Genomic DNA, 63,785 nt, shown 5'->3' with positions numbered 1-63,785 from the left:
ATTCGTTAACTAATGGGTCACTCTACTAAGGCTCATAGTTACACTCCCCTCACTGTAGATATATTATGTTCACATGATGTAACCATAATTAGCAAGTCGACCCTTCACAGGTTGTTCGTAATAACAGCTAAGTCAAATATTTGTTTTTCCCCCGAGATTACGTCTTATTCCTCAAGTCTCTACTGATCCTCTAATAAACAACTGGTTTATGATCCAATCACCAAACCAAACTCTCTCAACCCAGTGAGAGAGTGGGGCCCCTTGTTCAAGACCTAGATTCAGTATTTGAGAGAACAACCTTTCTCTAATCCCTAAATCGGGTAGGCGTGAATTCCGTCTTGCACCCTATGTCCCCATCTATTTATCTGGTCTTACCCCTGAAATGGGAGTCTTATTGAGCCGGCTCTGTTGAGCCAACCCTCAACTATGCAAATCTAAGTGCAATCCCAAATAAACAGGAGTTCATAGTTAGCTCAGGATTAAGATCAAGTTACCTAGGTCATCTAGGTGAAATAGTCAGTCTTAAACAGTAAACAACATTATAAAGTAAGAGTTACTTATTTCTTGATCCTGATCTTATGCAAACTCATTGCATAAGACGGCTCCACTCCTCATGTCATAACATGTACGAATTAGGATCACATCGTATGTAGCACTTTATAACTCTTTGTAGCAACTACAGAGTAGGTCGCATCCAATGGTGTTACCAGAATAAGGTACCCAACCTCATTCAAGTACCATATATCATTTTGACTATTTACTCGAACCTGATCCACTCTTATGTCTCCACATAAAGTTCAAGTATTCATATAATAGTCATGGGTCTTAGTTTATTGGATTTAGACTTTCATACAATTTCTGAGATCAATAACAAGTATATTGATAATAGAAAATGTTTATCATTTTGCAAACTGAGTTTTTAGGACATAAAACCCAACACAAAGTTGGGCATTTTCATTAGGAGAAATTTTAAACCTTTTATGTCGAGTTACCGCAGTTTTAAACATTTTGTTGTTATTGAGGGATTTAGTTGCTAACGGCCTTAGCACATATAAATTATTTTCTAGTTCAGCTAAACAAATATTGACACCATTCTTTAAAATAAACACTTTATTTACAGAGAAATTTATACAATATTTTTGTTCAAGTACACAATTTACAGAAATTAGGTTCCTTTTTAAATCAGGAACTACATATACATTTTCTAACAAAATATATCTATTCTGTAAAGTTAACTGGAGACCTCCGACTGCCATAGCCGAGACGACGTGCCCAATTCCAACCCGCATCGTCATCTCACAAGCATCAAGTTGCCACTTGGAACTAATTCCCTGAAATGAAGAACAAACATGGTTAGTGGTGCCAGAATCTATAATACAAACAGAATCATCATTCTCCACTAAACTTGTGCCAGAATCACATTCACCTTGCTTGGCCTTCTTCTTTTCTGCCAAGTACTTGAGACGGTTCCTCTTCCAATGTCTCCTGGTTGAAGATTCCCTTTGCAACCTTGGCTTTTTTACCCTTTTGGGCAGCAACTAGTGGGTTATCTTTCCCCTTTCCACCTTTCTTCTTCTTCCACTTTTTGGTGTTGGAGGAAGAAGGTACAAACTTTATCCCAGAGGTTGAACCTCTATGGAACTTCTTAGAGGATGAAACAACATTTCCTCACCCTTCTGTTCCTTGCTTTTCATCAACGACTGAAAGGTCTGGAGCTCGTTGAGGGAGGTGGTTAGGTTGTAGTCAATCCTGTTCAAATCAACATTGCTACGGAAGTGTAGGAAACTTTCAAGTAAAGATTCTAAAATGAAGCTAACCTAATTGGCTTCATTGATGACGGACCCATTCATCTCCACCACGTTGAAGTGGACCATCATGTTGAGAACATGTTCTCGAACAGATGCCCCTTCTTGCATTTGGGCATTGAAGATGTGTTTGAGAGCGGACGGTTGTCTAAACATTCCCTTAGGGACTCCATGATCCCACGGACTGTGAGCATAGGCTTATGCTTCTTGACCAAGACTTTGGAAAGACTCGCCAAGATATACGCTTGAGCCTTTTCGTTTACCCATGTCCAACGCTCGTATGTTTTCTAAACATTTCGAGCAACATTGGAGTTGGAATGGAAAGACAGTCCTCTATCAGGAAAAAACGAAGATCATTGATATAAGTATTGCGTTGATCGTGTTTTTCCATGAGGTGTAGTTTTTGTCTGTTAATTTATCAGCGACGAGTAGATTTAAGGTCGCGGAGGTCATATTGTTAAATATGCTGAAACCATACAAGTTATTTACTATTAGTCTATTTTCATTAAACTTGATGGGATATACTAGCATGCAATGAGAGCAAACAAAATCAATAAGAACTCTAATTACATTTAATTTGAGTTATAAAGCATGCTATTTTAGAAAATCAAAAGGTGGGTTTCAAGTTTCACATACCTTTGATCAAATCTTCCAATCCAAGTTGCTCTTCACGTTAATTCACCTCCAAATCTTCAGTGAACCACCAAGAGATATTCTCTACTATTCTCAGTCTTGAATTTGAGTGGTGGAACTCAAATTAGAGTGAATTTGTGAGGTGATTTTCTGGATTTGAGAGGAAGAAGATGAAGCTCTCGGAAACAAGTTTTCCAACTTCAGCATTTCACCATCTGAGCAATTATGGAGACCTTTTAATCATCCATCTCATGCAAGCACTTCGGAAGACATCAATGCCAACAGCTATTTCAGATTCAAGTGGAAATTGATGTGTGATTTTACATGAAGAACACCTCATGCTTGGGTGTTTGAGGAAAAAACCCACTATCAAAATCCTAATTTCCAATTTGTTATTATTTTTTTAATTCAAATTTCAATCAACTCTTCAATTAACTAAAATTTGATTTTGATTAATTCATAACTAATCAAATTTAAAAACAAAATCCAATTTCTTAAATTGGGTTAAAATTGGAAATCAATTTGATATTTAATTAATTAATTACCTTTAATTCATTAATTTATTTAATATGATTACACAAACCCTAATTTGATTTTGAACATGAATCTTATTCATATAATTAATGTTTAAATCAATATTTAAATATTGTAAACTCTCCAATTTAATTTCAATCAAATCAAACTTTAATTAATTATATCAAATATGATTACACAAACCCTAATTTGATTTTGAACTTATTCAAAATCAGACCCTAAATTCAATTTGAACAATTCAAATTGATATCATTCGAAATTCACTCAGTTCATTAATTCAAGATGTTCATGTTTTACGAGCTAGTAGAGGGACCTTATGGACCTACAGATCATGAGCTCCAACGATATAAGATTAATTATTGGCTAAAAATCTTTAGACCGAATTAATCAGTATTCGTTAACTATCAAGTCACACCACTATAGCTCAATAGTTGCACTCTCCTCACTGTAGATATATTTATGTCTACATGATTTAACCATAACTAGTAAGTCGACCATTCACAGATTGTTCGTAATAACGGCTGGGTCAATATGCTATTTTACCCCCGATATTACGTCTTGTTCCTTAAGTTTCTACTTATTCTCTAATGAACAATTAGTTTATAATCCAATTACTAAATCGGATCCCTCTCGAGCCAATGATAGGGTGGGGCCCTTTGTTTAAGATCTGGATTCAATACTTAAGAGAACAACCTTTCTCCTATTCCTAAATCGGATAGGCATGAATTTCGTCTTGCACCCTATGTCCCCAACTATCTACCCACTCTAACCCTTGAAATGGGAGGCTTATTGAGCCGACACTGTTGAGCAAACCCTCACCTATACAAACCTAAGGATAATCCCGAATAAACAGAAGTTCATAGTTAACTCCGGATTAAGATCAAGTTACCTAGGTCATCTAAGCAAAATAATCAATCTTAAATAGTAAATAGCATTATAAAGTAAGAGTGACTTATTTCTTGGTTCGGTCTAATGCAAATTCATTGCATAGGACACCCCCACTCCTCATGTCAATACATGAACGAATCAGGATCACTTCGTTTGTAGCACCTTTACAACAACTTGTAACCGCTACAGAGTAGGTTGCATCCAATAGTGTTACCAAAATAAGGTACCCAACCTTATTCATATACTATAGACCATTTTGACTATTTACTCGAACTTGATCCATCTTTATGTCTCTATATAAATTTCAAGTATTCGTGTAATAGCCATGGATCTTAGTTTATTGAATTTAGACTATATGAATGAAATTTAAAGATTCAACAACAACTTTATTGAATAAATGTTGAATAACATCTTTATTGATAATAGAATGTGTTTAACTTTACAAACTGTGAGCTTTAGGACACACAACCCAACAAAACCAACAAGACAACCAATCAATTTTAGCAAACTAGTTTAATGTGCCCTAAGTGACATCTATTTTGCAATGATGTTTCAATGAGGCAGGACAAAAGTCACTGTAAGATGATCAAGTGCCCCTTCATTGAAATGAGACATTCTCAACCAATAGACAGAACCAACACCTTGTTACTATAACTATCATTCACCATTGTTCGATCCAGAATTTGTCAAACTAGGTTAATAATTTTTGTAAGTGTAACATCTCATTTTAGGTTCTATAGTTCTGCCCCGATGAGCCAACCGTAGGAAAAACCGATTGGGATATGAAACTAAAACAACCTTATTCATTGCTGGAGTTTGAATAAAACGTCATGCAAAAATTCCATCCTTTAGGGGGACACCCACGGTGCCACGAGGCCATGCATGAAACTTTACTTCAAACTAATGAAAGAGATCGAGAGATGTGTTGTCACACGTCCCACTCCCATTTACTATAAACACTCTCTCCATTCACCTCGATATTGATCTATACAAATGGCACCCGTATGGGGACACCCATGGTACCTCAAGGCTGAGTATAGATCTCACGGTGTGAATTTTAAGGAGAAACGTGAAGATGATGAAATGAAGTATCATATACCCCATTTTCCTCCCAGTAAGAATTTAACTTAGGGTTAATTAACTTAGGAAAATCCGGCTACTGATTTTATCTAAGTGATTGTTTAACTTGCCCAGAAATAACACTCGTATTTGGATAGTTAAACAATTTTGATTAAGGTTCATTAAACTCTTTAAAAAACTTTAATCAAACTTGCATGCTTGTAATAAATCTATCTAATTCACCTTTCCAGATAAGTTCCTAGGTAGGGGTATTACGTTTCCATCAACTTAAATACCTTAACCTAGACAGAACTAGTCTTAGTCAAAAGGTCCCTTATAGATACATTTTTTACACTATTTAATCTTTTAATTAAGAATCAATTTAATCCTATTAAACCGATTAAAAGATTAAAGTTAAAAAATATAATCTCATTAGAAAAGTGATCTTAGGGCTATATGAATCATGTTTTAAAACAATTTTAAAAGATGATTTTTAACCTAAGGTTTGCATGCAACTCTTAATTATAGATTTTAATTTCTAATTTCATTTTGTTACAACAATTATAAATAAAAGAAATAAATTAAGATCATACATTGCATGCTTTGACATACTTTAGTAAATTATAACATTTATAAAATAACCTAAAGTAGTGTCATGCTTCATGCAAATTCATTTCATTACTAACATATATAACATGTATATAATAAAGTAATGAAACATACTATAGCATACATCCATACATACATTGAATCATATATTATAACAATTATAATATAAATGATGCATGGATATGCTATTAATGCATGCATGCATATATTATAACATTTATACTATATGATGCATGAGCATGCTATATTAATTAAATCATGCATATTATAACATTTATAATATTAATGATGCATGAAATTAAATGCATAACATATGGTGGGATTTAATATTATATGACATACAATATGACATATATTTAAGATTAAATCCTACATCAAATGTATAATAATAGAAGCAATTAACAGACCGGGATTGGACTCCTAAAAACATAAATAAAAGGCTAACTGTTACAAATAAATATCCATCTGGTTTGAAACAGGTGAACAGGGCCTTGAACCGCTCGAACCGGACCAGGAATCGGTCTAGATGAACCAAAAACACTCAAACCGGAGAACCCATGAGCCGAACCGGACTGGCAGACCACAAAACACTCGCGAACCGAAGCTGAACCGCGTGAAACTTCCATCTCGAAGCGTCACAACGTCGTACCCCAGCGTTGCGATGCTATGGAAATTTTTCTCGTCCACCGCATCGCAGCAACACTAAGGCACAACGTTGCGACGCTACAGTACAGACGCCTCTGTACTATTTCGAACTCCTTCGAATTCCATCATTTTTTCGCGTCGTTTTCTCCAAAATTCAGCCACAAAGCATCACCAACAACTCAAGGACTTTGAATATAAACTCAATAGATTAATAATGCTCGAAAAATGGGTCTTTACAGATTAAAACTCATAAAGAAAGCCATAAGTTCTAATGACCAATCCCGACAACATCCATCAATGCAATACTACATTCAACAACAATTTCATCACATGAAAAAAAAATCACAGAATGCTAAAACCCTCCATTAACTGTAAAATTAATTCATAAAATCGGGAATTTGGGATCAAAACCTAAAGGCTCTGATACCCATTGAAGGAACCAAGATGAGGGGATCCTTGAGTGGAAGCGGATCTCCCAAATTCCCAATTTTACAGAATATAAAAAATAACAGAGATATGTAGAATTATGCGTTTAATTCAGAAGCACAACATGCTTAATAACGAAATTGCAGAAAATTAAATTGGGTTAGAAAACCCTTACCTTTTTTAAGAACGTTTCTTCAATTGGAAACCTCGATCTCCAACCGGACACAACCATGAACACAACCTCGATATTCTCATGTGAGAACCTAGAAGGAGTGGGCTCATACTGTTTTGTAAGGGAAAGGAGATTGAGAGGAGAGAAAAAAAAAGATTTTGGAATTGTTTACAGAACTCTTCTGTGTGTAAATCCCCATTTTTTTTTTCAGGAAGGAAAAGAAGACCCATCAGGAACCCAACCTCCCACTTACATGATGCGGAGAGAATTAAGGGGTGGGAAGTTATTTCCCTCCCTTTAATTTAATTAAAAATAAAATAAAATAAATTAATAAATTTAAATATTATATATATATATATATATAACTAATTTATTATACATATATACATAACTATATGTTATATATGTGTTATATCATATATAACATATAACGTATAGTTTTTATATTGCATCAAATACAATATAACCTATAGTTTCAATTCTCTCTCAGAAATGGCTTTCAATATAAATCACATTTACATTAAATTCAACTATATGAATCCAATTCATATAACTAATATTTGAATCATATTCAAATATTTATTTCCTCTCATTTATTCCCGTTGAGCTATCGAGAGGACCTCATGGACCTGTAGCTTGAAGCTCCTACTAAAGGTGTGCACGATTCCATTTGGTTCGATTTTGGGCCAAACTATGAACCGAACCAAACTCCACGATTCTCAAGTAAATAGAACCGTGTTTCATTGGTTTCGATTCCTAAATCGAGTTAACTTGAATCGGTTCAGGTCGGTTCGGTTTGGTTTATAACCGATGGTTTTTTTTAATTAGACAAACAAATTGGGCTTATGGGCTTATGCTATGGGCTGGGCTTATAGACTGATCAGTATTACTTAATATTTAATAATACTTATACTTAATATAATATTTAATAAATATTAATATATAGGGTCGGTTTGGTTCAGTTTTTTTTCGATTTTTCAGGACAAAGAACCATTGATCGAACTGAACAAGTCGATTCGGCTACATAGTGAACCGATAGTTGCTTCTTTTTAAAAAAGTTGGATCAAACCAGTCGATTCGGTTCAGTTCTCCAGTTTTGGTCGATTCCTACACACCCCTAACTCCTACAGTAGGTGAATAATTAATTAAACTTTTTAATTAAATTATTCATCATCCGTTAACTGACGGGCAGTCCACTAAAGACCGACAGCTGTAATCTTCGCACTACAGATATATTTTTGTATCCATTGGATATAACCAAAAAATAGTACAATGACCCTTCACAAAATTCTCGTAAGTACACTTGGACCAAACTTACCGTTTTGCTCTTATAGTTACATCTAACTCCTTAAGTACCACATATCCCTCTAATGAACGATAAACCATAGTCCAACTATGACCATACCCCTCTTGGGCCAAGAGAGGGTGTGGCGCCACATTGTTCAAGCCTTGGAATCAGCCTTTAAGAGAGTAATTTATCTACTTACCCCAACATTAGGGAAGGAGTGAATTCTTTGTTGTGTAGTTGTGTTCCTAGCTCCCCAATCAGACGAATCCCCAAAATGGCAGGCTTGTTGAGTCGGCAATCTGACCACTGTCACCTATACAAATCAAAGGATCGCCTTCATAGGCAGGAGTTCACAACTCACTCAGGATTTAGATCATGTTACCTATCGTCATCCTTGTGAAATGTAAGTCTCTATTATGAATGATGTTATATAATGGGACTAAACATTCTGTGGTCCGATCTTATACAAACTTCTTTGTATAAATATCCCCATTCACATGTCTCTACATGAATGATCAGGATCAAATCATTTGTAGCACTTTACAACAATTGTAGCATCTACAAAGCGGGTCATACTCGTAGTGTCGCCAGGATAAAGTATCCAACCTTATCCATCTATTACAGACCATTTAGGTTATCACTTAAACATGATCCACCTGTATGTATCTACATACATGTTTAAGCTACAAGATAACCTTGGATGTTAGTTTATTGGTTTGTGGTTAATTCAACTAATTTTGAAATAAAACATCACATATTTTATTACATAAATAAAATGTTTGTACATTACAATTACAAACTATAGGACCTTACAAGATTTAGGGCACCAACCCCAACAGACTAACCACCATCTTCAAGTGTCTGTGGGGCATCTTCCATATCCATTTCATTCTCCGATTGTTCGATGATGGAAATATGGTGACATGAAGTTTCACCTTCCTCATGTTCTAAACTTTCATTTTCAGAATTAGTGAAGATAACATCATGTCTTTTTTCCTTTGGCGAACCTTTGCTTATATTAAGAGTAATGAAGATTTTTTTTTTCATTCGCGAAGAAATAACACTACAAATTTCTCCGTCGCCCTTTGTTTCATAGGATGGCTTCTCACCTAGTTGACTTTCGGTTTTCGTATGCTTAAGGCGGTACCAAACTGACATGCGAGATATCGGTTCCTTCTTCTTTATAGTTACATTGGGAACGTCGCTGGACCCTCTTCTTCACTTTTTAATCTCATTGGATCATTTTTTGTTGGAGTGATTATCAACTTCTTCATATTTGAGATGATAAAATATTGACACACGAGGTACTCCTCCATCTTTCTTTGTTGCCACACTTAATCTCTCAAAGGAAGATGATCATGTTGCTCTTGGCGTTTAACGAATGACTTTTTCAACCTTAGGAAGCATAGTCAACCTTCGAAAGGTCGAACGTCGACCGAGGCTAGGTAGTAGGTATTGACTTCCTTTCTCTTCTACTGTCATGCTTAATCTTTTAAAGACTAAAACACATGCGACAGGGTGTCTAATGTGGTCGAAGGCTGAGGTTCTTCGATTATTGCTCTCCCTTTCTTTTTGATCAACAACCTCATCTATAGTTATATGATTGTTGTTGACCACCTTTTCCTTCAACCTTTTGGTTATACGAACTGGCTCTAATGACTTATATCAAAGTCATTTTCTTGATGCAGGTACAACATGCCCTTTCTGAAAAAAAACTTCTTCTTGGTCGAAAAAAGCTCAGGCCATTCACAGATCCATAAGCTCTTGAACTCGGTGTGAGTTACGAAATTAAAACGTGCTTTCACCAACAGCTTGTAAGCCTTAGGGTCGAACTCGTCTTTTGTCCGTTTTTAGGCAGATTTACTTTTGTTAGGTCTAACTTGGTCTATGGATTTCCTATTTCATTATCTTTGTTAGTGATGTAACAAGATTCTCTTTTAAAATTTCTATATCACCGACCCTCAACACCTTTGAGCATTCCACAAATGATGACTCACCCTTCTTACGTTTTGACAAAGGAATATAGTGTAGGATTAGAGGGCTCGAAGATTTTTTGTCTTTTAAAATTTAATCTTTGTAGTGCTAGAGGGTGCCTCACTCTTTTTTTAGCTTGAGACATGTGCCTTGTCGCTTGTTTCTTTCCTCATATCTGCTTGTGATCTTGGCTTGAGTTCATACTTACCTTTTGTTAACGAGGTCTTTATACGCATTGCTTCACCGACACTATCACCCTTCAAGTAAAACTTCGCATATGCAAAGTGAAACTTAGCTTATGAGAATAAATTAGAGTTTGCTTTAACTTTCTTCATGCCATTTTGATAGAACTTGAAACATTGATGCAGTGTTAAAGTTATCACCCTATTTCCATGAATCCAAGGATGGCCCAGTAATAGTCTATGACATGAAACAAATTGTTAGCCTTCAAGTCGCCGATGATGAGTTCTAAGCATATCATGCCTACCACTCTTTGGTTGCCTTGGTTGAAGACTTGAATTACTAACTTATTGTTTGATAGTTCTTCCATCAGGATGCCTAAATGCTTCATAATTGACTTAGGCATTATATTGACGGTTGATCTATTATCGATGAGAATTCAACTAACCCTCTATTCTTGGGCATATCCTAAGACATACAATGGCCTATTATGAAGTTTTGATCCTAATAGCAGACTTCATCTGAGAAACCTATGAACGTACAACAAGAGGATGTTGGGATCGGTGTCCTAATTCTCTCAGAGTCTCGTAGTTTGTAATCTATACACATTGTTATGAATAAAATAAGAGTTATTTATTTGACATTTACTCATATCCAATAAACAAAGCTCCATGGTTATTGTATGTAAACTTAAGCATGTATATGAGATATACAAGTGGATCATGCCTTAAGTGATAACCTAAATAGGTCTGTAGTATAAGGATTAAGGAGAGATACCTGATCCTGGTGACACTATGGATATGGCCCGCTTTGTAGAGGTTTGCAAGTATTGTGAACTACTACAGATGGTAGATCCTGACCATTCATGTGGAGACATGCGAGCGGCGGTGTCCTATACAAAGAGTTTGTATAAGACTGAACCACGAGATGACTAATCTCTTTATATAACGTCGTTGATACTTGAGACTTACATCTTACCTAAACGACCATAGGTGACATGACCTCAATCTTGAATGTTTTGGGAACTCCTGCCTTTGAGGGCAGTTCTTTGATTAGTATGGATGAAAGTGGCCAGATTACCAACTCAAACGCCTACCATTTTAGGGATCTGTCTCATTTAGGAGCTAGGAATTCAGTTACATAAGATGAAATTCACTCCTTCACCGAAGCAAGGGTAAGTAGATAGATTGCTCTCTTAAGGGATGATTTTAGGTCTTGAACATAGTGGCCACAGGTTATCTTTGGAAGAGAGGACTCGGTCATAGTAGAACTATGACTTATGTGTATTAGAGGGATCAGTGGTACTTAAGGAGTTAGATGTAACTATAGGGGCATAATAGTTATTAGCCCAGCTGTACTTATGAGCGATCTGTGAAGGATTATCGCACTGTTGATTGGTTGATATAGACACATAATATGTTTGTAGTAAGGAAAGTGCAGCTGTCAGTCTTTAGTAGAGTGCCTGACAGTTAACAGATGGTGGATCCCGTGACTAAAGAGTTTAGTCGGTTATTCACGTATCGTTGGAGCTTTTAGCTACAGGTCCATAAGATCCCCTTGGTAGCTCAATGGATTCAAGTTGAGAATCAGCTCTTGGTGTTGATTTGAAATGTTCAAATTGACATGAGGAAATTCAATTCTATATGATATGATCGGTGTGATGTATGAGATACATCAAGTGGAGGATTAATGTAAATGAGATTTACATTAAGTACCATGAAATAGAAAAAGAACTATGGTTTATATGTTTCATGAGATTAAATATTAAAACTATAGGTTATAAATATAATATGGTAAGTTGGTTATCATATATATTTATAATAATATTAATTGTTGGATAATTATCTCTTTTCCTCTAATAACCAATTGAGTGGGAGGTTATTGGTGATTTCATGGCAATCGTGAGATAAAAGGAAATTTTTTTTCCTAATTTTAGTAATATTTGAGATTTTCTATTCTCGGAAAGAAAACTCACGGAATCGCTGTCAAGTGAATAAGATTCACTAAACGATAGCTGAAGAGAGACTAAATGATCGTGGAGTGACACTACAAGATAGTTCACTCAGCTGGCCATTAGCCAAACAATCGCGAAGCTTTTTCTAAACGATTGGGCATCGTCTATACAATAGACTTCTGCCATCTTCTACTTGCTCAATCGTTTACACAATTATTATTCCCCCGGTCTCTTCCTCTAACCAAGTCTACACAAAGCCCACACTTCTGAATTCTCACACCGAAAATAACAAGGTATCCATTGTGGTGGTTTTGTACTCAACTCGACTGACGTCGAGGTTTTGGAGGTCGTTCGTTGAGTTCACGGTGTTCTTGTGGTGGTTGCGGATTGATCGTACTGTGTTGCGGTCATTGTGTTTGAGCATTCATGTGTTGCAATCTTGGAGATTGAACGACCGTTCGTGTTCAAGGAAAATTGAAGATGATTCTTCAAAGGTATGTGTAATCTTTCCCTTGATCTTTGTTACGCATGCTGTAATTTTGTTTTGTTCATGACTTGTATGTTTCCGTTTCTTGACTGTAATTGTGTATGTTCAAATACGATTGGATTTAGAACGATCATTTCGCTGCTCATGGAAATCCTCATGTCTAATTTCCTTCATCGGTGCATCTACTCGTCATAGAGGTCGAAGCATTAGATGCATTTGAGTCTAACAATGAGTCAATAAGATTTGTCTTAGTTGTCGGAGGAAGTGACAACAAGTCATTTATATTGAATGATGGTGAGTCTTTTGATTCTTCCATTGTCTCTGATGTACTTAAAGAAGTATCCTCAATTTCTGTTGTGCTGACAACATGACAAGCAACAACTTCTAGTGCTTTCTTTGAGTAGCCCTTATAGAAGTTCTCCAGAAAGAAATCTACTAGCATCACCTGTCACCGGGGTTAAGGAAAGTTTTTATCTTCCTCCTCAACAAGCTTTGGTCTCCACGCCTTCCCCCCTCCCCCCTCCCCCCCTTTTTTTAATCTTACTTCCTCTTTTACGCTTTCAATAGAAGCCCGACTTCTTTTGGGGTGAAGTTGACTTTCTTCTTTCTCGACGAGTCACAAGGAGTTGTCCTTCGTCGTCATTTTCACCAAAATCATCTTTATTTCGAGAGTTTGTCATTTGAATCGCTTGTTGAAACCGAACAACTATATGTTCAAGGGTCCCAAACTAAATCAAGCTTTATCTTTCATCATAAAACGCAGTTGATGTTGGGGAACTTGAAGCCATCCACTACAATGTAAATTGTTTGAGCTACTTAATCCAGATCCAATTTAATCTTTCTCTCACGAGCCAACCTTTGAATCAACTTCTTTAGCACAGAAAATTTTTCGACTAGGTAGCAAACAACCCTGTAATACTTACAGTCGTTAGGATCATCCATTTTTCCTACTTGTTCTAGTTGTTTGCATTCTAAAAGCTAAATAAGTTGCTTTTCTAGCAGTTGCTTGAGCATATCTGCAACATCGGAATCAGAAAATGGATAAACCTTCTCCTGCCTTTCTTTTAGAGTTAGGCAACGCCTTTCGCCTCCATCGTCCCTCTTCTCAACTTTGTTCTCTTTTCCTTTGGAAGAAAATTTTAGCAAGGTCGTTTTAACGACATTAATTCCTTTTACTTCTTTCTTATCTTTCTTCACTCTAGGGACCAAGAAATCCTTAGTTCCCCTATTGACGATGCTCAACTTTATATCATAGGCGCGAGTTGCCAACTCTTCAAACATCTGGGGTTTTATCCCTTATAGAATGTAAAGGAGACCTAAATGCACGCCTTAGGTGGACATCTCTATAGCAAACAATTTGATAAGTGTGTCTCTACAGTCAAGACTCAAAGCTCTCCATCGGTTGATGTAGTTGATGATTGGTTCCCCCTTTTGATCCTTGACGTTCGTCAGCTTCATCATGCTAATAGTACACCCAGTGCTGTAAAAGTTAGGAACTCTCTTTCAAATTATTCCCAGTTGTTGATCACCTCGAGCTCTAGAACAGTGTACAAGTCAAAAGGTTTTCTTTCAGGGTTCGGAAAAGCTGCTTGACAAGTAGATCTCCTCTGGTTCCCATGTTCTCGCATGTTTCAATAAAATGGGCAATGTGTTGCTTTAGGTTGCACTTTTCATCAAATTGCTAGAACTTTGGAGGTTGGTACCCGCTGGCATTCTTAGATTGTCGATTCTTCTAATGTATGGCTTAGAGTACATAAAAGAAGATTGTGACAGTCCTCCGTACTGAGCCCTAATGAAGTTTGTAGTCATATTCTGCAGCTGTTGAATCGACAGAGAGGCGACAGAGGTAGACTGTTGCAACTTATTTTCATGCAAGACATTCTTCCCTTTGTCATTGGTTTTAACAGCAGGAGTTTGGCTTGACTCAGCAATTTCATGAGCCTCTATATAATCTTTTAAGACAGTGATTTCATGATCTTGCTCCTCGACAATTTTCATTAGGAAATTTATTTTTCTTTCGATCTCTGTCATGGCCGTATCGATCGTTACATTCTCCATCATAACAGACACTACATCAAAATGTGATTCTTTCTCTAATCGATCAGTAGTAGAAGCAGAGTTGTTGAACAAGAGATTTTCTTTGATGACGATCTCGCTTTTAAAAAATCCCATTAGTTGTTCTTATATTTTCTCCATGGTGACAAAACATTGTTCTTGCTCATATAGGATCCCCTTTAAGTGACTTCGGGTGACAGGTCCCATATAGAAGCCGCTTGTAGTAGTTATTTTGGATGCAACTTTCTTTAATGCCATTATTTATTTATTATTATTATTATTATAATGTTGAGAAACAAATGAGAGGCAGAGATGTCTCACTAGGCGTGCCAATTTGTTTGCATGAGGTTTTTGGAGAAACTTATTTCGTGAAGTTAAACTTGTGTTGATGTAGATTTAATGCATATTTGGTTCAATCTCTAGTACTTGATCCTCTTATCTCTCTCAGTTGAATACATATGTTGACTTGAGGAAGCGAAGCACATGTTGTTCTTAAAGTTAAAGTCTTGGAAGAAACTTTATATCTTCAAGAGACTTGTGCCTTCAAGGAGCATGCAACTTCAGGAGTTTGGGAGTCTTCTAATTGTTGGAAGAATTCTTTTTGGGCTCTCTGGAGTGCAGAATTTTCTAACCTCTACAAGTAAAGAGAACTCCTCTATTTATAGAGTTCTCTAGTGAGCTTGGGCTTGGTTGGTCTATGAACCTGGCCTTTGGGCCCAACTAGTTGGGTTTAGGCCTTAGTTAGCTATTGGGCCAAATTAAGCCTATTTCTTAGCTCAGTTGGACTTTAGCCCAAATAATAATATCAAAATAGAGCGAATTAATTTTATTCAATCCAATGATCATGGTGAGAACATGTGGCATCATCAGAATTTGCCCATTTATGTCTTCAACTTTAATTTAGGATGCATGTCAACTTTTAATTAGTCCTAAATTCAGTTATTTATAATTTTGCCATTAACTTGAGAAATGACACGACAATTTGTGACTAGTCCAAAATTTCTCATTCAACAGTAGCATGTTGATATTCTGTTACACCCCTTCCCAAGCTACCTTTCTAACTTGGAAGAAGATGTGAAGACAGTAGATGTCAACCCTCTTATGACACCCATTGCCTATCTAGTATCTGTAACATATTTTCTCGCCTTTGTATAACCTGATAAACAAGTATGTATATATTTTCAGATATCTCAAACTCAAGCCTCAAAGGCTATCATAACTTATAAAGTTGTTTAGTTAAACCCAATATTTCGCAAACATTACATACATATTTACATACTAGAGTTCAACCCACAACATCTACTTCATAAATATAGACTCAAGTTCTCTCTGACTCCCATCTAATATGTACATGACTACATAATTAGAAAAGACATATTAGAGACCTAAAGAACTTTTGTGTCTATAGAGGTCTCTAGAGATGGAGATGTGTGGCAGACTGGTAGTTGTAAGCTGGGCTCTGAACTCAATTGCTACTTAGGAAGTAAATCATTTTAAAAGCGTGAGTTGGAAAGCCCAGTGAGTGACTATTTAATAAATAATCAACATGCATTATATTAAAAGAAATGATTGTAAATCAATAAATCTATTCAACTTCAGGGTTTGTAAAACATGCATAGAAATCAATAGCTATGGCCACATTGAATTCATCTCATAGAACATCAGAAAAACCCTGAAACATAACATAATTTACATAAATCACATCATACTTAGCTTATAACTAGTATCCTTGAACCTTGGTTGAGGTAGAGCAAGCTCAATACACGTCACTAATTCTCATACATGCACGTAGAAATGCCCCAAACTAAGCATCCATGCACACGATCCAAAGCCTATAAGTGCGCCAAGGCAAGTCCCAAAGACCTATGTAACAATTATTTACTGAATTCCCTAGATACCTTCATCTCCTTGAGTATCAGGGCCCTTGAATACCTTCGTCTCCTTGAATATCAGGATTTTTAGAGCTAGGGTACATAAAACATTACTTTGCAAAGTCATTCTTAATATATGTTCATTTTCATTTCACAAATACAAAGTGTGAGAAAGCATTCTTTAAAGAGACATCATACTTAAGAACCATGCTAGGAAGACTCATTTCTTGAAATCATGCTTGAAATACATCGTTAAGTAAACCATTCTCAACATGTTTTAAGTATAACAACTCATTTTAGAGAAACTCATGCTTAGATAAACTTTCATAGAGTATTAGTCTCAAGCCATGCTATGAAATCTCAACTTAGAAAATCTTACTTAAAGCCATGGTAGTCATTGAGTAACTCATTCAAGAAAACTATGCTTTGAACATTCAAAAACTTTTAATTTTAAAAGCACGTTGTCACTCACAGATACTTAATCGACTTCCAATGGCTTATAGGCCTTCCCAATCTCAACTTGGCCTGAAACATAAGTTAACACCCCTTGGTTAACTTCTTGGACATCTTAAGCACTTAGCAAATTTTATTCATTTAAACATACTCTTACAAATCCTAATTAGTCTTTAAATACCTATATGAATCCATAGTTAGTCATTGTAAGACTTCAAAATCTATATTACTCTTTGATGGCCTCACAAATTGCTTACCAACTTGAAAATTTCAAAATTAGACTATGTTAGGCCCACGACATCTAGGTGCACAATTAGGCCAAATGTGGGTGCTAAGACATGTACACGGGTGCTTAAGCATGCACACAGAGCCTTCAGATGGGCAATAAGGCCAACAACACACGCCCATGAGCTAGGTGTCGAGGGTGAGCAAATTGGGCGACGAACGTGTGTTGGCTGGGTGATGAACATCGCAAGGCGTTGAGCAAGTGCATGTCTAGGCGTCGAGCGTGAGCGAGCGAATGGACATCAAGCATGGGCGAACGGGCGCTGTCACCATTTCTCGGTTGGGGGCTATTGTGTGCATAGTGGTTGTGTTGCGTGCAGTTGGTCGAGCAAGACAGCTCACCGACAAACCAACTCCCTGTGTGCCCTTTTCAACATCCAATCGACACCCCCTTTTGAAACACCTAATGTTTAGACTAATATTTCAGTATTCAGTTCATCATTTTTAGCCAAATAAAATGTAAAATCCTTCCATAAACCTCTTAAACAACCTCTTAACTTACTTACCTTCAAATTGGAGCCTTTAATTCCTCCTTGAAAGCTCAAAATTCTCCAAACTTCACAGATTTCTCGACTGTGCTCTAAATTCGAACCAACCTTTGGATTTCTTCAATTTTCATCATCTTATAAGTTAAATCCACGATAGCCCTAGGTTTGCTTCCTTAATGAAGCTTCAAGTTGGCTGAAAAATTTCTCCCTTTGCATGAATAAAATGGCCAAACTGACTTCCTCTTCTTCATCCCAATTTATACTTCCCTTTGCATGCTTTCCTTGCATAATAAGGTGACACCTTATGTTGCCAACATTGTCTTAAGCCTAATATTCTACCACTTAGCCACCAATTAAGATTAAGAAATTATTTTTTCTAATACTTAACAAATAACTGATAGAGGAATGGCCTTCACTTACAAGCCTCTCTCGGCCATAAGACCCTTCTCACCGCCCAAGGCTAACTTCACTTGGTCACCTCATACTTCAACCACGCTTCATCACCTCAAGCTTCAACCACACTTTATCACCTCATGCTTCAACCACACTTCATCACCTCATGTCTCAATGCTTGGCTTGACCAACCTCTCAACGCCAAGCCCTTGTCCTAAGTCCTCCAATCATATAGGTTGCTTCATTTTCTAATACTTAGCTCCCCCATCACAAGTTTCCCATAGCCAACGTCTAGTCTCCACACTCAAGTCTTACTTCCCTCATTCTTGCTTCACTCCTCTACTCCAACCAAGGCTCTACACCTAGTTTTCTCTCTTTTTTCCACTCTCAAAATTTCACAAAGTGTTTGAAACACTTAACCCTAGAGAGCATCCCATACATAGTTTAGCTTAAGTTGTTCAAGCTTAACACTTAGTAAATTCTTTCTTTCATTACCTCCCTTTACTCGACTTTTTATCCACACAACATATGTTAAATTTACTAATTATTTTAGAGCATATAAGCATCAAATTTAGCTTCAAATTAAAGATGTCTAGGAACTCACGTTCTAGGTTTACATATTCCCCTTTCTTTTGATTTCGTAATGAGTTTTTTCCTATGTGTACAAGCTCCTTATGAATTTGTTATACTATAGATTTGGATTAATCCAGATACAATGAAAAATTAAATTTTAAGACTTAAAATCTTCTTAAATCCAAATTCTCTCTTCATCTTCAACAACACTCAGTTTGGATAAAATTATATTTATTTTTAAATTAATTTTATTTAAATTATCACATGAAGGGACTTTATCGTCTGTTAATGTTTGCATAGTCATACACTTATTAGAGACAAAATTTGAGAGTATGGAAACGTATCAAATACTTATAAAATCCGGTGTGTATTAAACACATTTTAAAACTTAAGATCGAACCTATAAACACAACTTTCATAGTATAAGAATTAAATTTAGCTTGTAATTGGATATATATTTCTTTTATTAAAAATTAATGTACCTGAAAATATATAAGAAATAGTCTTAAACGTATATTTTGTATGTGCTAATTAATTATAAAAGTCAACTCTATGATGAAGAATTGATTGATGATATATTTTTTTAACCAAATGATCATTTCATTAAAAATAATAATAATGATGATGATCATTCAAGTCACGAATATGCAAGTTGATGTTTTTTTCCCTCATTTTTAGATTGATGAAATTTTGGAATATCAATAGTTCTTGCTTGCACGACTTATTTTATCGTCTCTATTCAAAAGAGGTGTCAATTTATTTACTTATTATCCACTTGCACCCACTTGTTATTTATTTAAATTTATAACATTAATTAATTTCCACTCATAAAATAATTAAAATAAGCCATGAGAATTTCTCTCACAAGAATCCTTGAAAGAGAGGGAAAGAGAGCTATGGATCAAGTAAATTTTATTGGTGTATTTTACCCGCCAATTTTTTAAGTCGGTGTTAAATAATTCAAGCCACTAATTTCAATAGTGTTCAAGTTTACACATTCATCAATAAACTTCATCTTCCAATCTTTCTCTTTATTATACATTTATCGAAGAATTCCAATTAAACAACTTTGCACTCCAAATATGAACTTCCTATCCATTTTACACAGTTTAGCGCAATTGCTAAAAATATAGGAGTTATGGAGTTGACACATATATTTCATTCCTCTTTTATCCATTTTACAATAATCAAAAGTGACAAATTGAAACAAGCCTCGAAATAGTTGAGACGTCAATAACCATTCACTAAGCTTAAATCTCCAAATTTCACCACCATAATATATATGGCCTCGTTTGATAATTATTTTATTTTTTGTTTTTGTTTTTTAAAATTAAGTCTATGAACATTATTTTCACCTCCAAATTTCTTTCTTTGTTATCTAATTTTTACCAATAGTTTAAAAAATCAAGTTGAATTTTGAGAACTAAAAAAGTAGCTTTTAAAAAGTTGTTTTTGTTTTTGAAATTTGGTTAAGAATTCAACCATTGTACTTAAGAAAGATGCAAATCATGATGAGAAATGTAGATGACATAGGTTTAATTTTAAAAAATAAAAATAAAAAACAAAATGGTTACCAAACGAGACTCATACTTTCTAAAAAATGAATGTTGAGATCTTCTTTGATAACAATTTGATTTTTGGTTTTTATGTTTTTTGAAAATTAAGCCTGTAAAAAAATTTTCATCTCTAAGTTTCTTTCGTTGTATTATCTAGTTTCTACCCATGTTTTCAAAAACCAAGCCTAGGTTTTGAAAATTAAAGAATAGTTTTTAAAACCTATTTTTATTTTTGGAACTTAGCTAAAAATGCAACTTCTTTACTTACGAAAAATGAAAACCATTGTAAGAAATTAAGAGGACAGAAGCACAATTTTCAAAAACTAAAAACCAAAAACCAAGCCATGTTTGACAAGCATCCTTTTCCACCTCTAAAATTCTTACTTTGTTATCTAGTTTCTATTCATTTATCAAAAACAAAGCCAAATTTTGAAAACTAAAAAAAAAAGTAGTTTTTGTTCTTGAAATTTGACAAAGAATTCAGCTCTAAACATCGTAAGAAATTGAGAGAGAAAGTAAGTTTAACTTTCAAAATCCATCAAAAATCACATAATCGTCAAACGAGATTCAAATAATTATCAAACGAGACCTGAATGTTTAGGTCTCAATGAAATAGAACTTTAAATGCTAGAATGCAAATGAAAGGGGTCCACATAGAATACCTTCCACAATTAATAGAAGCATAATTGGTGTTTGGAGGAGGAGATTGAATAGGATTAAGTGGGAGATGAATGGAAGAATTGGCTTCTTTAACCTCAATTCCAAATCTCATTCCACCCAAGCAATGACCAGCCACATTACAAATGAACCAATAATTTCTTGCTTCTTTGAGTTCAATTTTATCATTTCCACTATCATATTTACCCAATACTCCATTACTTGTCTCACATGATCTGTATGTCTCCTCAGTAACTTCATACACATTGTGTACATTCTTTGCATAGTTGAAAACTACAAAATCAAAATCAAAATCAACAACTTTGTTATGGAATCGATAAATAAAATAGAAAAACATAAAGAAAAAATCGACATAAAAATTTACAGAGTTAACTAATAGTATACTAGCTACGTCCATGGATAACGTGAGAACTATTTACTATTAAGAGAATAATATTGATTATAGAGCAAAGACACCTCTAAGATTAGAGAGTTTATATAATGTACTTCTCTGAACTCTAGAGTCGAAATCGTAAATAATATAAATATGTCAAAAACGAATTTAACAAGATCTTGTACTTGGTCATTCGGTACACTAAATATTATATTCAAGGCGTTCTAACAAACTTAATTGTAGTTATATCATTTGAAAGCAATGTAAATGTATAACCAAATTAGTAAAGGTTTTTTTATGGGATGACTAGTGGCTAAAATTACTTAAAACACATGATTATGTTTGGTTTATGTAGTTTGAATTGGACAACTATTCCTGGTCAAATTAGAAGATGTATAACATAATTGTCTAGGTATTGAGCAAATTTTATTGACTAAATTGCAAAAACCATCGGTAAATTATGGTGTTATGGTGGTAGTCGTAATTATATTTTCAAACTTTCAAGATGTAAAAATTAAGCCCACAAACTAACATAAGCATTAAAATTGGACTCCCAAATGAAAAAAAAAAAATTTGAATTCTAAAACTTACATAATTGTAGAAATTGGACCCCCAAATGTATAAGTATAAGGGTTCAACTTTTTTTTTTTCATTTGGGGTCCAATTTCTACAACTATTTTAAGTTTAAGGATCCAATTTTAACAAAGTTTTATGGCTCAAATTTTACCATGGAAAGTTTGAGAGTGTAATTATACTACCCTCATACTTAAATGGTTGATTTTTGCAATTTTCCCTAAAACTAGACACATGTCAATTAAAAAAAAAAAAAAAAAAGCTTTTCTTCCTTACATGTTCATGTCTCGTCATCTCTTATCAAGTAATGTTAAAGTTGTATGTGAAAATCACTAATACTCAACTGATTTGATAGTCAAAATGAGCATAGTCCAACTGACATCTAAGATGTACTATCAACCTCGAGATTAGACATTCGATCCCACCACCCCACATATTGTCCAAAAGAACAATGGTTTGAAAAACTAACTAAAACTAAGCGATTCAAGCATGTATATCTTCAACAAGATTAGAAGTTCAAAACTACCTGGTTTCAACATGAGCTCTACAAGGAAAGAGCAAACAATTAGAATACGAAGAAGGAGAAAAATTGGTGAATACCTAGAAAATCTCCTTTGGTGAAAGTGTGATTTTGAGACCAGGTAGCAAAATTGATGCCAGAGTTCCAGCCATCTTCATCTCCAACAAGAAAGACTTCACAAATTGAAATTCCACAAAAACTTAGAAACAAGAAGAAATGGATTATCAATCTGCAATTATGATATAACTTCACCATCATTATTATTACTGCAAAATTCCCTTTCTCCAAAGTCAGAGAGAGAACAAGAGGATATATAAGTAAATTTAATCTTGAAGCAAAATGGCAATCAATATGTTTTTGGTGGTACAGCTAGGAAATATAACATTATCAAATGGTTGAATCTCAACTATTAAATAAAGACTTGGCTACCTCTTATGACTGGCCAATATTTTATGCCATACGTTTGTTTAGCTATTTCAATATAATAATGCTCTCCTCAAATGATCATCATATCAAAACAACATTTCATAAGTATGGAAATATAAAGATCGGGGAAAATCGAGCTAAAAGATCTCTAAACTTTACCGTTTGTTTCAAAAATACCTCTTTCTTTTCAAAAATTGTAATGTTATTCTTGATTTTTTATGAAGGTTTCAAACCTACCATTAGAAGTAGAAAATCCATTAAAACGTTGGATGAAAATTGATGTCTTGCTGAAAGGATATGACAATGACCTAAAACAAAATTGGAACTCAAATCCCGCCACATTATTCTAGATCACAGTCACACTTGTTTCAGATCCTAATTTCCTTTCAAAATATTAAACTGTTACAATAAAAGTATAGGGATTAAGACCGTGTTTACTTCCCTATAAACGTAATTCATTAATGGTAATATGAAAAGTGTGCCTCATTTTATTATGTTTATTGTTGTTAACCAGCATTTTGTAATCATAAGGAAATGCTTGATTATTACGTGAGGCCTACACTCTCTTTTTTTTCATCATCTATTCTTTTATTTTTTTACTTTTCCTGTGAAAGTAAACAACACCAGTTGGTTCTTTTATTACGATTCCATTAATGTGTAGTAACCACAGTGAAAAAAATCTCATTCTATTTGTGATTGAGACCTATTATAATTAAAATTCATTACGAATGCGACAATTTTGATTATAGATCAGTAAATGGGGCCTAAATCTATACTAATTGTTTTTTAACCAACATAATAAAAAAAATGGTATATTATATTCTGGTCGCACCTGATGGGCTTTATGCCCAAAGATATGGGCCGTACCTACGATGAATGGCCCATTGCACCTGATTCTGTTGACTTTTGCATAATGTCCAAACGTTGTCGTATTGATAATCTATTAGAAAAACGTCTTCCTCGAAAATAAACTCCCAATAAAAATTACGGATTTTAAAACCCTTTGTCAAGAAACTACGAAACCCTAGCCTCCATCCTCCACCGCCAAGCTCCGACGCGCCGCCTCTCCTTCCCGGATCTTTTCTCTTCTTTTTCATCAATGGCTTTCTTCACCGGCGGCGGCCGATTCCGCGAGCTTCTTAGGAAGTACGGAAAAGTCGCAATCGGAGTTCATTTCTCAGTGTCGGCGGCTTCGATCACTGGCCTCTATGTAGCCATCAAGAACAATGTCGATGTTGAATCACTACTCGATAAGTTACACATGGATGGATTCTTTTCCAAAGATCAGCCGCAAACAACTCCCTCCGAAATCACATCGTCCGTAGATGACGGATTTATGAACGAAGAAAGGCCTGCGTCGGAAATTCAATCGACGAGGAATCGTACCGCCGAACTTGCAGCGTCGACTGGCGGCGCGTTGGCTTTAGCCGTGCTTTGCAACAAGGCGTTGCTGCCTATTCGGATTCCGATAACGATTGCGCTAACGCCGCCGATTGCGAGGCTGCTGGCGAGGCGAGGGATTATGAGAAGTGGTTAAGGAACTGAATCAATCTCATTTCTTCTTCTTCATCATCATCATCATCATCTTTCTAGTATGTTGGATCGGGGAGTTAAGCTTCCATAGATTTGCTGCTTCTTGAGATCAACAAAGTACTATGATCCATTTTCTACTTTTCTTTCGAGATTTTTTTTCAAGAAAGATTTGTTGTTGTGTTGATTTTAAGACACATTTTGAGAAAGATATTTCTGTTCACATTGTCAAAACTACTAAATAAATAAAATCTCAACCTTTGTTATTCCGTTTCGTTATTATTTGATTTCATTTCCACTATACTTTAATAAGAAATTGAATTCAATGAATCTTTAGAGAGGAGCTCAGACTTAGAAATTAGATTAGAGAATATTATCAAATTAAAAGGTTAAATTGTTTGTGCTTTTTTTTTTTTTTAGTTCGAAACAGGTGTTTAATAGGTTTCAAGTTTCAAAACATTCAAAAAATATTTTGAATTAGTTAATCATAAATTTGGCTTGTTAGGAAAAAAATTATAATTTAGTCTCTTGATTTAGAGGTTTAAAATTAATTTGTTCGTATAGTATGATAAAATCTTATTAATAGTATTTATCAGATTATAAGCTATTTTGGAGGATTTTATCTGATATGGCAAGTCATATGAACTAAAAGTTAAATTACAGTAGATCAAATATACACAGTTTAGAATGTAGAAACTAGTAACATGAGATTAACTAACATGTATGAATATTTTTTTACAGTTAATAAATAAATAAATAAAAACCTAGAGTTGTAATTTAACTAAAATCTTTTGGTTTTTTTTTTTTTTTACGACATTTAGAGTGAAGATCGAACCTCGATTGATAATAAAGTTCACATCATGAGCTTGCGAAATCTTCCAATACAGTAGTTAGTCCTGCAAAACAAAGATAAAAGAAAATGGATGATTTTTTCTTAATATAATTAATGATTAATATTAAATTTTCAATATAAATATATATAAGATATTAGTGCTAGTTCCTGTTTCATTTTTAATTTTACAAAACTCTAATTAAATCTTTTTCATATTTTGCTTATTTGTTGATCAATATAAGCATACTTCTAACCTTTTAATGAACAAGAACTAAGTATTATATTTATGGTTAAAATTATTTTTTAAAAAATAGAAAAACTATCAATTTATACTCTTAAATTTTGAAGTTGTATCAATTAAAATCATGGATTAATAATAGTATGGAAAAATATTGTTTGAGACTTATAATTTTTTTAATTATAAACCTAAATTATCATAATAATGCATTAATTCTTACACTTGTGTAATGTCTAAACACTTTACGAAAGTAATCCTAACTAACAATCTAAATTAATTCACTAACGAAAGTTTAGATGTATATATTAATAAAATTATAATTCTTGTATAAGATTTATCCAAACAAAACTGTTGCAAGGTATAAATTGAAATACTTACAAAGTCTTGGAGTTTAAATTGATACTATTATTTATTAGTTCATAGTTTTAATTGATATAACTCTCAAAATTAGGTATGAATTCATATTTTCTCTACAAAAATATATCTAAACTTTGGTTTGATTCAAATATGTAAGAAGTTCTCAACTTTTGTTCTAGGTCCATTAAAAATTCTATAGGATTGGTTTCTATTTCAGTATTCAATAGTAACTTTGAAAGGTTTATTTGAAATTTTTTGAAAGAATAATATTTAAACAAATGATACAGTTGATAGATAATTCTTTTATATATAATTCAGCCTATATTTATAAATGAATTTGAAATCTCATCAAGTAATTCAAAAAATTATTAACAATAAGTTTCAAAAAAAAAAAGAAAAAAGAAAAAAGAACAATAATGAGAATTAGAAATCCACAAATACTTTTTCCTTACGAGCTTTAAATATTAAAACAAGACATTCATTTCTTTGTTTATTATGACTAAAACGAGACATCTAAAAAGTTCATTAAAATAAAATTTAGTAGGGATATATTCTTGACTTATTTTTCAATATTTTCTTCTATGTCTAAATTCTATTTTGATCCCTACACTTTGAATCTTGTTCTATTTTAATTCCTACTATTAAGATTTTACTAACTCTTAAACATAATGACAAGACGACATATATTTTTAGATGACTAAGTTGCCAAAAAAGTCTATCATGCTAAGAAATCTAAGTTTTCAATTTTGAATTAGGTGGTAAAGTAATTTTTTTATAAGAAATCTCAAGTCATTTTGTATCCAAGATTTTGGTCATTCACTATTTTGACATGTTGATTGTAGATATTTTACTTCACCTTTATCTTGTTCAATCCATTTTAAATAAAATTTCATCCTTAAACAGATTTCATCTTTAAAAAGTTAACATAATTTTAACAGCATGGACAAAAATAATCACTTTTTAAAAGTTCAAGGACTAAAACGGACGTTTTTAAAAGTTTAGAAATCAAAATAGAATAGGATTCAAACCAAAATAGGATTTAAAACTTTCTTCTTTTATTTTTATCTAGATCAAACACCATACAAATCTGAAATGACAACAAATACTTCATCCTATTTCTATTATGTCAAAATAAACATAGTTCAACTGAGATAAAATTTATACTATCGACTTCTAAGTCAAAGTTTGAATCCCCTAACTCATATATTGGAGGAAGGAAGAAGGGAAAATAAAAAAGTTTCCAATATATCATACTTTACTCTTCTTGATCATAATAGAAAGTCTGGAATGAGAGGCCGCACAGAATATCATACTTCTTTACTCTTCTTTGAGCAATACTTCAAAGCAGTAAAAACAACAAAAAGAAAAAAAATCATTGAATTCCATTTGAGGCACAAACAAGCTAAGACAGAACAAAAAATCCTAACTTTGGTATGCAATCTGACCATTCTTTTCTATTGTTATATTTTTCCCCCTATAAAAAAACGATGACACAGACCAAAGAGTTGTCCCAAAATCCTAAAATTCTATGACACAGACCAAAGAGTTGTCCCAAAATCCTAGAATTCTATGAAGCCTTCAAAGAAATGAGGCTCCAGTTAATAACTTATAAACAAGGTGCATCATTGATCATAATGGGTAAAGTGACAAAAGGCTTTGACATGAATGGAGAATGAATTGAAGGAATAAATTACCTTGTCAGCTATATGTAAATGATGAAAGCCTGTCATTTGGAGTTTTTCTCTTTTTTTTAATGCTACAACTGTTGAAAATGCTTAAAATCTTGACAATCAGCTCCGACTTTGTTCAACGACGTGAAGAGCTTTGGGATAATCTTAGCGAGCATAAGCTTAAATCCGACAGAAGTCGAGTTGGGATTGCTTTCTTCTCTTATAGAAGCAGCTTCTGTGAGAGAGCCAATTAAGTGACCTTTCATGTATGCATCACAGGCCTTCAGGATGAAATATCCACGCCTCCTGAAATGTTCTTTAACGAGTTCTTCAAAGTCCTATTCGTGAACAAACTTCAAATAGTCAAACATAATATTTAAGTCAATATATCACTAGCAGTAATTACATCATGAACTTTCCGAGTACAACACAAATAAATTATCGAACACAAAAAAGAAAAAATAAAAATAAAAATAAAAAAAATAAAAAATAAACAAACACAATTGAGGAAGCATGAGGCAATGCAATATCTGAAACCATTTAGGAGGATAACGGGAAAAAGGTAATCACATTTCCTATGGCATGAAAATTACAGAAGTCAAATAAGCAACCCATTTGCTAAAAATGTAGCACAACTAATTGGATTCCAAAATATACCCATGGTCATATCTTGTCGATTGTCAAACATCTAACAAATATGCTCAAAAGAAAATATTATCAAGCATGGAGAACAGTGACCGACTTAATGGGAACTACATGACAGGATGGATCAAAAATGTGAGAGTCATCTGAATATATAGAAAAACTATGTAGTATAATGGAGGGGAAAAAACAGCAACAACAACAATTGGCCAATGATGACTTCCATCCCCTTTTGCAGTTTTCACTTGTTATTCAAAAGTAAGTTTCCATTTTAAGGGGACAAAAGAGAAAGAAAGAGACTCGAGACGTGTTCTAGTCTTTTTAGTGCATGACGATGGGAATTGTGGTCCGACAAAGCTCACCACAAAGATTACCCACCTTGGGAGGCTTCCTCATAAGATACATGATTGTCTTGCAGTTTAATAAGAAAGTGTTTTCATTGTACGACAAGGAATTTTTCTCTCCTTCTGCTGTTCCAACTTGCTTGTCATATCCAGCTTCATTAAAATATGGTTTAGAATTCAACACTAATCCCTGAAGCGAGACCAACACTTGAAGGATGCTAGAGGACTTTGGATCCCACACTTCATTTCCTCTGCCAGTCCAAGTATTTAAAAGGCTAAGGCAGACTTTGCCTTCCTCATAAAGATTGGGATTTATCCGCCACCCACCTGAATGATAATATGCTGACTGCATCATAACAAACTCCATCAGTGAATTATATATAAACTACAGTATCCAGATAGTAGAAGTGACCTAATGCTATGACTATGACAGGTGGAATGATTAAAAGGCAAGTATTGCTTACTGGTGGAACGTCAGGATACTCTGGTGGGAGGTGAAAATCGAAGAAGAAGAGGCCATCTTGGTAAGGGGTCCCGTAAGCCCCAACAATGACTGCTCTTAAAAGGTCCATACGGTCTTCGTAGACTCGAACATATATCCCATCTGTTACAAGAATGCATTCGTGGCTCAAAATCAGAGCCAGCTAACATCTACATGGACGTGAATCTCAGGAGACGTGACATAACCACATAATCAAGCAAAGATAAGCATTGGTTACCTGGCAAATTATTCTGGAGGATACTCCAGTCTTGCTGGATTTTCTTGAGCCATTTCCTTCCATTGTTAGTCTGCATGCAACAAAGTTCAATATTTCAAACTTTTGTAGTTTCAAGAAAACATCCAAGTATCGGTGAACAGAAAAAAGAATATCCCAAGACAAAAACCACATGCAGAAATTTTCTTACATCATCAAAGTGGTATCGAATCTTTACAAGTATAACAAGGTTTGGAGAGTTGTGTTAATTACTTACTTGTCCATTCGTACCAAGAAAATAATGGTCCAAAGGATCTTTGGCTATATCAAAGCCTTTGAAGCTGCAGGTGCCATCCTCATGGCATGCTGAAGCATCTGATTCTGCAGTCCTCAGGTTGCTTGAAGCTTTTGCTGATTCTAACACTTCTGATGGCTCTGAAGCAACACTATCCTCTCCTCTTCCACAATCAGAATTCATATCAGAAGCATCAAACGAATTGGATTTAAGAGAGCTAGACTGATGCCCAGAATCTTTTTCATCTGAAGCTTGAAGAATTTCCAAGGATTGAGTCTCACTTTCACTGTGGGAATCCAAATCCATTGAGTCTGGATTTCTTGGTCCTCGTGAGAATATTCCAGCTGCCAATCTAGTAACAAATCGAAGTGCAGCAAGTGGAACAGAAAGAGCTAGATTTCTTCCTGAATTATTCTGTTCACTTTCTTCCTCTTCAGAATTAGCACCAGTATCCTGCAGTTCAATGTCCTAGAGACGTTGACGTAGGTTACTATTTCACTTAGAAAGAGATGCCTTAATACATATCAGGTGTAATTATTCTAGAACTGTAGATAACAACGTTACCAGCAAAGGCAAATCAATAAACATTTAAGAGAAATCAGATTTAAATTTACAAGAACTGTCGCAATGCCTTTGTCAGCACAAGAGGCATAACATATGGAGGGACATCAATAGAAAAATGATAAGTGCCAAAACCTTGGACACAGAAACTGAAAGAAATGATATTATGGAGAGTGAGTGAAGGAATGAGAGATGTAATATACTATCTACCAAAATACATTTTGAATCGCATCGTTAAAATAAGATTGCAACAGAAGAGATGCACAGGAATTCTGACACTGACCTTTTGCAACTAGTACGTATAACTAAACAAAAGTGCATAGCGGCCCTCATCATCACATGTTACTTGTTTCTTCATCAGTTTCATAGATGGAAAATCTAAAGTTTAAATTATTAGAAAAGAACCATCCAAAACTACGTACGAGATGCACCAACTTTAGTGTTTCAAAAGAATATTACCTCCTTCGCATTCTCAACAGAATCCATTTCATCATCATCAACTGTTTCCCAACTTGCAGCACCATTACTTACTTCACTACCAGCAGCAATTGATTCATCATCATCATCTCGACCAACAACATAAATTGCTTGAGGGCCAACCTTGGTAAAACAATAAACACTTTGGCACTTAATTTCTAAACTGACTGGATGAGAAAAGTGAAAACCATTGAAAACTAAATCAGTTACGAAGTGATAGACCATAGCCTCCATCATCAAGACAAATCAAAGAGAAAAAACAATTTTTATATTTTCATATCAACTCTTTCTTGTTAATTGAGAAACCGAAAAAACATGAAAGAATGCACATGCATGCAAAAAAGAAGCTCACAAAAGAGGAGTCGAACTACAAACTACAAAAAGGGGCTTCAATCCAATAAAATAAAACCTAGCGAGTTATTACAAAAAGGTCTTGTCAAAGAAATACAAAGAGAAACATAGAATCTAACAAATAACCAAATAATATAAATTTCCATTTAATAAAACTTAAAAGCCAAGCTGATATCCAAGTGGATATGACACTTAAAATAACATCTAATCCTTGTCACCTATGAAAATACAAGAATAACAACCCCTAAACCTGTCCTTTATAACAAAATTGTTTAATTTCAATTATAAGGCATTCTATCTTTTATGAGAAGATCATAAACCAGTTGGTCTCATTGTATACCTATCAAGACTAACCAAGTATAATTTTCAAAACTTTAAGAAATGAAAAATACCGTTGAAACCATGCCATTAGCCCAAGTAACTTCAATATCACCATTCTTAAGACCAGTTATATTTCCAACCCAAGAGAGATCTGAGAAGTCGATGCAATCATCACTACATGATGGATCTTCCATTTTCTGGCTTCCTGAAGCCTTTTCTGTACAACTCATCATCTCGTCCGTTGAACTCTGCTGCTTTAATTCCTCTGTATTGTTTCCTAGAGACAGTGCCTCTGAAAAATCAGAAACAGGGGACAATCGAACAACCACATCACCATAACAGTAGTCATAATCTGGATGCCCCTCTAGCTCATACACACTAACAATTTCTTCTATGTCAAATTCTCGAGGATCCTCAGCCCTGGAGACTGGTTTTAACCACCTCACACAGGCTGTTCGCTCCTTTGCATTAACACTTTTCACAACTCCAACTCGCCTGCTTTCACTAACATCATCGTCATTATCGGAGGCCTTCTCAACCACGTACTGTTCCGGAACAAATTCATGATCACCTGGATTATCAATTGGAATCAAGCTTGTTGAATCCAGTCCAAGTTCTGTCCGGCCATCCTGCCATGCAACATCGACTTTTGTCTTAGTATTGATAATTAGTAGGGCCCTCTCAAAGTTTTCCTCTTTCTTTCTAGCCTTCTTATCCCTCCTGACGACAACTTTACGAATTTTTTTGCGATGTAGAGGCCAAGTCTCATGGGTAGTCTCCTTGAGAGCTCTAGAACTACTAGATTCAGGCAAACTATTATACACAGGATTCCTATAATTTCCATCGCATGCACTAATGGAATCAAGATCAGTGGATTCAGTTGTCCCACTTACTTCATCTACCGCGGCATCCTCTGAATCACATGCACCCACCGGTTGTGCAGAATCTAATGAGTTGGTCACTGAATCAGAAAGTTCTGTTTGTGATGGGTCCTTAGTCAGGCCAGCGGAGAATGATGGAGGAGGAAGAAGACACCAGTCACCCAACTGCCAATTTGCATGTGAGAAACAAGTTAATAATCTTAAGTTCTTTGGAGTCTGTTCTTCAGCTGGGGTGGTAGAAGAATCTGGTCCATATCCAGCAGATGCTATCCAATAAATGAACACTGAACCAACTGTAACTTTAGTGACAGTGCCTTCCAAGCGATTAGGTTTCCATAAACCAGAAAGCCATTTAGAATTCTTAAAAACTGTTGAAGACGCCCTTACACGCTGACCGGGATAGTAAGGGAAGTTTGCATCTTCAAGGATATTCTTAGAAACTGGTTTGAGCCGCAATGGCTCTGCCTTTGTGACTTTACACTTAGAGCCATCATCAAACATCACAGTCACATTATCCAATACGTCATCAATTCTACCCAACCATGGACCAAGGACCACATAATCTCCCACTGTGAAATCTCTCACACGTTTCAAGTCTTTAGATGATATATCTTTCATAATTGATCCATCAGGAACCAACAAATCAACAGAAATATTAACATCTACCACAACACCTGCTTGCCCAGTCGGATCAGAAACAGCAGCAACAAAATCACCATGTACAAATCCTCTATCAATAACTGTTAAATCATTAACATTCTGAGTTGTCTCACTTTCATCCATCCAAAGGACTCGAACTTCATCATCAGGAAGAGGTTGGCTCTTATAATTATCTCCGTTGGAATTTTTAGCATTACAGTCATCGCCATAATTTTCCTTGTTTTGACCTTCTTTCTCTCCATCATCATCATCACCATCACAACCGTCATCATCCCCACCATCCTCACCACCATCATCTTCATCTTCATCATCAGTTATGTCACTGTCTGAATCAGCATCACCAGCAACTTCAGTCACAATCCCTATCATACCGCTACCTTTGCTTTTTACAATATCTTGCCTGTATATATGTGGAATACTAGGTTTGTCGCTTGTATTCTCATTTTTTCTTCTAGTTTCATCATTATTTATAGTTGTAATGTGGCTACTTTCACTTGAAGAAACACCATCTCTATTGCAAGTACCAACTAGAGACTCCTTGTCCACAGAATTCTGTTGCTCCATCTGAAAAGAAAGAAGTGAGAAAGATGAGTAAATCCATCACTGAAATATGCAATTCAAATATATAGATATAATTTTCAGTTCAATCTAGTGAAATGCATTTGTCAAAGTCAAAACTAAGAAGCACATTAACAGAAATCGGACACATACATGAAGCAATGTTTTTTTTTTTTATGAGAAACATTCAAAATAATTTCATTGATGGTATGAAATTACAAAAAGGCACAAAGCCATGAGAGATTACATAATAGTTTTCCACCGTGCAATAAGAGATGTAAGATTGTAATCACAAAAATATGGGGTGAATTTACACCAAGTGAGAGCAGTATACAAAAGATGATCAAAGAAGCGAGTGAAATTCGACACTTTTTCTTCGAAGACCCAGTTGTTCCATTCATTCCAAATGAGCCATAGGTAGGCTTTGATGATGAATGTCCCCAATATCTCCCTCTTAGCTTTGAACGGATGGCCAATAAGCAAAGAATTCAATAAAGTGAGAGGGTCATTTGGGAAGACCATATGATAGCTGAAGCAAAGGAGGATTCTTTCCCATAAAGTCTGAGCAAAATCACAGAAGATCAATAAATGCATTATAGATTCACTATTTTGATGGCAAAGAACACATCAATTCGGGGCTGATGAGATCCAAGGGGCCTTTTTGATGAGAACATCTGCAGTATTTATGCAACTTGATGTATTTATACATGAAGCAATGTAGAATGACAACATATCAGTTCTAAAATAATTAGGCCATGAACAAGGTTGAGTAACATTGCATAGAAGATACATACTTTTGTGTGTTCTAAAGAATTTAAGGTACAGACTTGCATCCATGATCCATCTATTCAATTTTAAACAGATTTAGATGTTCTAAGGTCAACTATATTTCTCTATTGACATTACATTCTCGAACAACAAAAGTCAGGCATTCCACATAACATGCTATTCTTAAAAAGATCACCTCAATCCTCGTTTTCCACAATCCTCACATACTGGATTAAGACCTAGAAAGAAAAACATACATAATTTCCTTTTTCAGTTTTCCATAGGTTTCTATGCTTTGCTCATTTATCTAAGGTTTTTGGTTACTTGATGTAAATATTCCAAGTTTTGATGGAAAAGTATTTAATCTTTTTTTAATCATTTTTTTTAACTTTCTCAACTAGATGCACCTCCCACGTGTCCCTTGAGTGTATTAATGTGTCCCATGACCATGGTCCATAACTAAGAAGCACGGATATAGATACAACACACGAATAAACATAACACAAACATGATGACTCATCATTTCTTAAAAACCTAGGACACAAACACAAAAAATACATGTTTATTAAAATATGCAATTTTTAAAAATATAGAGAAAATTCAAACTCAATAAGTTTATTCATTTATATGCAAAAGAAATTAATGTGATGTATTTTGCTCTCAAAAATTATTATTTTGTCCTAAATTATTACGTGTCAATTTAGCAAGTTCAATCAATTATTATGTTTAGTTTTCTTATGTTGTCTCTTTCTTTAGATCAATTGGGTGCACTATCTCTATGGTGGAAGATTTGGGCATCAGATCTTGCCATCCTTCTGTGATTCAGCCTCCAACGGCACCCTCATATGACTCTCTAGTCTCAAATGTCGTCAGGTGGACTCCCCCTCCACAGAAAACTCTCAAGGAGAACTCTGATACGACTGTTATCAATGATAAAACGGGTATTGGAGTGGTTGTTCGTGACCCCGAAGATGACACCATGATGGTATTAGAAAGTTCCCTCTCGCTGTCTGGTTTAGTTGAACTTGTTAAGGCAGTTGCTCTCCATGAAGGCATATATAAGGTCTTAAAAGTGGGTCTTTCTCCTCTTTGGGCTAAAACAAATTCCAAGATCCTCTTGGAACCTTCTCATAGGAAAATATCATTATGCCAACAAGCTTCAAGATTTTGTTGACTCAAATCGTGATCTTCTTCGTAACAAGGCTATTAAGGGCTTTATATTTGTAAATCGTAAGTGCAACGTAATTGCCCACAAAGTGGTTTCACATGTTTGAAGACACAGATCCTCTGTGACTTGGGTGGAAGAGCACCATCTGGGTCCATTCTCTTTTACTTACGTATTCTAGCTTTCTCTAACTTGTCTATTTTTGTTTCTCAAGTGTGCTTAAGAAAACAAAAACAAAAACAAGTGTTGAATACATGTCAAACAAATGTTAAACCTATATTGACCACTAGTGTCTAACACATTTATTATGTTAATAAGTGTTTGACACATGTCCAACAAATGTTAGAGGTCCAAGCGTCTAAAACACTAGCCAAACTTAAGTTTTCGTGCTTCTTAGGTCCCCAAAGCATCCTTCGTGCATTCACATTGTGTGCAGAAAAAGAATTGAACACTTCAAACCATATGCCAATAGATGTTCATGTTGGATACCCAGCTCCACATGTAATAAGAGCATTCATGCTTCATAGTTGCCAATCTTGGTAGCCAAGAAGGTGAACAAACAAAATCCATGGTCCCCGAGTCTCTTAAGTCTTCGGAAGAAAAAAAATAATTCATAAACTAATCGTTGTAATTTTACTCAAAGCAATAATCAAATCAAATGAGCTCACTAACCTTTTGTTCATTTTCTTTCATCATATTTTCTCCAAGTATAGAAAATTTATAGGATGAACAGAGAAGCAGTAGGTGGACATTTAGAGCATATTTTGAACTAAGTAATTAGGAGGTTGAGATATTTTACAGGTAGTTCCTGTGGGCACTTGGAAGCGATGACCAAATACATTTCCAAATTTCCATTAGAGTATCTCAATCATCACCATGTTCGACTTTCAGTTCAGAAAAAAACAAAACAAAACAAGCGCGAGAAAGAAACCAAACAACAAGTTACCAACACGAACAGAAATGAAAATTTCTGGGTCCATTTGCTAATCTATCTAGAAAGACAAGAAGAACAAAAGAAAGGAGAAACATAAACATCGAAGATGTCGTGAGAGGGAGCCCATATATACCAGCAATTAGTATAATCATCCATTGATTCTATGAAGTCAACATTAAATGGCAATCATCAGACTGCACATAAGAAAGAACCCAATTGACGCCTCCGGACAAATCATCAAGTTGGTTGAATCAAACGCCACAAGAAGGAATATTGGCTAAAACAATCTACACCTATGCCAGTCTTGCATTCAAATGCTCAAAGCAGGTGATAAATACCAGCAGAGGAACCAATCATCGAAATTAATTAAAAAAAAAAAAAACAAACAAACACAAGAAGCTGAATGAAACCCACGATTAAAGCCCTTCTCAGATCAATCCCTCGAGCTAAATTCAAATACCCCACAAGCTAACACAACAATAAAGAACAACTATTCCATCCAAAAGCTCAAAATCCAATACAAAAACCAAAACAAACGAGCTAACAAAATGAGAACCTGAACTTTGAAGGTAGATAAAGAAGAACTGCCAAGAGAAAGGCAATCTGAGAATCGTCGTCGATTGAAGGGAAAGAAGGCGATGCGATGAAGAAACAGAAAGGCTCTGATTTTGAACGGAGGGTTCCTTCAAACACCGTATTCGAACCAAAGAATATATTGCCAGAGAACCAAGAAATTGGAGAGAGAATTAGAGGGAGGAGCTGGAAAGAAAGCACCGTGGCCGGGGGATGGGTTTATAAATATATAGAATTGTTGGGTTAATTATCGGAATACTCTAAAAGTTTGGGGCCTTTTTGTTACATATTTGTATTTGTATCCAATGATGTGATACGCACGACCGTTTATTACAAGTTAGTCCTTCAGACATTACTTATATTTTTATTTAAAATTTAGAAACTTGTTAAAATTAAAATTTTAAAACCTCGATAGTAATTTTCTTTAAATTCAAAACCTATTTTGATACAATCCTAATAGTTTAGGCCCGTTCGGTAGATTTTTTTTTCATCCAAATTTTTTTATTATGATTTGCATCTTTCTCAAATATAATAGTTGAAATCCTAGCCAAATTTCTAAAACAAAAAAACTTCTTAAAAGCTACTTTTTTTAGTTCTCAAAATTTTCTCCATTTGGTAACCATTTTGTTTTATTTTGTTTTTTAAAAAACTAAGCCTATAGACACTACTTCTACCTCCAAATTTATTGCTTTGTTATCTATCTTTCACTCAATGGTTGCTAAATTTTGAGAACTAAAAAAAGTAACTTCCAAAAAGTTGTTTTTATTTTAGAAATTTGACTAAGAATTCAACAATTGTACTTGAGAAATATGCAAATCATGGTAAGAAATGTTGATGAAATAGACATAATTTTTAAAAATAAAAATAAAAAAAATCCAATGATTACCAATCGGGACCTTGATTTTTTGTTTTTAATTTTTTAAAATTAAATGCATAAACATTCTTTCTACTCTAATTTTTTTGTTTTGTTATTTACCTTTTATCAATGTTTTCAAAAACCAAGCTTAAAAAAAATAATTTTTAAAAATTTGTGTTTTATTTTTTGAATTTAACTAAGAATTCAACTTTTTTACTTAAGAAATTTACAAACTATGATAAGAAATTGAGAGAAAATAGACTTAATTTTTAAAAATTAAAATACCAAATCGTTACTAAATGGGGCATAAACTTCTATTTTTGTATTATTAAATTTTCAAACTTTAATTTTATGTCTAATAGGTCATTGGTTTATTTGACATTTTTTTTTAATTCATAAACCTATTTGGTGAAATTTTAATAATCAATTAAATAAAAAATTTAATTTTTTGTTTTTAGGCTTCATGATCTATACAAAAGTTGACCAAGTTTGTAATTTCACTCTTTTTTTATAATAATTTGTTTGAGTTTTCTGTAAATATATATCAATTTATATTTATACAATAATAACTATTAAGTTGTTGCTATAAAAAAATAAAAAATAATAATGCTGACATTTTTTTAAATCACCTTCCTTTTAAGCATTTTTCATGTTCACTTGCATGTAGGTGTTTGTATAATTATAGAGTGAGTTTAGTCCAACGATATTTGGCATGATCTTCCTTCATTGAAATCGAAAGTTCGATCCTTTATTCTATGATTGTTGTCTTGAGAAAAAAAGGTATTTATGTTAATAAATATTTGAAGTTGAGTTCTAAACCAAACTAAGAAATTAATGAATACTTTAATATAGAAAACCAATACAAATGAATCATAATCTAGATAAGAAAATATTAAATACTTAACAGAAAATTAGGACAAAGTAAATGTAATTTTTTTAAAATAAGTTTAACTTAATAATATTTGATATGTACTTCTTTTTTGAGGTCGGATATTCGATTTCTTTCTTTCTTACCATTATTGCATTAAAAAAATAATGTAGTTTTATTATTATTATTTTTCAAGTTTAAGATACTATGAAAAAATTTAGTGATTGAAATATAATAAATATATATTAAGTTTGGATTTGAAGCAAAGGCAATTGAAGGTGCTTTTCTTGGGGGATGCGGACTTTAAATATTGAAAAGGAAGTTTATGTTTCACAAGGCAAGTTAACGTTTAACCTTTATTTTTGTGTTAAATTCTATAAAACTAAAAACTTTAAGGAAAAAATGGACAATTATTACATCATCTTTGGTAATTATTATGGGTTGTCCAAGATAAATCCCAAACCCCACGCGTGGGCCCAAGGTCAAGAAAATTGGGAGGCGGCATGGAAAAACACATATTTCGAAAGAAAAAAGTCAGTCTCGAGTTCCAAGTTGACCAACAGAGTTGTACTAATTGAGAAATAACTGAGTTGGGCTCTGTCTGGCACCCTGTAGTTTCGAGCACCGGAACTATCCTGATATCGTCAAAGTTACACGTAACCACATATGAGGGTTAGAGGGAAGACATCATAAATAGCCTCCTTCGACATCCCCAAAAAGGAATAGTAAGTAATCTCTAAAAGAGAGCTCTAACCTTACTTTTGTACTATACACTCTCTATTACAAAATTGGCAACTAAAGAATATAAAAACGTAAAAAGAATCAACACATAGATATATGTAGTTCACTAATAGTGTGTTAGCTACATCCACAGGGTAGAGGGAGAACAGTATTATTAGAGAGAATGTTTTCTGAATACACCAGCAGTGCCTCTAGGGTTAGAGAGTTTATATAGCATACTACTCTACACCCTAGGGTCATAATCGTAAATAACTACAAATAAATAAATATACTAAATACGAATTCTGAATAGGTTTTAGCGAGACCCCCATACTTGGTTGTTCGAAGCGCCAGTAAACAAATTTAAGGCATTCCAACAAATCTCCACCTTGACTTGAATTCTCTCCCAGATAACAGATGTACCAGATGCAACATAAAATAATATTACCAGACGTACTCAGACTTCTCCCTTATGCCTGAAAGTGACCCACAAAGGGGACCACTAATAATTCATAGCATTCAGCAAGTCCAAACAATGTTGGAACTTGCCTTATGGAAATAGTTTAGTGAACATATCAGCAGGGTTATCAATAGTATCAATTTTCATCACTTTAACTCTTTGTTCCCCTCTTAAGAAGTGATATCTTACATCGATGTGCTTAGTTATCTCATGATGAACTTGATCCTTAGCTAGACATATTGTATTCAAACTATCATAATATACAATAGCTTGCCCATGATGCAAACCAAGATTACTAACTAACCCCCTCAGCCATATTCCCTCTTTAGCAGCTTATGTCAAGGTCATGTACTCTGCTTCAGTAGTAGACAAAATAACTGTAGGCTATAAGGTTGCCTTTCAAATAACAACAAAACCACCCAGATTGAACACATAGCCAGTCATAGATCGTATACTGTCAAACATCTCTATCATAATTAGTATCAGAATAACCGGTCACCAAATACTTTGTGTTATTCCCATAAACGAGACCAACATCAGATATACCTCTAAGGCAACAAAAAAATCCTTTTAATGCTTGCAAATGCTCTTTCGTAGGTTAACCCATGAACTTGCTGACAACACTAACAGCATGGGGCAAGATCAGGCCTAGTACAGACCATAGCATACATCAAACGTCCCACTACACTAGCATAAGAAACTCGAGACGTACACTTCTTCTCAGCTTCAGACTGTGGTGAAAGCACATATGACAAATGAGCATTTGTAGTATTGGGAGTATCTATAGGCTTAGTTGATGACATACCAAACCTAGACAATATTTTATTAATGTAGCCTTTCTTTGATAAGAAGAGCTTATTTTTATTTCTATCCCTATAGATCTCCATACCCAAAAAAATTTTAGCAACACCCAAATCCTTCATATTAAACTCAGCACTGAGAAGGTTCTTCAGTTTCTGAATGTCAGACTTGGACTTTACAATTATGAGCATATCATTTACATATAAAAGTAGATAAATCATCGAATGATCATCAGCTTTGTTGTGATATACACAACAATCATACGAACTCCTACTATAGCCAAGTCCAACCATATAGCTATCAAATTATTTGTACCACTGCCTTGGAGACTGTTTTAGCCCATACAAAGATTTCTTCAACTTGCAAACATAATCTTCTTTACCTAGACATTGAAACCCATCTAGTTGGTCATATAAATCTCTTCGTCCACTCTCCATGTAAGAAAGTAGTCTTCACATCTAGTTGCTCAAGTTCCAAATTCTGATGTTCTACTATAGCTAGTAACACTCTGATAGAAGTATGTCTGACTAATGGTGAGAAGATCTCATTATAATCAACTGATTCTCTGTGCGTGATCTCTCTAACAACAACTTGAGCTTTATATTTAATGCCCTCTAAAGGTGACATTCCCTCCTTTTTCTTGAAGACTCATTTACAAGTGACAATTTTTCTCTTCTTAAGTCGTTTAACTAATTCATAAGTCTGATTTTTGTCAAGAGATTCCATCTCATCCTCCATAGCAGCAAGCCATTGTGCAGACTCACCAAATGGCACAACTTTTTTATAAGTGGATGGCTCATGAGGATCCACCTCTTCAGCAACCTGTACTGCAAAGCTAACCATATCTTCAAAACTACACCCCACAGAAGGTCCAACACCAACTTTTCTAGCTCTGTCACGAGCTATACTTGGTTAATTTACCTGTGAGCCAGAATTCTCAGGCAAAGAAATTTATATGTTTCAGGCACATCAGTTTCTGGTTGCATATCAGTTTCTGAAATAACGTGTTGATCTTCTCCATCTTGGTATTGTAATTCATTCACAACTGAAGTAAATTGCATCTCCACTTGTTTATCAACACTACTATTTTCTTCTACATCAGTATGTTAGGATTAGTGTTCTAAATCTCTCTTGTATTCTCGTAGTTTGTAAACTCTGTATAAACGAATTATTAAATCATTATTATTTTATGAACATACACTCAATCTAATAAATAAAGATCCTAGGTTATCTTATGTAATTTAAACATGTATGTAGAGATATACAGGTGGATCATGTTTAAATGATAACCTAAATGGTCTGTAATAGATGGATAAGGTTGGGTACCTTATCCTGGTGACACTACGGATATGATCTGCTTTATAGATGTTACAAGTATTGTAAAGTGCTATAAATGATCTGATCCTGATCATTCATGTGGAGACATGTGAGTAAGGATATCGTATACATAGTTTGTATAAGACTGGACCACAAAATGACTAGTCTCATTATATAATGTCGTTAATAGTAGAGACTTACATTTCACCAGGATGACCATAGGTGACAAGACCTGAATCCTGGGTGAGTTGTGAACTCTTGCCTATGAAGATGGTCCTTTGATTTGCATGAGTGGGAGTGGCCAGATCACTGACTTAATATGCCTACCATTTTAAGGATTCGTCTGATTGGGGAGCTGGGAACACAACTACACAAGACAAAATTCACTCCTTCCCTAATTCCTTCTCCAAAGCATGTTGTAAGGTGAATAAAGAGATTTGCTACAAGCATGCAATTGTTGATTAAAGTTTGTTAAAATGTTTAACGAACATTAATCAAAATTGTTTAACTATATAAAGTAAGTATTATTGTTGGGAAAACTTACACAATCACTTAGTAAAAATAATTAACCGTATTTTTTCTAAGTTAAATAAACTCTAGTTTTTTTAAAATACTCAGTGAGAGAAAAAAGATGTATACAATACGTCAATTTTTCACTCATGTTTCTCCCTTAGTATTCACACTGTGAGACTCATGCTTGGCCTCGAGGCACCCTGGGAGCGTCGTCCTTCAGATGGTGTTTGCTTGGGTCAATATCAAGGTGAATGGAGAGAGTATTTATCATAAATGGGAGAGGGATATGTGTCAACATATCCTACGGTCTCCTTTATTAATTTGCAACATGAGATCTTCTTGCACAGCCTCGAAGTGCCCTGGGAGCGTCCCCCTTCGAATGGTTTGTGCATTAGGTCAATGTCAAGGTGAGCTCCAAAAATGGATAGGATCGTTTTAGTTTTTACCCCAATTGATTTTTCCCTTTGGTTGGCTCATTGGGGCGGAACTTTAGGGTCTAAAAGGAAGGGTCACGCTTACCAGAAATTGTTAAGTTAATTTGACCAAGTCAATGATGACTAATTGTTATAAGAAAATGAGTTATTTTAGTGTAATAATTGGTTGAAAGTGTCTCAGTTCAGTGAAGGGACAAATGACTAACCTTCAGTGGCTTTTGTCCTAAATCACTGAAGCATCATCGCAAAAGTTAGACGTTAAATGTGGTTCATTAAGTTTTTGCTAAAATTTGATTAGATGTTTTAGAGTCTTGCTAAAATCTAATGTAGATCAAATTGTTTCTTTTCAGCAAAAATGTCAAATTGTATTTTTTTCATTATTTGCCTCTACTTGTTTGACCGGTTTTAATTATATAACTTGGAAAGATTCGATTAAAACTTTTTTCGTGGTTAACGACCTCAACTTCGTTTTGACTAAGGATTGTCCTCTAGTCCAAACCCCTGATGCAACAAAAATGTTCGTGATGCATACAAATGTGGACGAAGGCCAATGATAAGGCCCGAGTTTACATTATGGCAAGCATACCTGATGCCTTAACCAAAAGATTTAAGAGCAAGGTCACTGCACATCAGATCATGCAATCAATGCAAGAATTGTTTGAGCGAAAGTTCTCACAATTCAAACAAAGTGGGGTTGATGACGACGAAGCCAATAATGTCAGCTCTCTCGATAAACTCCAGTCCATATTGAATGTCAATGGACAAATAGAGAAAGAAAATGTTATCGAATCTAGTGAAGTTAATCGACGAGGATTGTCCTCTGAGATGAAACTTAGAGTTTATGATATGAGTTATGGAGCTAATCCCACTACTCTCCAGAAAAGGAAGAACTCCGAAGAAAATAAATCTGATTTATTTGTCTTGGAGACGTACTTAGTAGAGAATGATGATTCTACCTGGATAGTTGATTCAGGAGCTACTAATCACGTATGTTCTTCCTATCAAGGATTTAATTCTAGAAGACAATTGGTAGCTGGAGAAATGACTCTTAGAGTCGGTACTAGTGAGACCGTTTCAGCTATTACTATAGGTAGACTTAAGTTATTTTTAGACAAGAAACAATATATTTTATTGGATGACGTATATGTAGTTCTCAATATCAAAAGGAACTTAATTTCTGTTTCTTGTTTGATTGAACAAAAGTATTTCCTATCCTTCTCTGAAAGTAAAGTGTTTATTTTTAAGAATTGAATGGAGATAGGCTTTGGTTCAATGGAAAGTAACTTGTATATACTAAGGCTGTTAGTTACAAAAGTCGTGTTAAATACTGAAATGTTCAAAACAACAACAATTGTTAAAAAATCAAAAATTTCTCCTAAAGAAAATGCTCACTTTTGGCATCTAAGGTTATGTCAATTTAATCTCAATAAGATTGAAAGATTGGTGAAAAATGGACTTCTAAATGGTTTAGAAAAAAACTCTTTACCTATATGTGAGTCATGCTTTGAAGGCAAAATGACAAAACGACCTTTTATTGGAAAATGTTATAGAGCCAAAGAGACCTTGGAGCTTATACATTCATATCTTTGCGGTCCAATGAATGTAAGAGCACAAAAAGGGTATAAATATTTCATCTCTTTCATAAATGATTATTCTAGATATGGGTATTTATACCTAATGCAACAAGTCTAAAACACTTGAAAAGTTCAAAAAGTATAAGACCGAGGTTGAAAACTTGTTAGGTAAAAAGATAAAAAACGCTACGATCTGATCCATGGAGAGTATATGGACTTAAGATTCCAGAACTACATGATAGAACATGGAATTACATCCCAACTCTCAGACCCAGGTACACTTCAATAGAATGGTTATTGAAAAGGAGAAATAGAACGCTAGTGGACATGGTTTGGTCTATGATGAGCTATGCTCAACTTTCTGACTCGTTTTAGAGATATGCAGTAGAGACTGTTGTTTACATTTTGAACAACATTCCCTCAAAGAGTATTTCTGAAACACCTTTTGAGTTATGGAGAGGTCGTAAAGGTAGTTTATGTCACTTCAAAATTTGGGGATGTCCAGCCCATGTGCTAATGACAAATCCCAAAAAGTTGGAACCTCATTCAAAAGTATGCCTACTTGTAGGCTTCCCCTAGGAAACGAAATGTGGATACTTCTTTGATCCAAGTGAGAACAAGGTGTTTGTATTGACAAACACTATCTTCGTGGAAGAATACCACATGAGAGACCATAAACCACGAAGTAAAATAATTTTAAGTGAAATTTCTAATGAATCTACTGAGACTTCAACAAGAGTTGTTGAAGGGGCTGATACATCAATTAGAGTTGTTGATGGCGGTTTATCTAGTCGTTCACATCCATCTCAAGAATTGAGATTGTCTCGACGTAGTGGGAGGGTTATGAACCCACTTATACGCAAGATGGGTTTAACAAAAGCCCATGACATCATAGTTGATGATGGTATTGAGGATCCATTGTCTTATAAACAAGCAATGGAAAATGTTGACAAGGATAAATGGATTAAAGCCATGAATCAAGAAATGGAATCTATATACTTCAATTCTGTCTATGAGCTTGTAGATCAACCTGATGGGGTAAAACCTATAGGTTATAAGTGGATCTACAAGAGAGAAAGAGGTGTAGATGGAAAGGTACAAACCTTTAAAGATAGACTTATGGTAAAAGGTTATACCCAAGTTGAGAGAGTGGATTATGAAGAAAATTTCTCACCTGTTGTCATGTGAAAATCTATAGATTTCTCTTGCCCATAGCCACATATTATGACTATAAAATATGAAAAATGGACGTCAAGAATGTTTTTTTTTAATGACAATGTTGAAGAGACCATTTACATGAATCAATCGGAAAAATTCATTGAACAAGATCAAGAGCAAAAGGTTTGCAAGTTTAATCGATCCATTTATGGACTAAAACAAGCATCTCGATCTTGGAATATAAGATTTGATACTGCGATCAAATCTTATGGCTTTGATCAAAATGTTGATGAGCCTTGTGTTTACAAGAAAATCATCAACAGCTAAATAACTTTCATCGTGCTATATGTGGATGATATTCTACATATTGGAAATGATATAGGTTTTCTGACGATGTAAAGAATGAAGGGATCAAATCTCGCAGCGGAAGCATTTTGTTAAAATGGCTTGCATCCCACAAGTCGATTTTACATTAAACAAAATCATATACAAAATATAATATATAAACATGTAAATTAGCATGCATTAGGGAAAAGATTAGAATGATTCTTATCTTTATAGATTCCCAAGTGCCATGAATAATCATCTCCTAGTTCCAACGAACGGATCTTCAACAATCTTGATCACGAAAAACTTATTGAACAATCTCGAACACTATCACTAGAGTAACCTCGTTATTCTCTGGGATTCCAATAGAGAGATAGGTAGTATCCAACTATTGGGAGAGGGAGGGGAGAAAAAGGTTTTGGAGAGTAGAGAGGATTCTCTTAGAAAAAAATTTGCCCAATAACACTAGGGTGTTGTTTATTGTCAGCCTTTCTCTGTTGGGAGTATTGTGTTGTGTGTATTCCCAAAGGGCCATAGAGAGGTCTTTATATAGAGAAAGGTCAAGCCTTTTTCCTAATATTTTCCTTTTTCTATAATTAATTAAATAACACTTATTTAATTAATTAGCACATTTTATTAAATAACACTTATTTAATTAATTAGCCCAATTAAATAACACTTATTTAATTTTAATTTACACAACAATTAAATAACTATTTATACATTAAATCCAATTTAAAGTATATATTTAATTATCATATACATCCCATGTATATGTGCAAAACCTCTATTAATTCTCTGTGAATCTAATTCACTTGAGTTAATTAATTTGAATCTTATTCAAGTATTCAAATATCACTTTCCAATTTAATTATAGATCATATCCATAATTATATATTAATCACATTAATATATAGTTTCTTCAAATTAATTTGAACAATTCAAATTATCACTCTTAAGTATCCTCTAGTGAGCTAACGAGGGACCTGGTAGACTGATAGATCAGAAGCTCCAACTATATGAGATTACTTGGCTAAACTCATTAACCAAATTAATCAATATTCGTTAACTGTGGGTACACTCCACTAAAGACCCACAACTACACTCTTCTCACTACATATATATTTCTGTATGCATGGATATAGACTAATACCAACAAGTTAGTCCTTCACGAGTGTTCATAACTTCAACTGGGTCAAATTACCATTTTACCCTTAGATTACCTCTGACTCCTTAAGTACCAGTGCGTCTCTAGTGAATAACCTGTTTATGGTCCAACCAATGAACTCTCATGCCAACGAGAGGGTAGGGCCCTTTGTTCATGTCACACCCCACTCCAGATTACTTCTTCACCTCGATGGAATGATGACTGCAGCAGTTACCAACCCTTTTGTTGGCACTTACTGCCTAACTAACCTCTTAACTTTTACTCAAACCCTGACTACATACACATCATCAATATACCAACATATTAACTCGGAACTTAACACATTTACATTATAGAGTTTCGCAGCATTGTTCATACATGAATATTACAACTTAGTGAGCCTCATCTAGTATACTAATCACTAGACAGACACATGTGTACTAACTAATACAGGTTTTCAATTATACTTCCTTCAACTTGTTTCTTTAAGTGGCAGAGCAGCAACGGAAATGTCTTTTGAGAACTAACCGCTACCTAAAAAGGAAAACATTTGAAAACGTGAGCTAGAAGCCCAATGAGTGACTTAATAAAGACATAAATCTCATGCTTAAACTGAAAGCTCGAAAACATAATACTGGAACTAAAATGTACCAAACAAACGTGTACACAAAACCTTTAAAACCACCATTAAACATCATTATTCCTTAGTTGAGAACGAGCATACATCGCTCTAGCTCCCAATGTCTGTTATCGGCCAAGAGACCCATACTTCAGCCTCCCTTTATTGATATATAGCCTAGGAGACCCATACTTCGACCTCCCTTTATCCTTAGTTGAGAGTGAACTACTAGATCTAACCCTTAACATCAACCTTAGTCGGGGAGAACCATTTTGCTCAATCCCTCAACATCAACCTTAGTCGGGAAGAACCCTTTTACTCAATCCCTCAATGTCAACCTTAGTCGGGGAGAACCCTTTTGCTCAATCCCTCGACGTCGTCTTACCAACTTACACATGGTGTTTTCTATATACCGTCAATACCTTCGGTACATTTATTCAGATACCTTCCTTACCTTCAGTATCTGGCTCACTTAAGCTATCAAGTTCTCGAAGAGCATTAAAAGAATAGTTTTCAAATATAGCATAGAAAACTCTTTAGGATACCTTTCTTACCTTCAGTATCCCTTTTCATTTTGTTTAGGAATACCAACGCATGTACTTTGACAACCTTAGGTATTTAAAACATAGTACATCAAGCTTCATTCAACCTTAGCTTTAACCCTAACACATGCTTCATACTTTGTGAAATAAGTTGACTTAAAACATACTGAACCAGCTTGTAAAAACCACTAGCATACGTTAGACATGGAAAACATACTTGGAAAACTCATACACTAGTAAAAATCACGAAAATTGAGTTACTAAAACATGCTGAAAGTATTTGGACGGGTAACATATTTAAATCGTGTCAATTTCCGTGGAAAACATGCTTTACTTAGCATGAGAAATAGCTTCAAACATATGTTGCTTGGCACTTCATTTGAACACTTAGCATGAGAAATATCTTCTAAAAAATCATAATTTCTAAATCATTAAAATATTAAATCATCACATAGTCACTCACAGCTCGTTGGCCTCTTAACGGGTTATACGCCTCTTCTAGTTCTTCTTGGCCTACAAGGACATAATTCCCGGTTAACTACTTAGAATTCTTAGCAAAATACCTCAAATAGTTCATTTACTAATGGAACTTCCATCATTAAAGACGGCTTTACTAGCGAGATACTCATCATGATCGAGATCCTTCATCCTAGCGATACTCACCTTTCCAGTGAGATTCAGCCCAATATCTAGCGAGATTTCCTTGTAGAGCGAGATCCTCATCACAAAATTAGCGAGATATCCTTCATTAGCGAGATCCTCAGCACAAAATTAGCGAGATTTCCTTCATAAGCGAGATTTCCTTCATAAACGAGATCCTCATTCTCCATATGAGCTATTTTCTTGTTCTTCCCAAGCAGCTGTCTGCTTATGCATAGCTTCTCTGTTACAACTTCAAAAATTCATAACTCAAAATCTAGACCTCTTTTGAAGAAACTTCCTTCTACAAACTTGTTTAGAATTGAGTTAATTTCTTACCTTAAAATTTTAGCCAAAAATTCTATATAGTTTGGCCTAGGGGTGTTCAAAAAACCCGGTAACCCGACCAACCCGGACTACCCAACCCAAACCACAAGGATTGTATTGGGTTAGATTTTATTTTAGGTTGGGTTAGGTTAAAAATGTTAAAAAATATTAAATTCGGGTTGGGTCTCGGGTTATCCCATTTCAGGGTCGGGTCAACCCGACCCGACCGACCTATATATATATATATATAAAAGTTAAAAAAAAAACAGTCAAATTAAGAAAAAAAAAATCGGTGACCCAACCCAGCCCAACCCGGAAATTTTGGGTTAGGTTGGGTTAGGTTGACCCTCCAAAAAAGAACTAATAGAGTTCATTATTAGCCAACCTGAATTTTGGTTGGTCCACAAAAATCTTCCAACCCGACCCAACCCGGACTATGTACACCCCTAGTTTGGCCTAGAGCTTCCAATCTTCACCTCAGGCCCTGATTAATCTGAGATTCTGCCTCTTCTGCAAATTCTCCACTTTTGTTCTTCTTCTTTTGCAATCTTTCTCCGGCAAGACAACCTCGAAAACTAGATTCTCCCAGCTTTCAGATGACACTGCTTTCACTAAATTTGCTCTTGTCAATTGTCGAAACCATGCTTTTGAAGTTCTTTTTCCCTTTTAATCTTCCTGCCGCCTCCCGAATTCAAGGATTAATCGCCACGTGCCAAACCAATAAGTGAGTTTCCTTATTTAACATGTTTTTCCTTTCCTTTCTCAACAACTCCTATAAATAACATGGATTTTCACTTATTAGATATTTAATATATCATTCCTTTGGCTAATCATGCTTGTTTAGGAAACTTAGAATTCGGGGTTACACTTAGCTACACAAGAACTTATTTCTTCTTGCTTCCATCCTCTATCCTTCCTAAACCATGGCTTCATTTAACTCACTAGAAGACATCACATTACTTACTCTTACTTAAAGTAATTAGGGTTCGGGTTTTACAGTTTAAGTCCTGGAGACACCACTTAAGGGAATACTAATCTACTTACCCTTAAGGTGGGAATGAGTGAATTACATCTTGTATTATTATGTTTCCAGCTCCCCACTCGGGCTTGCCCCCAAAATGGTAGGCATGTTGAGTTAGTGAACTGGCCACCCTCACCCATGCAAATCAAAGGACAATCTCTCGTGAATAGTGTTGAGGTTGATGCCATAAATCTCGTAGGGTTCTATAGTTTATAAACCTTGTATGAACAAACATTTATGTGATTAATAATATATGATATTTTATTTACTTTTGTCTATGAAATATATGATATTTTAGTTGCATTAACCACAAACCAATAGACTAACATCCATGGTTATCGATCTAACTTAAGCATGTATGTGGAGACATACAGGTGGATCGTGTTTAAGTGATAACCTAAATGGTCTGTAGTATATGGATAAAGCTAAGGCTGAGTACCTTATCCTGTTGACACTATGAGTATGACCCGCTTTGTAGGTGTTACAAATATTGTAAAATGCTACAAATGATCTGATCCTGATCATTCATGTATCAGACATGCAAGCGGGGATATTATATACAAAAGAGTTTGTATAAGACCGAACCACGAAATGTTTAGTCTCATTATATAACGTCGTTCATAATTGAGACTTTCATTTTATTAGGATGACCATAGGTAACATGACCTTAATCCTGAGTGAGCTGTGAACTTCTACCTATGAGGGCGGTCCTTTGATTTACATGGGTGAGAGTGGCCAAATTGCCGACTCAACAAGCCTACCGTTTTGGGGATTCGTCTGATTGGGGAGCTGGAAACTCAGCTACACAAGATGGAATTCACTCCTTCCCCGAAGTAGAAGTAAGTAGATAAATTGCTCCCTTAAGGACTGATTTCGTATCTTGAACAATGTGACGTAGACCCTCTCTTGGCCCGAGAGGGGTTTAGTAATAGTGGAACTATGATCTATTGTTCATTAGAGGAATCAGTGGTACTTAAGAAGTTAGATGTAGCTACATGGGCAAAACGGTAATTTGGTCTAGCTGTACTTACGAGAAATTTGTGAGGGGTCATCGTACTGTTGATTGGTTATATCCAATGGACACAAAAATATATCTGTAGTGTGAAGAGTGCAGCTGTAGATCTTTAGTGGAGCTCCTGGCAGTTAACGAATGGTGGGTAATATGATTAAAGAGTTTAATCAGTTATTCACGTACCGTTGGAGCTTCAAACTACAGGTCTATGAGGTCATTTGTGAGGGGTCATCGTACTGTTGATTGGTTATATCCAATGAACACAAAAATATATCTGTAGTGTGAAGAGTGCAGCTGTCGGTCTTTAGTGGAGTGTCTGACAGTTAACGAATGGTGGGTAATGTAATTAAAGAGTTTAATCAGTTATTCACGTATCGTTGGAGCTTCAAACTACAGGTCTATGAGGTCCCCTTGGTAGCTCAAACGATTTAGTTGAGAATTAGTTTTTGGGTTAATTTGAAATGTTCAAAGTAATTAAATTAATTCAATTATATATGATATAATTGATGTAATGTATTTGATACATTATTGTTTAATTGGAGGAACTAATATTTGAATATGATTCAAATATATTTTTTATGAATTAGATTCATAGTTGTTAAATTTAATATAAATATGATTTATATTAAATGACATAAAATAGAAAAAAAGAACTATGGTTTATATATTATATATGATGCAATATTAAAACTATAGGTTATAAATATAATATGATAAGTTAGTTATCATATTTATTTATAATTTATTAATTATTTGATAATTAACCCATTTTCTCTATAACCACCCTTAGTGAGAAGTTAATTAGTTTTTTTTATGGAAAATGTGGGATAAATGAAATGTGATTTTATTATTCCATAAGATAAGATTTCACAATCAAATAAGAGAAAGTCTTCTACAATATTTCTTGAGAGACCAAACGATCGAGTAAGATAGTCTATGTGATAGACTTGATTGTCTACACAACAACCTTGTTCCTTCCTCGATCGTCTTCTTCCTCCAAACTCCAAACTCCACTCTAACCAAAATTGGCTAGAGCCCACTACTTATGGATTCTCACACCGAGAATACCAAGGTCACTAAGTGGTAGTGTCCCTATTTGGTTTGAGTTTCTCATTGTTGTTTGCTGCTGTCCGAGAAGAGTTCTGACTTGTTCGAAGCGTTCGTGAATGAATACGATCGAGGGATTAACTTGAAGAACGGTTCTTCAAAGTTATAATCTCTAAACTCTTGTTTATTATTGAGAAAGTATGTTGTAATTTAATTTTATGCATAATCTGTTCTTATTGACTATAAATATATGCGTTCAATCTAAATGGGATTTGGACGATGCGCTTTCACTTAAAGGTTCTCTGCCAAAAGAGTTCCTTCAAATAGGAGTTCATAGTATATTCAGGATTAAAACTAAGTTACCTAGATCATCTTATTGAAATAGAAAAAACCTGACTAGTCAACGGTGTTATATCTAGCGATTACTATTTTGCGGTCCAGTCTTATGCAAACTCATTGCATAGGATACCCCCACTTGTGTTTCACCTACACAAATGCATTGGAACATTACATTTGTATTAAATACAAAATGGATCGTATTCATAGTGTTACCAGGATAAGGTACTCAGTCTTATCCCTATACTATAGACCCTTTAGGCTGTATTTTAAACATTAATCCTTGTATGTCTCCACATATAGTTCAAGTCTCATAAAACATCCTTGGATGTTAGTTTATTGGATTTAGGATTATTAAAACAAAATAGACAACAATACAAGCAATAATATTTATTGAATTAACATCCATAACTCTTATTGATGACGGTCGATTAATAATAACTCTTATTGATGACAGTCGATTAATAACATTTACTATCTACGAGTTTTAGGGAATAAAACCCAACAAACTCCTACTTGAACTAAAACTCTAATCGGTGGGTTGTACACAATCCAAAAGGCGAGATAATGCTAAATATAATAAACTAGGACATCCATATTGTTGGGGATGATGCCCTAAACTCTCGTTGGGTCCTGTAGTTTGTAAACATTGTATTGAACAAACACTTGTGATATAATAAGATATGATATTTTCTTCACTATTGTCTATGAAACATGAGATGTTTTATTTTCTTTACCACAAACCAATAAACTAAGATCCCTGGTTGTCGTTGTAACTTAAGCATATATGTGGAGACATACAGGTGGATCATGCCTTAAGTGATAACCAAAATGGTCTGTAGTATATGGATAAAGGAGGGAAACCTTATCCTGGTGATGCTACGGATGTGGCATGCTTTGTAGAATAGTTACAAGTTTTGTGACTTGCTACAGATAGTCTGATTCTGATAATTCATGTGGGTTCGTATCCTCCTGTCCACTACCGCTTATTATAATTATGAGATCTGGAAAATGGACGTCAAGACGGCATTTTTGAATGGCAATCTTGAGGAAACCATTTACATGGTGCAGCTCAAGGGATTCACTGCCCAAGGTCAAAAGAAAAAAGTTTGCAAACTGAATCGGTCCATTTATGGGCTGAAACAGGCGTCTCTCTTGGAACATTCGATTTAATACTACGATCAAATCATATGGCTTTGACCAAAACGTTAATGAACCTTCTGTCTACAAGAAGATCGTCAATGATTCAGTAGTTTTATTAGTGTTATATGTAGATGATATCCTACTCATTGAGAATGATGTAGGTTTACTGACTGCAGTTAAGAACTGGCTAGCGACTCAATTCCAAATGAAAGATTTGGGAGAGGCTCAATTTGTTCTAGATATACAAATCTTTCAGTATCGTAAGAACAAATTTCTAGCTCTATCTCATGTATCGTACATCAACAAGATGTTGCTCAAGTACTTGATGCAAGACTCTAAAAGGGGCTTATTACCGTTCAGGCATGAAGTCACTTTGTCTAAGGACATGTGTCCTAAGACACCTCAAGAGGTTGAGGAGATGAGATGGGTCCCATGTGCATCTGCCATTGGCAGTTTTATGTATGCAATACTCTATACTAAGCCAGACATCTGCTATGCTGTGGGGATAGTCAGTAGGTATCAATCTAACCTAGGCCAGGGTCACTGGACCGTAGTTAAGAACATCCTTAAGTATCTTTAGAGAACGAGAGACTACATGCTCGTGTATGGATTTAGGGATTTGATCCTTACTGGATACACGGATTCTGACTTTTAGACTGATAAGAACTCTTTCAAGTCCACTTCAGGGTAAGTTTTTACTCTTAACAGAGGAGCTGTATTGTGGTGAAGCACTAAGTAGGGGTGCATCACCGACTCCACGATGGAGGCCGAGTACATAGCGGCTTGTTCAAGATATGTCTAGGCCCATCACCCTCTATTGTGACAATAGTGATACTCTGGCGAACTCCAAGAAGCTCAGAAGTCACAAGTGCCGCAAACACATAGAGCGGAAGTATCACCTAATCTGCGAGATAGTGCATCGAAGGGACGTGATCATTACGAAGATCGCTTCCGAGCACAACGTTGCTGACCCATTTATGAAGGATCTCACGGCTATAGTGTTTGAGGGTCACCTTCAGAGCACGGGTCTACGGGACCGGTTGCAACTGAACTAGGGCAAGTGGTAGATTTTATTGTACTGGGCCTTAGTGCTCTAGTTTATTGTTTTGTACTAAGTTTTTGTACACCCCACTTCACTTTAGGACAAGTGGGAGATTGTTGGGGTTGATGCCCTAAAGTCTCATGTCCTGTAGTTTGTAAACACACTTTATATGAACGCTTATAATATATAATATATATGATATTTACTTTACTTCTTGACTTTGCACATTAGATGTTTTATTGACTTTACTATAAACCAATAAACTAAAATCCCTAGTTGTCATTATGTAACTTAAGCATGTATGTGGTGACATACAAGTGGATCATGTCTTAAGTGATAACCAAAATGGTTTGTAGTATATGGATATAGGAGGGAAAACTTATCCTGATAATGCTACGGACGCGGCCCGCTTTGTAGAATAATTACAAGTGTTTTGACTTACTACAGATGGTCTGATTCTAATCATTTGTGTGGGGACATGCGAGCGGGGGCGTCCTATACAAAAAGTTTGTATAAGACCTGACCACGAAGTGTTAACGTCTCATTATATAACGTCGTTCATGACCTGTCTCTTATACACATCTAGATGTGTATAAGAGACAGGTGTGGGGACATGCGAGCGGGGGCGTCCTATACAAAAAGTTTGTATAAGACCTGACCACGAAGTGTTAACGTCTCATTATATAACGTCGTTCATGACAGAGACTTCACTTCACTAAAATGACCATAGGTAACATGACCTTAATCCTGAGTGAGTTGGGAACTCCTGCCATTGAGAGCAGTCCTTTGATTTGCATGGGTGCGAGTGGCCAGGTCGCCAACTCAAACCTACCACTTTGGGGATTCGTCTGATTTGGGAGTTGGGAACTCAGCTACATAAGATGGAATTTACTAATTCCCGAAGCAGGGGTAAGTACATAGATTGCTCCCTTAAGGGCTGATCCTGAGGCTTGAATGATGTGGCACTATACACCTTCTCATAGCCCGAGAGATGTCCACACATAATAGGACTATGTTGTATTGTTCATTAGAGGGATCAATGGTACTTAAGGAGTTAGATGTAACTACAGGGGTAAAACGGTAAATTGGCCCAACTGTACTTATGAGCATCTGTGAATGGTTATCGTACAATTGATTGGTTATATCTGATGGACACAAAAATATATTTGTGCTAAGAAGAGTTTAGCTGTCGGTCTTTAGTGGAATGCCTGGCAGGTAACGGATGGTAGATCTCGTGGCTAAAGAGTTTAGTCAGCTAGTCACATACCGTTGGAGCTTTGAGCCATAGGTCCATAAGATCCCCTTAGTAGCTTGGATTCAATTTGAGAATCAGTTTTTGGGTCAGTTTGAAATGTTCAAATTGACAAGAGAGAGTTCGATTATGTATGATATGATTGAACTAGTTAATTATATATGATATAATTGACTTTATGTATGAGATACATTAACTTGGAGGAAAATGGATATAAATATGATTTATATCTAGTGCAGGAGAAAATACTATAGTTGATATATGATATTAAACTATAGGTTAATGAATATAATATTATTATATTTATTATTTATTAATTGGAAAATTATGGGATAATTGGCCACCATTTTCTCCGTAACTATGCGTTAGTGGGAAGTTCCATTCGGTTTTCTTAACTGAAGAATAAAATGAAAATTGTTTTCATTTTTTCAAAGAACACGGTTAATTGCTCACGAAGTGTTTGCATCCTATCGCTCAGTGAATTGAGAGACTATACGATAGCTCGCTTTTTACTACCCAATCGCTTATACGCACGCGCTTCTTCTAAACAATCGCCTACCTTATCGCTTAGCGCCAAGCTTTTACAAAATGATCGTATAGACGATTGCTACCTTTTTCCTACACGATCATCTAAACGATCAAGCACTTTGTCTATACGATAGACTTAGCTTTCTCCCACTTGCTTGATCGTTGTATACAATCTTTTTTCCTCATCTCCTTTACCAAATCCGAATAGAGCCCACTCTTTGGATTCTCACTCCGAGAATACTAAGGATTCCAAGTGGTGATGTCTTCCCCATCTTCATCTGTTCGTATGGAGACCGCTTGTGGTAGACGACCGAATGTTTGGTGAATGATAGCTTGTCGTTCCAGCGAAAGTGAGAGCATCTATTTGTCGAGAGAGCAAGATTTTTCGAGAAGAAAGAGTCTTCAACTGGTAAGTATTCTTGTTCTCTTATTATTTATTCTTAAAGCATGCCGGTAATTTTACAGTATGATGCATATCTGTTTGTTTAAATGTAAATGTGGTAATTCTGTCACAATGCTTTTGGAAAGATCCGCTTCCACTCAGAGATACTCTTGTATAAGAATTCCTTCATGTCCTGCCTCACCGGGGCATCATTGTGAAATAGAAGTCTTTTCACTTAGGGTACTTGGAAACTATTTTGCTAAAACTAAAATTGGTGTTAAAATGTGGTATTGCATCAACTTATTAAGTTTGTTCGTTTTTCAGTAGCGTAATTATGTCTGCAACCACATTAGCTCTACTTAACGTCGATAAACTGACTGGCGAAAACTATACTAGTTGGAAACACACGATCACAACCATTTTAATCATTGATGACTTATGGTTCGTCCTTAGGAGGAGTGTCCTTCTATTCTACCTCAAAACGCCGCTCAAAATGTTCTGGAGTCCTATGAGCGTAGGACACGGGTGAACGAGAAGGCTCGTGCCTATATCTAGGCCATTCTTATTGACATTTTAGCCAAGAAGCATGAGCCTATAGTCTCAAGGCGTGAGATCATGGAGTCCCTGCGGGGAATGTTTAGACAACCGTTTGGACAACTTAAGCTTGAGGCTCTGAAATGCATCTTCAACTCCAAAATGGAGGAAGGCACCTCTGTTCGAGAATATGTGCTTAATATGATGGTCCACTTCAACGTGGCGAAGATGAATGGGCCTCGGATCGATGAGGACAGCCAGGTTAGCATAATCCTACATTCGTTGCTGGATAGCTTCCTGCACTTTTTTAGTAATGCAATTCTGAACAAAGTGTACTATACCCTTACAACTTTCCTCAACGAGTTGTAGACATTCTACTCCTTGCTCATAATTAAGGAGAAGAAGGAAGGTGAGACAAATATTGCTTCATCTTCAAAGATGTTCTATAAAGGTTCAACCTCGGGAACGAAGTCTGCACCTTCTACTTCTAACACTTCCAAGTGGAAGAAGAAGAAGGGTGGTAAGGGGAAGGGGAAGGCACCTGCTAACCCACAACCTGTAGCCCAGCGGGGTAGGCGTCCAGCACCGGTTGATAAAGAAAAATGTTTCCATTGCAATCAGGAGGGCACTAGAAGAGGAATTATCCTTGCTGGATTAAGGAAAAGAAGAAGGCTAAGGCCAAGGCCAAGGTAAATATGATTTGCTAGTGTTGGAAACTTGTTTAGTGGAGAATGATGATTCTGCTTGGATTATTGACTCTGGGGCCACTAATCATGTTTGTTCTTCTTTTAAGGGGATTAGATCCTGGCGGCAGCTGGAGGCTGGTGATATGATGATTCGAGTAGGTACTGGGCACGTCGTCTCAGCTGGGACAGTGGGAGGGGTTCAATTGATTTTACAGAAGAAGTTTATCATTTTGCATGATGTTTATGTAGTTCCTGAGTTAAAAAAGAACTTGATTTTTGCAAAATATCTGATACAGTGTAATTATACACTAAATTTTCAATTGAATAAAGTGTTTATTCATAAAATCTATCCAACATATCTGGAAAATAACTTGTACGTGCTAAGGCCGTTAGCAACGAGTTCCCTCCATAACATAGAGATGTTTAAAATTGTTGTAACTCAAAATAAACGACAAAAGATTTCCCTAAAGGAAAATGCCCAATTTTGGCACCTTCGATTAGGGCACATTAATCTCAATAAGATTAAGATGTTGGTGAAGAATGGACTTCTAAGCGAGTTAGAGGAAAATTCTTTACCGGTGTGCAAATCTTGCCTTGAGGAAAAAATGACTAAAAGACCTTTTACTGGAAAAGGTTATTGAGCCAAAGAGCCTCTAGAGTTAGTGCATTCTAACCTTTGTGGTCTGATGAAGTGCGAACCAGGGGAGACTATGAGTATTTCATCACCTTTACTGATGTAATTCTAGGTATAATTATGTTTATTTGATGCAACAGAAGTCTGAATCCTTTGAAAATTTCAGAGGGTTCAAGGCTGAAGTTGAAATTGCATTGGATAGACGAATTAAGACACTTCGATCAGATAAGGGTGGAGAGTTTTTGGATTTGAGGTTCTAGAAGTATTTGATAGAACATAGAATCGTTTTCCAAATCTCAGCGTCGAGTACACCTTAGCAGAATGGTGTAGTGGAGAGGAGAAACAGAACCTTATTAGACATGGTTCGGTCGATGATGAGTTACGGTTCCTTACCAGACTCGTTTTGGGGTTTTGCAATGGAGACTGCAGTGTATATACTCAACTGTATTCCTTTCAAGAGTGTTGCGAGAACACCTCTAGAGTTGTCGAACGGGTGTAAAGCTAGTTTGTGTCACTTTCGCATATGGGGTTGCAGCACATGTGCTTAAGGCTAATCCAAAGAAATTGGAACCACGTTCAAGGTTGTGCCTCTTTGTAGGCTACTCCAAAGGTACACAAAGGGGTTACTTTTATGATTCTATGGAAAACAAAGTGTTTGTGTCTACGAATGCTACCTTCTTAGAGTAGGATCATATTAGGGAGCACAATCCACGTAGTAAGATCGTGTTATGTAAGCTTTCCAACGAAACTACTGAAACTTCAACAGGAGTTGTTAAAAGGCTTGCTTCATCAGCAAGGGTTGTTGATGATAGTTCATCTAGTAAGTCAGTTCCACCTCAAGAGTTGAGGGAATCTCGACATAGTGGGAGGGTTGCGAACCCACCTGTTCGCTATATAGGTTTCACGAAAATTCTGGCTATGGTAGCCGATGGCGATGTTGAGGATCCGTTGTTTTATCAAAAGGCAATGGAGGATGTTAACCGGGATGAATGGGTTAAAGCCATGGATATCGAGATGGAGTCGATGTACTTCAACTCAGTGTGGGATCTTGTAGATCAGCCTGATGGGGTAAAACCTATAGGTTGTAAATGGATCAACAAAAGGAAACGAATGCCGATGGGAAGGTACAAACCTTCAAGGCTAGACTTATGGCAAAGAGTTATACTCAAGTGGAGGGAGTCGGCTATGAGGAGACTTTCTCGTCTGTTGCCATGTTGAAGTCTATCAGCATCCTCCTGTCCATTACCGCTTATTATAATTATGAGATTTGGCAAATGGACGTCAAGACTACCTTTGTGAATGGTAATCTTGAGGAGACCATTTATATGGTGTAGCCCGAGGGATTCATCGCCCAAGGTCAAGAGCAAAAGGTTTGCAAACTGAATCAGTCCATTTATGGGTTGAAATAGGCATCTTAATCTTGGAACATTCGGTTTGATACTGCGATCAAATCGTATGGTTTTGACCAAAACGTTGATATACAAGAAAATCATCAACAATTCAGAAGTTTTCCTGGTGTTGTATGTAGGCAATATCCTACTCATTGGGAATGATGTAGGACTACTGACTGCAGTTAAGAAATGGCTAGCGACCCAATTCCAAATGAAAGTTTTGGGAGAGGCTTAGTTTGTTCTTGGTATAAGATCTTTCGGGATCAGAAGAACAAAGTGTTAGCGTTGTCTCAGGCATTGTACATTGACAAAATATTGCTCAAGTACTCGATGCAGAACTCCAAAAGGGGCCTACTGCCTTTCAGACATGGAGTTACATTGTCTAAGGAAATATATCCTAAGACACCTCAAGAGGTTGAGGAGATGAGACGGGTCCCATATGCATCTGTCGTTGGCAGTTTGATGTATGTGATGCTCTGTACTAGACCAAACATCTACTATGTTGTAGGTATAGTCAGTAGGTATCAGTCTAATCTAGGACAAGGTCACTAGACCGCAGTCAAGAACATCCTCAAGTATCTTCGAAGAACGAGGGACTACATGCTCGTGTATGGAACTAAGGATTTGATCCTTACTGGATACACGGATTCTGACTTTTAGACTAATAAGGATTCTCGAAAATCCACCCACTTCAAGGTCAGTTTTCACTCTTAACGGAGGAGCTGTAGTATGGCGAAGCACTAAGCAGTGGTGCATCGCCGACTCCACAATGGAGGCTGAGTATGTAGCGGCTTGTGAAGCTACTAAGGAGGCCGTTTGGCTCAGGAAGTTCCTGACAGATCTGGAATTTGTTCCAGACATGTTTAGGCCCATCACTCTCTATTGTGACATAGTGGTGCTGTGGCAAAGTCCAGGGAGCCCAGGAGTCACAAGCGCGACAAACATATAAAATAGAAGTATTATCTCATCCGCGAGATATTGCATCAAGGGGACGTGATAGTCATGAAGATTGCTTCGGAGCACAATGTTGCTGACCTATTTATGAAGGCTCTCACGGCTAGAGTTTTTTAGGGTCACCTTCAGAGCATGGATCTACAGGATTGCCCACGGCTGGACTTAGGCAAGTGGGAGATTTTTGTACGGGACTTAGGGCCCTAGTTTATTTTTTTTTACTAGTTGTTTTGTACACCCCACTTGCTTTAGAACAAGTGGGAGATTATTGGGGATGATGCCTTAAACTCTCATTGGGTCCTGTAGTTTGTAAACACTGTATTGAACAAACGCTTGTAATGTAATAATATATGATATTTTCTTCACAGTTGTCTATGAAACATGGGATGTTTTATTTGCTTTACCACAAACAAATAAACTAAGATCCCTGGTTGTCGTTGTAACTTAAACATGTATGTGGAGACATAAAGTTGGATCATGCCTTAAGTGATAACTAAAATGGTATGTAGTATATGGATAAAGAAGGGAAACCTTATCCTGGTGATGCTACAGATGTGGCCCGCTTTGTAGAATAGTTACAAGTATTGTGACTTACTACAGATGGTCTGATCCTGATCATTCATGTGGAGACCATTAGTCATAAAAGTCTTGTTTAAGACTAAAATGTTCAGTATGACAACAACAGCTAAAAGACCAAAGGTTTCTTCTAAGGGAAATGCCCATCTTTGGCATCTAAGGTTAGGTCACATCAACTTCAATAGGATTGAAAAGTTGGTGAAAAGTGGAGTTCTAAATAGTTTAGAAGAAAACTCCTTGTCAGTATGTGAATCATGCCTCGAAGGCAAGATGACCAAATGACCTTTTACTGGAAAAGGTTATAGAGCCAAGAAAGCCTTGGAGCTTGTACATTCAGACCTCTGTGGTCCGATGAATGTTAGAGCTCGAGGTGGGTATGAATATTTCATCTCTTTCATAGATGATTATTCAAGGTACGGGTATCTCTACCTAATGCAACATAAGTCTGAGACAAGTTCCAGGAGTATAAGGCTGAAGTTGAAAACTTGTTAGGTAAGAAAATAAAAACACTACGATCTGATCGTGGTGGAGAGTATATTGACCTCCAATTCCGGAACTACATGATAGAACATGGGATTGCGTCCCAACTCTTGGCCCCAGGTACACCTCAGAAGAATGGTGTATCAGAAAGGAGAAACAGAATCTTGTTGGACATGGTTCGGTCTATGATGAGTTATGCTCACCTTCCAGACTCGTTTTGGGGTTTTTCAGTGGAGACTGCCTGTTATCAATTGAACAACGTTCCCTCGAAAAGTGTTTCTGAAACACCTTTTGAGCTGTGGAGAGGCCTTAAAAGTAGTTTACGCCACTTCAAGATTTGGGGTTTTCCGGCATATGTGCTAGTGACTAACCCAAAGAAGTTGGAACTGCGTTCGAAGGTTTGCCTCTTTGTAGGCTACCCCAAGGAAATGAGAGGTAGATACTTTTATGATTCGAGTGAGAACAAAGTGTTTGTTTCTATAAATGCTATCTTCTTGGAAGAAGACCACATTCGGGATCATAAGCCACAAACTAAGCTCGTTTTGCAAGAGATTTCTAGTGAGACTGCGACTATTGAGGATTCAACAAGAGTTGTTGAACAAACTGACATATCAATAAGAGTTGTTGAGGCCGGAACATCTAGTCAACCAGCTCAAGAGTTGAGACTGCCTCGACATAGTGGGAGGTTTATGAACCCACCAGATCGCTACATGGGTTTAACTGAAGCCCAGAACATCATTTCTAATGATGGGGTCGATGATCCATTGTCTTTTAAGAAAGCAATGGAGGATGTTGACAAAGATGAATGGATTAAGGACATGAACTAGGAAATGGTGTCTATACTTCAATAATGTTTGGGAGCTTGTTGATCCACCTGATGGAGTAAGACCTATTGAGTGTAAGTGGATTTATAAGCGAAAGAGAGGTGTAGATGGAAAAGTGCAAACCTTTAAGCCTGGACTCGTGGCAAAGGGTTATACCCAGGTGTTGAGATGGTAGTAGCATGCAACAGAAGCGACGATGATCGATAAGCACTCTAATTGATTGATTTTGGCAAAAACGAAAACATGCTCAAACAGAATTTAATGGGTTTCAAGAAATACCTTTGAAGAACCGTTGAACTCTTGATTTTCAGCTGCTAATTCCTCCAAATCTTTGTGCAGACTGCCATAGATCTTCCCTACTATTCTCTTAGTGCTCTAGATTGAGTTGTGGGACTCAAAATAAGCGAGAATACTAAGGTAACCTTCTTGGTGATGTCTTACTCAACTCGACACAGTCGAGGTTCTTTGGAGGCCGTTTGCGGTGTTCGGGGTGTTTGTGACCTTAGTGATCGCTTTGTTCGAGTTCGCTGTAATCGTGCAGTGTAGTGGTCGTGTTGGACGAACGTTCATATGTTGTTATGTTGTTGTGATCGAGCGTTCGTGATTAAGGGATCTTAAAGATGAGTCTTCAAAGGTTGTTAGTTCCTTCCCTTGATCATGTAGTAAAGAATGTTGTAATTTCTGTTTTATGCATAACCGTGTGTTTCCGTTCGTGATTATAATTGTAATGTTCATATATGATTGAAATTTGGAAAGATCATTTCGCTGCTCATGAAAATCCTCGTATCCGATTTCTTTCACTAGGGTTTCGCTCCACTAGAGTGGCAGATCCTAACCTCCAGAACGTCCTTTTTCACTACCTGGAGGGAAGGAGGGAGGAACAAAACATTGGAA

At 35.6% G+C, this 63,785-nt stretch overlaps 3 protein-coding genes across 6 annotated transcripts; 1 reads left to right on the top strand and 2 right to left on the bottom strand.

Annotated features, from left to right (window-relative positions):
* Positions 1 to 20,858: 20,858 nt before the first annotated feature.
* Positions 20,859 to 23,547, bottom strand: LOC120089277 (mavicyanin-like). Its single transcript, XM_039046699.1, has 2 exons — positions 22,553 to 23,547; positions 20,859 to 21,279 (listed from the first exon to the last, which is right to left on the bottom strand). The coding sequence occupies exons 1-2, from the start codon at positions 22,728 to 22,730 to the stop codon at positions 20,933 to 20,935; spliced, it is 525 nt and encodes a 174-aa protein (XP_038902627.1). The 5' UTR covers positions 22,731 to 23,547; the 3' UTR covers positions 20,859 to 20,932.
* Positions 23,548 to 23,846: 299 nt separating this feature from the next.
* On the top strand, positions 23,847 to 24,697 carry LOC120089278. Its single transcript, XM_039046700.1, has one exon. The coding sequence runs from the start codon at positions 23,998 to 24,000 to the stop codon at positions 24,433 to 24,435; it is 438 nt and encodes a 145-aa protein (XP_038902628.1). The 5' UTR covers positions 23,847 to 23,997; the 3' UTR covers positions 24,436 to 24,697.
* Positions 24,698 to 25,113: 416 nt separating this feature from the next.
* Positions 25,114 to 36,953, bottom strand: LOC120089276 (probable ubiquitin-conjugating enzyme E2 23). 4 transcript variants are annotated; one of them, XR_005485126.1, is made up of 9 exons: positions 36,734 to 36,952; positions 31,283 to 33,316; positions 30,522 to 30,662; positions 29,484 to 29,969; positions 29,231 to 29,300; positions 28,976 to 29,115; positions 28,546 to 28,857; positions 27,550 to 27,863; positions 25,114 to 25,324 (listed from the first exon to the last, which is right to left on the bottom strand). XR_005485126.1 is itself a non-coding variant. In XM_039046695.1 (9 exons), exons 3-9 carry the CDS (start codon positions 33,314 to 33,316, stop codon positions 27,612 to 27,614), a joined length of 3,435 nt encoding a protein of 1,144 aa, XP_038902623.1. In that variant the 5' UTR covers positions 33,558 to 33,984; positions 36,734 to 36,952; the 3' UTR covers positions 27,458 to 27,611. The 4 variants fall into 4 exon arrangements, 3 of the variants coding, with proteins under 3 accessions (XP_038902623.1, XP_038902626.1, XP_038902625.1); XM_039046695.1 differs by lacking the exon at positions 25,114 to 25,324 and adding an exon at positions 33,558 to 33,984 and having other exon boundaries at positions 27,458 to 27,863; XM_039046698.1 differs by lacking the exon at positions 25,114 to 25,324 and having other exon boundaries at positions 27,458 to 27,863; positions 29,484 to 29,954; positions 36,734 to 36,953.
* Between the last annotated feature and the right edge of the window lie 26,832 nt (positions 36,954 to 63,785).

This window comes from Benincasa hispida, chromosome 10, assembly GCF_009727055.1.
Source record: "Benincasa hispida cultivar B227 chromosome 10, ASM972705v1, whole genome shotgun sequence".
NCBI classification, from domain to species: Eukaryota; Viridiplantae; Streptophyta; class Magnoliopsida; order Cucurbitales; family Cucurbitaceae; genus Benincasa; species Benincasa hispida.
Note: the sequence above shows the minus strand (reverse complement) of the source record. Positions and strands in the feature narration are given on the sequence as shown.

Bases quoted from the DNA above. Each gene is read 5' to 3' on its own strand.
- LOC120089277 (XM_039046699.1), bottom strand. From the start codon at position 22,730: ATGATGGTGAAGTTATATCATAATTGCAGATTGATAATCCATTTCTTC. The intron at 21,280-22,552 runs GTATTCACCAAT...TTGATTTTGTAG, and splicing joins CACCAAAGGAGATTTTCTAG to TTTTCAACTATGCAAAGAAT.
- LOC120089278 (XM_039046700.1), top strand. From the start codon at position 23,998: ATGGCTTTCTTCACCGGCGGCGGCCGATTCCGCGAGCTTCTTAGGAAG.
- LOC120089276 (XM_039046695.1), bottom strand. From the start codon at position 33,316: ATGGAGCAACAGAATTCTGTGGACAAGGAGTCTCTAGTTGGTACTTGC. The intron at 29,301-29,483 runs GTAAGTAATTAA...TGTTGCATGCAG, and splicing joins TTCTTGGTACGAATGGACAA to ACTAACAATGGAAGGAAATG. The intron at 29,116-29,230 runs GTAACCAATGCT...TTCTTGTAACAG, and splicing joins CCTCCAGAATAATTTGCCAG to ATGGGATATATGTTCGAGTC.